A 71185-nucleotide genomic window follows, 5' to 3' on the forward strand; every position below is an offset into this window, starting at 1 on the left:
CCTACTAGTCACATTGGGAGAGAAAAAATCTGTGATTTATTGAGGTTAATTTTCTGACCAGCCATGTTACAAAAGTTATCCAACACCTCCACAATTGCATCACAGTTCTTTGAATTTGCCTTCGCAAACAACATCGGATCATCAGCATAAAAAATATGAGAGAAACTTGGACCATTTTTGGATGCCTTGATCTTATCCCATCTCTTTTCCTCGCAAAGAACAAAAATATGAGCTCCCAAGAACTCCATACACAACAAAAACAGGTAAGGGGAGATGGGGTCCCCTTGCCTAATTCCTCTAGAGGGATGGAAGGAGTCCAACTTATTCCCATTAAACAATCATTGATAATTTTTTATTCGTGATTTGATTTTTTTTCCCTTTTGAACGGTGAGATTGCGTGTTGCATATTAAGTACAAATGAAAAAGATTGTAGAGATGAAAGCCCGAGAGTTGAAATTATTTTGGTCCAATGAGTTGATTATCCTATCAATGCACTAACTACACTCTCTCACACACACACACACACACACACACACACACACACACAAAAGGAAAAAAAAAAAAAGAAAAAGGAAAAAAAAGAAAAAGAAAAAGAAAGCCAACAACAACAACTCCTATTTTTATTATTCTTGTAAGTGGGTTTGAAGCCCATTAGGATTTTCATGGAACACAAAATAGCCCTTAGATAGATAGATCCTATAATTATGTAGGAAAAAAAATGTTAGTTTTGAGGTTATCTTCCTCCACCTTGTTACCGTCACAATTGAAAAATCCATTCACGTGTAATTTTAATCACATGACTTTTTTAATGAACCATGTGAATTTTTTAAATAATACATATAGATAGTCTTATAATTTGCTACATAATAAATTAAAAAAATATAATTTCATGTGTATTCAATTTATAGATAGTCTTATAATTTACTGAAACTGGATGTATTCTATTTACACACCATTGATGTGTAATTTTAATCACATGAATTTTTACATGAATCATGACTTTTTTAAATAATACATATAGATGATCTTATAATTTGCTACATAATAAATTTAAAAAAAATATAATTTCATACATGTTTGAAATCAAGTTTTGTCCAAAATTATGAGTATATAACATATTAATCTATTTCCACTGTGATTTTTATATATACTTTGTGCCTTCTATAAACAATTAGGTTACATGACAGAAACAGTGGAACCAAAAACAATTTAACAATGGCACAATGAAATCAACTTAAGAAAAGTGAATCATATCACTCCAAAAATGGAGTCACTCCCTGCAAAGGAAATCCAATGATAAGGGTAAAAAAACAATTCCAAATATCTACAAACAAAAAAGAATTCAAACATAAGCCAAGAATATAGGGTATGTTTGTGGAACCATCCACTGAATGCCTTTCATGCATCACACATGGGCCTTTGCTTAGGCTAAGATTCATACATTACAATACCATTGTTCATGTAAAATTGTAAATTGACACAAGTCTTGAGCAGAAAACCTTTGTCCATAGAAGCCCGGCATAACCATTCAAAACAAAAACTATGTTCCAACAATCAAACTCAAAAAATACTAAGGATGAGTTAACAACGAAACAAGAAAATCTAGGCATTCTAAAGATAAATTTTCAAAATTGTTGATCAACTATAATTACTCCTCCTCTACGATGGTCCCCCTCTCACTGACATATATTCCGTCAAGGAATTTCCGGATATCCTTGTTCTTCACGTGGCACTTCTGCAAAACCAACAAGAAATTAGGTCAGCAAGTGCAGATAAAATATAACTGAAATGATATTACATTTTTTTTTTTGGTATTTGTATTTGTATTTGTGTTTGGCAAAGAAATGGACCTGGTTTATTAAGGCAGCAGAACGAGAGACCAGTTCGATGTCGTTCCCATCCAGTACAAGCTCATCCTTGACCTTTTCAGATCGGAGAATTGTGACCCCATCAAGCATATCCACCTTCCTTACCTAAAACACAACAAATACAAAAATCAACTAAGTCAATTAACTTGTCGAAGTTTAGCATCAACGAATCCAGACCTTAGCCTCTAGCAACATTGCAAAAAATTACAAACTATTACAAACTACAAAGCGCTAGTCACATTCGGAAAGCGAAGAAACAATGTCAAAGAACTACACGAGAGTGACTCCTATTGACACTACCAAACTATAAGCATTAACAAGTTGAACCATAAAACTCTTAAGGAGGGGCTGCACTATTACAAAGGCCAGCCACATTCGCAAACTAATCAAACAATAGACTGTATATATAGCCCAAAACAGAGTCCTTGTAGCATCCTAACATTTCAGTTTCGCATATCAGATATAAAAGTACTACATGAGAGTAACTACTATTGACTATGGTGATAAGTATTAAGTATTAACAAGAAGCTTACCAAACACTTTTTTGCAACAAATGAACAATTAAACCAGAATCGATTACTACGACAAATATACATAACCCACATTCCAATTTTATCCCATTCCCATAGCTAACAATCAAAATGCGGTAAACCAAAAACAACCCAGATGCAAAAACTGCAAAACAAGGAGAACCCAATTGAAAAAAGAGAGAAAAGAGAAATGGGTTACCTTCTTTTCTCCAAGAAAATTCCTGATCTCGATGGACTTGCTGGTGTTGGTGATACTGGCATTGATGGGGAAATGAGCATAAACGAACCTCATCTTGTAACGGTAACCCTTGGTGACACCGGTGATGAGATTCTCGACGTGGCTGAGAGCGGTGCGGATGGCGGCGGAGGTCTTCCTGGAGCCGAACCAAGCGTCGATCTTCAGCTTTCGCTTCCCAGTTTCCTCGTCAGTAATGAGATCGAAATCCAAGTTCAAGTGCTTGAAATTTCTGACGAGCTTGCCACGTGGGCCTTCCACCTCGATGACCTTAGCGTTCACCTTAATCTTGACCCCATCTGGGATGTCCATGGTCTCCGATGACAAGATGGTCTTCATTTTTTTTTGGCTCTTGTTTGTCTTTAGCTGCGGCACTGATAAAGAAGAATGGTGGAGGAGGCAGCCAAAAACCCTAAACGTTATGTTTATATATATTTATATAGAGACAGAAAGTAAACCTAAACGGCTAAACCCTTTGGGCCTGTGTTCATTATCTATGGGCTAATTTCTGTTGAGATCGTGGAAAATCAATTTTCAATCCAATCTAAAGCTACTTGGGTTGGTAGTTCTAAAAATTAGCCCAAAACAACTTCACTTGCAATCATTTTGTCATGCCTAATTATAATTATAAAATTTATAATAATAAATAATAATAGGTCATGTCTTAGGTATGCTTAAGAAAATTATTAATAAATCATATTAGAAAAGTTTTGATATCATTTTCATAGAAAATATAAAAAGTTGTTAAAAAAATTAATTAATTAATTATTTTCTCATAAAATAGTTTCTAAAAATAGCTCTTAAATCAAAGCTTTTAGAGCTTCCGTTAACATTTCTTGTAATAATAACTAGTCTCTTTCACGCATGCTCAAAGGTTCTTTGTCATTTGGGGTTATGTTAAAATTTTTCATTCATTTAAATTTGATTTTTTTGCATTTGTTTGGTGGTGTTAAACATTTTTCTTTACTTCTTTTAATGGTTTTCTTTTCTCATTGTAGCTACAGTGTTTAATTTGGTTTAACAATATTGTCCATGGCCATGTTGAAATATTTTTTTTTGGAGAGAGTTTCAACTTATGGCGTCCGCTCTTGATAATAGTTCTTTCTTATTAAATCAAGACACCAATCAGTTTTTGATGTAGGCGGGGATTGAATCCCAGATCTCTTATACAACCATCAAAGATTTTACCAGCTGAGCTAACTGGAACCCACGCCATGTTGAAATATTAGAACTCCATTTGTCAGTTATATTTTGTACATTAAATTATTTTGCGCTTAGAAATTACTACTATTTTATCTTCTTCCTTCTATCTCTTTTCATTTTACACTATATTATTTTTGGATTTTAAACTTTACCATAACTTTCTCATTCCTTTATCGTATGGACATGTTATGTGGGCTGTGATGCTGATGAGAAGGGCTTGGGTAAGGGCTAAGCTTTTAAAACGTGATGAGATAATCATGTGTGGGTTGCTGGAGCATGGGCAGAGGCCTCATGATGTGCTGAGTGATGGGCTAGCATGTATAGAGTGTGCAGCAGCAGTTACTAGCAATTATCAAGCAGTTCCTAGCTTATTGGACGTTCAGACTTGCTGTGTATGGGCTGGAAACGTGGAGAGTAGGCTAAGACAGCATCAATTGCAAGTGTCCTAAGTTAAACCCCATGTGGCAGCAAGTCTTGGACAGGGGACAGTTACTTGGCAGTAACTGCCATGGCAGTTATTTTTGTGCATATAGCCTAGGTTGTTGGGGCTGTCAACAGCAGAGAGTGTATTTGCCTTAGAGAATTTCGTGTGTATTCTCCAGGCTTCCTTTGTACGTGAATATTGAGTAATAAAAGTTGGGGTTGGTGCCTTGTAAATATTGTGTGAGCTATGTGTGTGTGTGTGTGTGTGTGTGAATTCCCTTAATAATTCTAATTTGAGTGTTCTTACAGTGTGTGTGAGTGGTGTATTGGCTGAGACTAAGGGAGGAACTTAGTGCTATCACAAGCAGAAAATTTAAAAAAGTTAACCCTGTGACAATTGGTATTAGAGCCAAGCTGCCATGTCTTCGGACACCAAGGTAAGTGTGACTGTCTTGGAGAACATACTTGTAGTGACAAATTGGATGTTGTTACTGCAAAAACGATTGTGGTGAGGAATGATCTTGCAGAACAGAGATATATTCTTTTCACTCATGTTGAAGAGTTGGCTGTTGCATTGGACATCCAGAACCAAGTAGCAAGGGAGACCCGCCTAGGGAAGGGGAATTGGCCACCAAAGTGAAGGTGCCTGAACCTAAGCCCTTTAATGGTGCCAAGAATGCCAAGGATTTAGAGAATTTCCTGTGGGATATGAAGCAGTATTTCAAGGCTGCAAATGTGCCTAGTCAAGAGATGGTGACAATTACTAGCATGTATCTTTCAGGGGATGCCAAGTTATGGTGGAGAACCCGTGTGAAAGATGATGCAGACGCTGGTAGAGGCAAAATTGACTCATGCGAAGCCTTAAAGAAGGAATTGAAGGACCAATTTTTGCCTACCAACACTGCCTGGGTTGCAAGAGATGCTTTGAAGAAATTAAAGCAGACCGGTACAGTAAGGGAATATGTTAAGACACTTAGTTCTTTGATACTGGATATCAAGAACATGTCAGATTGGAGTGACAGATTGGATGTTGTTACTGCAGAAATGACTGTGGTGAGGAATGATCTTGCAGAATAGAGATATATTCTTTTCACTCATGTAGAAGAGTTGGCTGTTGCATTGGACACTCAACCAAGCAGCAAGGGAGACCCAACGCCAATTTGAAGCAAAAATCGTTCTATTGAAGAGAGCAATGAGTGGCCTGCCTAGGGAAGGGGAAGTGGCCACCAAAGTGAAGGTGCTTGAACCTAAGCCCTTTAATGGTGCCAGAAATGTCAAGGTTTGGAGAATTTCTTGTAGGATATGAAGCAGTACTTCAAGGCTACAACAGTGCCTAGTCAAGAGATAGTGACAATCACTAGCATGTATCTTTTAGGGGATGCCAAGTTATGGTGGAGAACCCATGTGGAAGATGATGTAGACGCTGGTAGAGGCAAAATTGACTCATGCGAAGCCTTAAAGAAGGAATTGAAGGACTAATTTTTGCCTACCAACACTGCCTGGGTTGCAAGAGATGCTTTGAAGAAATTAAAGCAGATTGGTATAGTGAGGGAATATGTCAAGACGCTTAGTTCTTTGATGCTGGATATCAAGAACATGTCAGATGAGGACAAACTGTTCAATTTCATGTCTGGCTTGCAGCCTTGGGCACAGATGGAGTTAAAGAGGCAGGCTGTGCGTGATTTGCCTATTGTTATGTCTGCTGCAGATGCCTTAGTGGACTACAAGTTCAGTAAGCCTAGTGGGGAAGAAAAAAAAACGTAAGTTCAAGGATAAAAGCAAGGACAAGCAGAAGAAGGATGACAAGAAGAAAGATAAGCAGAAGAAAAGTTGGAGTACCAAGAGCAAGGGAGAGAGTTCTACCTCTCAAACAAGCAAAGAACAACCCAAGCTTAATGCTGGTTGCTTCGTTTGCAATGACCCTTATCATGCTAGAGACTGTCCAAAGCGTGAGAAGCTTAATGCCATAATTGCTAAAGATGGTGGTGGGCAGTCTGATGAAGAAGTCCTAAGCAGAGTGAATCCTCTACAGTTGCTGAATGCACTACGTGCAAGAGGCACTTCTATGATACTAGAATGATGATGTAAAATTTCAACCGAAATAATGAATTGGTCCAATTTTGCTCATTCGATCCATTTAGTCCAGTTGCAAGGTTTTTATTTTTATTTTTATTTTTTTTTATGGAGAATTTGGAGGGGATGGGAGAGAGTTTCTATATATGTTATTAATAATGATAATAATAATAAATTGTCAAATTTGTCCTTATGATGTCCATTTATGTATTCCTTTAAATTGAGCAAAATTTTTATTTCAAATAGCATTGAAATGAGTCGTTTGAGTGGGTGTGTGATACTAGGTATCATCACACTCCTAGATATATAGGTGATTGAGAAATGCATAAATATTGTTAGACAAACACAAAAGACCTTGAATTGGGATGAAGAGTAAGTTTTGACATTAAATCAAAAAAAAAAAGAAAAAAAAAAGAAAAAGAAAAAAAGCCTTAGGGCGTGTGGATAGCGCTTGCATAAAATAAGAAATTGCTCGCGTTGTATCATAACCATACCCATGTCCATACTTCCTAGTTTGCAAGATAAATTGGAATGACCGAAACTCTATATCTAATTAGACTCAATGAACACGGGTGAAATCTATGATTGACAAAATGGCACTCTTCATTTTTTTTTTTTAATAAATGAATTATTTGTTTATCTATCAGGTCAGTTTAAGTTTTCTCCCCATGTCCATACTTCCTAGTTTGAAAGATAAATTGGAATGACTGAAACTCTATATCTAATTAGACTCAATGAACACGGGTGAAATCTATGATTGACAAAATGGCACTCTTCATTTTTTTTTAATAAATGAATTATTTGTTTATTTATCAAGTCAGTTTAAGTTTTTCCTTTTTTTCCGAGGTAGAGATGTAGACATTAAGCGACCATTGTTAGGATGTACCAAAGACAAGATGGACCACACAATACCATTTCACAGATGGCAACTCAGGAAAATTATTTTACAAAAGGTGAAAAACTCACCAATGATAGGCTTTTTTTTTTTTTTTTTTTTGCTTGTAAGAACAAAATTAATGTACAAAACTATTCCAAGTTATTAACGGTTTAAGAGAGTGTTTGGTATTGTTGTTTAAACAATAATTTTCAATATTTAAATAATATTATACGTATTTCTATATATTTTTTTATCTACACGTATATTCATAAATCAACAACAACGTTACTAGAAATTTCTAACCAACACAATTAAAAACACCAAATTTGAGCACATCAGCCTTTTGACCCATTGCTGATAATCATTCCCAGACAGCGCAAAACCAAAGTCCCCCAAACACTGAACTAACATCAAGAAAGACACTACGCCAAGCAATGGGCATTTTACTCAATTTGGTGATTTATCATTTTTTATTGTTACAACAAACATACCTGTGTGTGTGTGCATCACTAATGCCACCATTATGAAAACTTTGTAAATGACTTGTCTAGCAAGCAATCAAATTGTTTCAGAACGAGTTACAGTTTTTGGGCTGATGAGTTAATGGGGTTGGCCTCACCACAGAAAAATTTCAGTCACATTTCAGAAACAGGGGAACAGAAAACCAAATTATCAATGGTACAATGAGATCAACTTAAGAAAAGTGAGTCATATATATCACACCAAAAAAAGAGTCACTCCATGCAAGGGAGAACCCAAGAAGAGGACTATAAAAATAAAACATTGCCAAAAAAATATCTACAAACAAAAAGAACTTAGATTGGTCAAGTATCTATAACCTATAGGGTATTTCACTGAGTCTGAATGGACCTTGCTTAAGCTAAGAATTCAAACATTACTGCACCCCGAAACTCTTGCCTATTTGGATGCCCCATATTGTTCATCAGGTAAAAGGACACAAGTCTTGAGCGGAAAAACATTAATAATAACATTCTATCTTTTATAAAAAAAAAAAAAATGTAATGGTTCAATCCAGGGCTGGCATAATTACAATATCTTTTGAATAGTATCGTATTTTATGTTTAAATTTATAACAACTGTTCAATTTTTTTTAAATTTTTTATTCAGAATGCTATTTTGCAAAAGCACTACAATTAGTAAATTATTGACATCATCTTATGTTATTCTAATCGTATTATATATTTAAGCTGATGAATTTCTTGTATATTGCACGAGTTAGTAACTAGTTGTTAAAATAAAAGAGACATTAAGTTTTTCTATCATAATATTTAGCTAGAAGGCTGTTGAAATAATTTATCCCAATTTTAGTTTTTACCAATTATTTTCAAGGAAAGTACCGAATTATAAAATGGATTAAAGTGAAAACAAACGGACGCCATTTTCAACTACAAAAAGTTATCATCCTCTGAAAGGGATAAAAATAGGAGACGGATATTTCTGTTGAACTTGAATGGACGGAGAGGAAGAAGACGGATTGACATCGTAGTTGACGCGAACAAGACGGTTGAATTTTATTGAGTATCCGTCATATATGAATTAGTTATAAACTCTTCGGTGTATGGCGCTTGATATGTTTGAATCGACTTTTGCTTTATCTCCACGCAAGCGTGTACACTTGAACTTCTTGCATCACACGTTTGAGAAGACCCCTACATGGAAAAGAACTCTAGAAGGAAGTTGTATCCTAAAAGGAAAGGCAATTCTACGCCAATATAAATACCTCAGAAACCCTAGATATCAAGGTACGCACAATTGACTCAACTCTAACACTCTAGGGTTGTAAAGAAATTCTAACTTGACCTTCGGAGGGTTTTTGGCCGGCACCACACCGGTGCTCTCTTTTAGGTCTCTTTGTTTTCTCTTTGCAGGTGTTGACTCGAGTTGGAGAGTGCTTGCAACTTATTGGTGATTTTTTCGGCATCATCAGTTGGCGCCGTCTGTGGGGAAAATCGAGAGCGTAAGGAAGACTATTCAGCCTTTGCTCAATTCCTAAGACAAAAAGTTGCATGGTACTCACCAGATCGATGGTGACAATCAACAATCAAGGCGAAGAACAGCATGCTACAGCGCTAGAAAGGCAAGTCCAAACGCTTGCAGCGGCTGTTGAGCGCTTCACTAAGCAGAATCATGATTTAGAAGAGCAACTACGACAAAGGAATGCACATCAAAGTGCACCAGAGGAAGACCAGGAAGTCGCGAGCTCGGAGGGGAGGAATGCTGTCGGGCTTGAAGGTAGCACTGCACCGACTAGGCCGGAGCGGCCGGAGACAAACCCACCGTCTGTCTCGGACTCCCTACCACCTCACATCGTAGCTGAAATGCAATAGATGAGGGAACGTATGGACGTGATGATGAATGCCCTGAGGGGACGGATATCTAGCGACTTGGACGACCTAGTCCACAGAACAGATTCGCCGTTCACAATGCCCGTGACTTCGTGCCCCCTTCCTCCAAAATTTCGCATGCCAAACATCGAGAACTATGACGAATCCAAGGACCCTTTGGATCACTTGGAATCTTTCAAGACCCTGATGCATCTTTAGGGCGTGCCAGACGAAGTCATGTGCACGGCTTTCCTCACCACGTTGAAAGGACCTGCAAGGGACTGGTACAGTAGGCTAGCGCCTAACTCCATCAGCACTTTTAAGGAACTAGGCGCGCAGTTTGTATCCCACTTCATTGGGAGTCACCGGCATAAGAAATCCACTGCGTGTTTGTTGAATATCAGTCAGCGAGAAGGCGAGACCTTGAGATCATACCTCGACTGATTCAACAGAGAATTCCTCCAGATAGACGAGGCCGATGACAAGATACTCGTGGCAGCATTCACGAACGGGCTACGGAAGGGTAAGTTCCTGTTCTCTTTATACAAGAATGACCCAAAGACTATGTCCGACGTGTATTACAGGGCGACAAAGTATATGAACGCAGAGGACGCCTTGCTCTCTAGAGAGGACAAGCCCAAGAAGAGGGAAAGGCCGGAAGATACGCAACCAGACAAGGGGCACAAAAGGGCAAGAACCTTAGAACGACGGGAGGATCGGCGACCCAAGCCGCCTACAGGAAGGTTTACAAACTTCACCCCCCTCACCGCCCCAATTGACCAGGTGTTGATGCAGATTAAGGACGAAGGAACTTTGACGTTCCCTGGCAAGCTAAAGGGAGATCCTAATAAGAGGCCAAGAGACAGGTACTGCCGCTTTCATGGCGATCATGGTCACGATACGGCGGACTATTATGACTTGAAACAGCAAATTGAAGCCCTCATTAGGCAGGGTAGGTTGCAGAGGTTCGTCAGGAAGGAGAGAACGGATCAAAACCATGAACAAAATCCCTGACGGGAAAACGAACGTCCCAAACCACCGGTAGCAGACATACAGATGATAATAGGGGCAGTACTTCAGCAGGGTCGTCTAAAAAGGCCAGAAAGACCTATTTACGGACGGTACAAAGCGTCCAGTCGACGGGCTCCTCACCAGAAGGAACACGACGGAACAGCTCCAGCATGGAGTTTTCGGAAGAAGAGGCCCGGCGCCTTCACCACCCTCATGATGACGCGCTCGTGGTTAGCATACAGGCAGGGGACTTCAACATCCATCGAGTTTTGGTGGACAACGGGAGCTCAGTAGATATCCTTTACTACCCCGCGTTCCAGCAGATGGGGATTGCTAAAGAGCGCCTGATCCCGGCATGCACGCCCCTTGTTGGCTTTGGAGGAACCCGGGTCTATCCTTTAGGATCCGTCACGTTGGCGGTGACGGTAGGAGACTACCCGCAGCAAATAATCAAGGATGTTTCCTTTCTCGTGGTTGATTGCTCCTCAACATATAACGCTATACTCGGACGACCCACTCTCAATGCATGGAAGGCCGTCACCTCTACCTACCATCTGATGATCAAGTTTCCCACCGAATACGGAGTTGGAGAACTGCGCGGAAATCAAGTGGCTGTGCGGGAATGTTACATTGCCATGATGGAGATGGATGACCATGTACAAGCAATGAACATCGAGGAACAGAGAACAGTAGCAGAACCCGTGGAGGAATTGGAGGAGGTATGACTGGATGATTCTAGGCCCGATTGGACCACCAGGATCGGAACCTCAGTCGACCAAACGATTCGACATGCGCTCCTGTTATTCCTCAAAGAGAACCAAGACGTGTTTGCATGGAGCCATAAGACATGCCGGGAATAGATCCAACAATCATAGTTCACAAATTGAATGTGTCACCTTCTTCCTCTCCAGTTCGACAAAAGAAGCGTGTGTTTGCCCCCGAACGGGATCGAGCCGTAGCAGAGGAAGTGCAGAAGCTACGAGAAGCAAACTTCATAAGGGAGGTGTACTACCCTGATTGGCTGGCAAATGTGGTAATGGTCAAGAAATCAAACGGGAAGTGGAGAATGTGTGTTGACTTCACGGATCTGAATAGAGCATGCCCTAAAGACAGTTACCCACTCCCGCGCATTGACACCTTAGTAGACTCCATCGCAAGACATGAACTGTTGAGCTTCATGGATGCCTTCTTAGGGTATAATCAAATTAAATTGGATAAAACTGATCAAGAGAAAACATCATTTGTGACAAGTCAGGGGCTTTTTTGCTACAAGGTGATGCTGTTCGGGCTCAAGAACGTAGGAGCCACGTATCAACGATTAATGAACAAAATGTTCGCGCACCAAATTGGCAGAAACGTCCAGGTTTATGTAGATGATATGTTGGTGAAAAGCGCAAAGGTGTCTGATCATCTGAGGGACCTCTAGGAGACTTTCAACACTCTTCAGACGTATAAAATGAAGCTGAATCCAAGCAAATGCGCATTCGGAGTTACCACTGGAAAATTCTTAGGATTTATGGTGTCCTAGTGGGGCATTGAAGTCAACCCAGAGAAAGTAAAAGCGATTATGGAGCTATCTCCTCCGAGGACGGTAAAGGAAGTGCAAAGCCTGACAGGGAAGATAACAGCCTTAAATAGGTTCGTATCGAGAGCGACGGACAAGTGTCTCCCTTTCTTCAGAACACTGAGGAGATCTTTCGAGTGGGCGGACGAATGCCAAATGGCATTTGAGGAGTTGAAGGCATATCTCTCTGCCCCGCCATTGCTTAGTTCATCCATGCCGGGGGAGGAATTGTTCCTGTACCTTGCCGTCTCATCAGCAGCGGTAAGTGCAGCTCTCATCAGAGAGGAAGGGAAGATACAAAAGCCTGTGTACTTTATCAGCCGGGCGCTAAGAGGCGCAGAGGAAAGATACCCATGGATGGAGAAACTCGCTTTCGCTCTTGTGACTGCAGCTCGAAAACTCAAGCCCTATTTTCAAGCACATACCATAAAAGTCCTGACGGATCAGCATTTGCGGAGAGCAATGAACAATCCTGAAACTGCAAGACGGATGGCTTTGTGGGCTATTGAGCTGAGTGAGTACGATATCCAATACCAGCCACGAACGGCTGTGAAAGGACAGATACTGGCAGACTTCATTGTGGAATTCACTACACCTGAGGAGTAGGGGGCAGAAGAGACGCCCACATGGAGAATTCACACAGACAGATCTTCCAACAAGCATGCGGGAGGAATCGGGGTTGTACTCCACACCCCGGAAGGAGATAAGATCGAATGCATGATCCGTCTGGAATTCACCACTACAAATAACGAAGCAGAGTATGAGGCCCTGGTGGCAGGATTGGAGCTTGCGATAGCGGCTGGGGCTAGGAAGGCGGTGGTCTACTCCGATTCTCAAATCGTAGCCAGTCAAGTTAATGGGAGCTATGATTGTAGGAATGAACGAATGAGAAGGTACCTCGGGGAAGTGAAGGGTCGAACGAGTGACCTTCAATTCACGATAGTTCAGATCCCAAGAGAAGAGAACCAAGAGGCGGATCGACTCGCAAAGGCTGCTTCGACTGAACCTATGATCGTCCCAGAACAGGTATTGTCCTTCATCCAACATTCATCGCTATTAGACAACGTTAGAATGCAGGAAGTAAGCGCTAAAGACGATTGGACGGTTCCAATTATGACGTACCTCAAAAGCGGCAAGCTGCCAGATAGCAAAGAAGACGCAAGGAAATTGAAGGTTAAGGCTGCCCGGTTCATCCTGATTAAAGACGTCCTCTACAAAAGAGGATTCTCCCGACCATACCTAAGATGCCTTGGTCGTGAGGAAGCAGACTACGTGATGAGGGAGGTTCATGAAGGAATTTGTGGGAACCATTCTGGATCAAGGTCTCTGGTGCACAAGCTACTCCGAACGGGATATTACTGGCCAACAATGTAAAAGGACGCCCATATGTACGTCAGAGCCTGTGACAAGTGTCAACGGTTTGGCAATCTCATTAAACGGCCAATGGAGGAACTCACACCTATGACGGCTCCATGGCCGTTCGCACAGTGGGGATTGGACATCATGGGTCCATTCCCAATAGCAGCAAGACAACTGAAGTTCTTGGTGGTTGGTATTGACTACTTCACCAAATGGGTGGAGGCAGAAGCTCTCGCTACTATCAAGGAGAAAAACATTTGCAGCTTTGTATGGAGAAGTATAATTTGCAGATATGGGATTCCAAGAGTGCTCGTTTCAAATAACGGGAAGCAATTCGACAACGATGCATTCCGGGACTTCTGTTCTCAGCTGGGAATCAAAAATCACTACTCGTCACCCGCCCACCCACAGGCCAACGGACAGGTTGAAGTCACGAACCGGTCCTTGTTAAAGATTATCAAGACCCGGCTCAAGGGGGCAAAGGGCATATGGCCGGACGAACTACCAAGTGTTCTATGGGCGTACAGGACAACGGCAAGAACGCCAACAGGAGAGACACCGTTTCGATTGGCGTACGGTACGGAGGCCCTCATACCGGCAAAAGTGGGATTAACAAGCTACCGCGTGGAAAGCTATGACGGAAGCAAGAATAATGAAGCATTGCGTCTAGAGCTTGACCTTATAGATGAGGTCAGGGCAGCAGCAGCACAGAGACTGGCGCGGTACCAAGACATGATGGCAAAACACTACAACTCCAAGGTCCGACACCGGGACTTCCAGGTGGGAGATCTGGTATTACGAAAAGTGCTTGGCGCTACGAAGGATGCATCCTTGGGAAAGCTGGGTCCTAATTGGGAAGGCCCGTACAGAATTATCTCATGGCATAGGAAAGGAACGTACTACTTGGAGACGTTAGACGGAAGGAGATTGGGCCATCCCTGGAACACGGAGCACCTGAAAAAGTACTACTAGTAGTGCAGCAGGCATAAGACAATGTCTACCGCCTTATTTTCAGTTTAATTTTAAATAGTCATAGTTTTTACTTATTAGAACCCAAGTTTTCTTTTCCATTAGCAATATGGTCTGTTGAACTGATATAATGAGAGGAATTTTTATTTGGAAAATATGAAATGCATGGTGTTGAAATTCTACAAGTCCACAAAGTGGACGGATCATCCAAAGGATGGAAATGCTACAAGTACACAAAATGGGAAATGCTACAAGTCCACAAAGTGGACGGATCATCCAAAGGATGAAAAACCTACATGTCCACAAAGTGGACGGATCATCCCAAAGGGATAAAAACCTACAAGTCCACAAAGTGGACGGATCATCCCAAAGGGATAAAAACCCACAAGTCCACAAAGTGGACGGATCATCCCAAAGGGATAAAGACCCACAAGTCCACAAAGTGGATGGATCATCCCAAAGGGATAAAAACCCACAAGTTCGCAAAATGGACGGATCATCCCAAAGGGATAAAAACCTACAAGTCCGCAAAGTGGACGGATCATCCCAAAGGGATAAAAACCTGGTCCACAAAATGGACGGATCATTCCAAAAGGATAAAAACCTGGTTCACAAAGTAGACGGGTCTCGAAAATACATATGAAAGTCTAGCCCAAATAAAGGACGGACATCTAAATTTCCTCACAGTAGACGGGATTAACGTACATATAATGTGTGATTGAGAATAAGCAAGCAAATAGGCAATAAAAGATTCGAAAAGTTAAATTGTATGATTACAAACGACGGTTCAACAAGTTCGCTTACAACGGTAAGAATTTTTACAAAAAAAAAAAAAACATAGTACTACTCATTCTTCGGCAAAGAGTTCTCAATCATCTGACCGTCGTCTGGTTGACTAGGAGGAAGAGCTTGACCTTCTTCAGCTGGAGCAGTGATGGCAAACACTTCGTCGGTGCTTTTTGACCGGACGGATTGTGCAAGTGTTTGCCCTTGAGCTTCAATTGAAATGTGGGATACGTCCAGATCAGGATACGACGACTTCACCTGACGGATGGTGTCGTCGAATCCGTCAGCAAAGGAGCTCCCAAGCTCTGTTAGAAGGAGGTCAGAGTCACGATATTCCTGGACGGCTATCTCTTTCGCATTATGGAGTTTAGTCTTTGTCCCCGTCAACTCCTTCTCCTTGTCCTTCAAAATTTCGCGCAAGTGCTCATTCTCCTTTTCCACCTCACCTCTGACCTGCTTCGAGCATTTGAGCTTTCTGTCCATGTTGATCTTGTAGGTCTTCAGCTCGTGAAGCTCATCCTCCATCGTCTTGTTCTTCTTTCTCAGACGGTTCATGGTTGTCTCGTGATTGAGACAACGGCCAAATAACCCTTTCATCATCAGCATGGCCTGGAAGCAAAATACAACGTTATGTTAATGACGGGTGAGAAAGAACTTAACAGAACTAGAGGACGGATTCAAAGTTACCTGTGCAATGGTGAAGAGGCCCGTCTCTCCCATCGCTTCGTCGCATGGTTGCCGAGGTCCTCGTAATCGTCAGCTGTCAGGATAGACGAAAGCTTTTCAAGGGCATAACTTGAGTCTTCCCGAAAGAGAACGGGTGGTTTCTCCCCGGTAGGAACGGGACCCTTCATCAAGCCTTTGCCCTTTCCATGCTTGACGGGTGTTTTCTCAGCTTCCAATGCCACGACGGGCTCTGGTGTGGACTTTTGTTTCTTTGGAGGACGGCCCGCTTTTTCTGGTTGAGTCCGTTTTGACGGAACAGGTGGAGCCGTCCCCTTTGTTTGACCCACCTCCTGCTTTTTCTTCGCTGCCTGTTGTTTGATGAAGGCCCTCCTCTTGGCAGCGTCCATCTCTGTAGATCAAAGACGGATGTGAAAGGCAAAGTTAAAAATACACTTAAAGAAGACGGAGATGGTTGCGACGGACTTACGTTTTTGAACTCTGTTGTCGTAGCGACGGGCGGAAGATGAAGGTTCGGGTCCGTCACAATACCAATGTAGCGTATCGAGGGTGACGAGTTATGCCCACGTCCTCTCTTGCAGTTTCGTCTTGTTGAAAATTTTCTCCAGAAAACTCCACTGCTCTAAGTCAACTTGTGGACGGTCCCGAGCTGCAAAAAAGACGGTTAGACCTTAAAAAAATAAAATAGCTTCCAAAGATCAATTTGACGGAAACAAAAGCAATGGCATACCCGACGGAGGCATTATGCCCCATGTAGTGTCGACGGGCATGTATGTTCTATCCCCTGGACGACACATCCATTCGTCCCCCTCCAAAAAGAAGTACCGCCTCTTTCAGTCTCTATTTGAGTCCGGTGTATCACTGACGAGCCTCAACAATGGGCTTCTAGCAACAAAACTGTACATCCCTTTTGACTTGACGATCTCTGTCGGACGATAACAGTGGAAGAATTCTTCCACCGTCAGCCTTCGAGCACCGTCAGACATTGCCCCATACAAAACTTCTACCCCAATGAATACTCTCCAGGCGTTTGGGGAGATCTGGGTGACGGATAGTCCGAGATATTGAAGAAGATGACGGTGGAGAGAACTCAATGGAAATCTGAGCCCCGCCTTTAAGGCTTGCTCATAGATCCCCACACCGTCGACTCCCCTGTAGTAACATTTTTCGGACTTTTGGGGAAGACATAGACGGATGTTATCTGGTATCGGATACTTGGTTCTAAGTGTTCTGAGGTGGGATTCGGTGATTGTGGACCTAAAATCATTTACCGTCCAAAGGGGTAGCAAGACGAACTCTCTCAGACCGTCCGGTCCAATCGTAGATTGAACGGGGGGATCCACACCATCTAAATCACTACTCGATAACTCTGAACTATCCGTCTCCAGACCTTCGTCTAGGGAAGAAGAGGTACTGGACGGATTCCTTTCTTCACTTGAAGTGTCAGGATCTCTTGGACCTGACGGGAATCTTTCATCGTAGCCCGCCCCATCGCGGACAAACGACTGATTACTTGACGCACTAGACATGACCTACATTTATGACGGTATAACTTAAGACGCTGACGGGTCTAAAATGCATATATATATATACATAAACAATAAAATAAAGAAAAAAGAAGGGAGAAGGGCTTGGAGTACATACCGGATCAAGATGGTTTCCAATGCGAGACGACGGATATAATAGCTGGACGACAAGAATGCACGGTAGCAATGACGGTGGCGCTTTGCTCACAAATTTTTGATAGGAAGAGAAAATGAAGGGAGAAATGGAAGGCTTTTATAGAATGAGGGGCACGGAATATGAAGCGACGCCTTGTTTTAGGGAAACTGCCAATCCATAAGGACCACGTGTCCTTCGCCAAAAATACAGGCCACGTGTCCACCGTCATGGTACACTAGGACCGTCCTATCTCAATATACTGCTTTATGGATCATTCCATGGATCCGTCATGTTTCAAAGACGGATCCAAGGATTGAAGGGGGCAACTGAAAGGGATAAAAATAGGAGACGTGTTGAACTTGAATGGACGGAGAGGAAGAAGACGGATTGACATCGTAGTTGACGCGAACAAGACGGTTGAATTTTATTGAGTATCCGTCATATATCAATTAGTTACAAACTCTTCGTTGTATGGCGCTTGATATGTTTGAATCGACTTTTGCTTTATCTCCACGCAAGCGTGTACACTTGAACTTCTTGCATCACACGTTTGAGAAGACCCCCACATGGAAAAGAACTCTAGAAGGAAGTTGTATCCTAAAAGGAAAGGCAATTCTACGCCAATATAAATACCTCAGAAACCCTAGATATCAAGGTACGCACAATTGACTCAACTCTGGCACTTTAGGGTTGTAAAAAAATTCTAACTTGACCTTCGGAGGGTTTTTGGCTGGCACCACACCGGTGCTCTCTTTTAGGTCTCTTTGTTTTCTCTTTGCAGGTGTTGACTCGAGTTGGAGAGTGCTTGCAAGTTATTGGTGATTTTTTCGGCATCATCATCCTCCTATTCACAACCATTGGGAAAACATCATTATAAAGAATCCTTTATTTATTTATTTATTTATTTATTTTGATAATAAAAGAATTTGGCTTATCAAAAAGAAAAAGAATGCACTTTGTTGTAGTGATATAACATGTTAGAAATTCAATTTTGGTTTTCTTTTTCTAAAGGAAAAAATAAAGGTGGAGTTTAAGCTTGGTACGAATGTGATTGTTGTGACTGCATTTCAAGAATATGACCAGATTTCAATTTTCAAATGTCTATCTTAACTTCAGAGTGTAATCCATTTAGTTTTGGATAACATCAATCAACATGAAGTTGACGACATACTACATACCAACGTAAAGGACTCGCAAGCTCTCACCATGCGGATAATAGATTTCAGTTCAGCTTGAGTTTGTGGTCAGCTTTGTTTATATTGCAAATCTGATTTAATGAAATTAAATCTGATTGTTAATGCTTTGATTACTCTCAACTTACACTATTTTTAATTCATTTTATGCCAAAAAGGATAGAAGAAAATAAAGAGATAAAGAAAGTGATAGATTTGGTTGGTCTCCAAACTCATAAAGGTTCAAAATGCAAGTTCTCCTGCCAAACTTGTTTCACTAGTGCCACGTACCATACACATATGCACTAAAATAATACCTCAATACTTTATTGAACACGATTAATGTAATGGTTTAATGCCGAAGTTAAATATGATGAATGAACTTGTAGCTTACCCTTTATTTTTTTGTTAGCATTATGGACAAATTTCTTATAAGGAAATCACTTTTATGGTAAAAATTTTCTTCTAAGCAAATTCGTATTCACTTGAATAATCTTCTTTTAGATCCTAGGCTATGAGAAAAAATATCATATTTTCATCCTAATGATTGAGAGAAAATAAAATGAGCATATTTACAAAGATGTTCTTGTCAAACTCTTAGCCATGATTTCCCTAAAAAAGAAACTAGTGGAGCATTGCATTGATTTAATCCTAATTAGTTTAAAGAATACAAAATATTGGTTGGAACATATCATAAAAAAAGATGATGCATTTTGTTTATATTGTTACTTATTTAGGCAATATGTTGGTAATTGAAAGGGAAATCAGTAGTTTAATGATTACTTGGTTGTTTATATTGAAAAAGATGTGGCTGATAGCATTAATAATGAAGCTATCAGGCAACAATTTCAAAATATGAAAAACTTGTAGAAAGAAATTTTAAAACTTTATGTATATGCTACTGTTTATTTATGTCAATATATTCAAGTTTTATTTTATTTAAATTTTGTTTAATTAAAATTTCTTAATGACCACCCTAAACAAAATTTCTGGAGTCGTCACTGCAAAGCTAGCTTGGGATACAACATATGAGCTGAAAATGGATGCATTCAATTTATGTAACTGTACCTGTTTTTTTGGTAGCCTTTTTTCATTTAACTGTAGTTGAGCTTCAGTCTAACTTAAATAAACTATAGCTTAATACATTATGCAATTTTTTTTTCCTTTTTTTAAATTTAGTAAGTAATGGTTTTACTGCATAAATTAATAGAAAAATAGACAAATGAGGAAGAGTTACTTAACCCAACATTCTTTTATTATATCCGAAACCCTCTAAATTTAAAATGAGTTACATAAGCAATTGTTTTATTTTATTCTAGTTATGATTGCAAGGAGATAGACATAGCAAAATGACTAGTGCTTCAAGGCACTGGCAAACAATTTTTTTCTAATTATCACCTCCAAATTCTTTTTGAAGCTCTTCAACCACATTTTTGTCGAGTTGGAAGGCCTTGGTGAGAACATCAGGATTAATTGGAGGATCGGATCCAAAGACAGCATCTGCTATTGTGATTACGCCTGCATTTTGGCTGCTTAAACCAGAAATGGCAATTGCATTAGTTTTTCCCACGTTTAATTGGAAGTGAATGAGACCAATTGGAAAGACAAACACATCCCCCTTATTTAGAGTTTTGGTGAAGAGGCGATTCTCTGGGTTGGATGTTACAAAACCAACGAAGAGAGTACCCTCCACAACTACTAGAATTTCGGTGCCACGAGGGTGAGTATGGGGCGGATTTTCTCCATATGGTGCAAAGTCGATTCGAGCCAGGGATATGCCAAGAGTATTGAGGCCTGGTAATGTGTCTACATTCACGGTAGTGACATTTGACCCAACTTTATTATCTGTGTTCCCAGCAATGTTCAATCCCTCGAAGAAGAAATCTTCAGCTTTGACAAGCTTTGGATCCTTGCAGAACTTTCCATTAACGAATACTGCATAAATGAATTTTTGTTATGGACACTAACGAGGTTTTTAGAATCTACTTGCTAAAAGTAAAAAACAATATCCACTCCTTAAAAACTTTTAAAATGATGATGAATATTATCATCTTTTAACAATAATCAATTGAGTTTTGCTCATACATTATCATAATATTAAAATTTTCACAATTAATGATTCCATATGCTACAATTGAAGGTTTCATCAAATACCTGCAATTATCTATAATAAAGAATTTGTTTATTATTTTACGAGAATGCCTAAGACTTCGATTCAGAAAAAAAAAAAAAAGGCCAGGTAGCTAATAATATTTCTTCCATTAATATTCTGGTTAGTGTAGATTCATCACATGACAAAAATAATGCCAAAACTTGAAAATGAAAAAGAAATGTACCGGCTGATTTGGAGTCGGAGTAGTCCTTAAGTGCAACACAAAAGTCCTGCAGGGGATCGGGATCAGAGGCAGAGGCAAGAGAGAATGCCAAAGCGAAGAGGGCAACAGTTACAATGTAAGCTTTCCTCATATTTCAGGCTTACTCTATCTTCTGTTCTATATATTTTTGCTTCGGGTGAGGGATGAGAAATGTTGCATGGAAAGCATGTCTATTTATAGATAAGACACATTGAATAGGTCTATGGTTTTCCATAAGTGAATGATATATAGACTTGTTCAGTCTTCCATTATTACCAATTTTCTTTTTGATTGCCAAATTATTCTTTACCTACTTCCCCATGCCTTAAATTTTCAACAAATAAGACCAGTTCAATGGGATAATATTACAATTCTATGTTACTACGGCACAACCAATCTTAACAACTATGTGTACTAAACCTGTTTTTGATTCTTACAATGTACTTCATCGCTCATCTTTTTCCACAATTGATCTAGCTCTGAACTAATTGAACACACCATGTCTCGTATTCGATGTGTCTGTATTTCATGGGGTTGTTAATAATTAAATACTTTGGTGGAGGTTTCTGTGTGACCTTTGTTTGCCTAAATTAAATAGAATAGTTGATAATTACTATTGTAGGACCAATAATTAGATGGATTCAAAGCTTCTAGTGTGTTAGCCTATTAGGTAACTTGCTATCAACGTCCATATGCAAATAGACTTTGTCAATGGGAAGCACCTTAATAACCTTTCAAATGTGTTAGGTCCATATTTTTATGTTGGAAAAACATGAACAAGAGTAACAACTTAGAACCCAGTCTTTCTAGTTTGGAAATATGAACCCTAAAAATGCAATAAAAATGATAAATATTCAAAAGTCTTATTCGGTCCACATTTTTCCTATTTGGTCCAATCAGTACCCTTTGGTCCTATTTAGTCCATTCTGCCCACTGTAGTTCTACTTGGTCCAATTCGATCCATTCAGTCTTACTCAGTTCATGTCGGTTAGTTCAGTCCACATTGGCTCTATTCGGTCCACATTGGTCCTATTCTGTCCACTTCGGTCTTATACGCTCCATTCTGTTCACTTTAGTCTTGTTTGGTCCATTCTGCCTACTTTGGATCTATTTAATCCTATTTGGTCCACATTGGTCCTATTCGGTCTATTCTATCCACTTTGATCTACTTCAGTCCTATTTAGGCTATTCGGTCTACGTTGGTCCTATTCAGTTCATTTTGTCCACTTTAGTTCTATTCGGTCCATTTTGTGCACTTCAGTCCTATTCAGACTACATTAGTCCTATATGGTCCACTTCGGTCCGATTTGGTCCAGGTTCAGTCTATTATGTCCACTTTGGTTCATCTTGTTCCTATTCGGTCCATTTGATTCTATTAAGTCCATATGGTCCACTTTGCTCCATTTGCTCAAATTTGGTCCATTTGGTTCATTTTGGTCCACTTCGATATATTTTTGTGCACTTACATAATGGGAAAAGACATATTTGGGTTGAAAGCACCTAATCTAAATCCAAATTTATTAAAAATATATATAATCTCAAACTCGTAATATCTAAAATTTTAAACATAACATTTAATATTGTTGCTACACTTTTGTTGATCCACTTTATTGTATCATTTCCGTCCACTTTGGTACGGCTAAATTTAAGTGAAAGTCTTTCCAAACATAAAGGCTATGAATATATAAACGTAATCTTTAGAGCAATTATTTATTTGTTTTAAAGTCGTTACTTTTAAATGAATTGCATGAGGTTGAATCGACTTTTGCTTTATCTCCACGCAAGCGTGTACACTTGAACTTCTTGCATCACACGTTTGAGAAGACCCCTACATGGAAAAGAACTCTAGAAGGAAGTTGTATCCTAAAAGGAAAGGCAATTCTACGCCAATATAAATACCTCAGAAACCCTAGATATCAAGGTACGCACAATTGACTCAACTCTAACACTCTAGGGTTGTAAAGAAATTCTAACTTGACCTTCGGAGGGTTTTTGGCCGGCACCACACCGGTGCTCTCTTTTAGGTCTCTTTGTTTTCTCTTTGCAGGTGTTGACTCGAGTTGGAGAGTGCTTGCAACTTATTGGTGATTTTTTCGGCATCATCATCCTCCTATTCACAACCATTGGGAAAACATCATTATAAAGAATCCTTTATTTATTTATTTATTTATTTTGATAATAAAAGAATTTGGCTTATCAAAAAGAAAAAGAATGCACTTTGTTGTAGTGATATAACATGTTAGAAATTCAATTTTGGTTTTCTTTTTCTAAAGGAAAAAAAAAAAGGTGGAGTTTAAGCTTGGTACGAATGTGATTGTTGTGACTGCATTTCAAGAATATGACCAGATTTCAATTTTCAAATGTCTATCTTAGCTTCAGAGTGTAATCCATTTAGTTTTGGATAACATCAATCAACATGAAGTTGACGACATACTACATACCAACGTAAAGGACCCGCAAGCTCTCACCATGCGGATAATAGATTTCAGTTCGGCTTGAGTTTGTGGTCAGCTTTGTTTATATTGCAAATCTGATTTAATGAAATTAAATCTGATTGTTAATGCTTTGATTACTCTCAACTTACACTATTTTTAATTCATTTTATGCCAAAAAGGATAGAAGAAAAAAAGAGATAAAGAAAGTGATAGATTTGGTTGGTCTCCAAACTCATAAAGGTTCAAAATGCAAGTTCTCCTGCCAAACTTGTTTCACTAGTGCCACGTACCATACACATATGCACTAAAATAATCCCTCAATACTCTATTGAACACGATTAATGTAATGGTTTAATGCCGAAGTTAAATATGATGAATGAACTTGTAGCTTACCCTTTATTTTTTTGTTAGCATTATGGACAAATTTCTTATAAGGAAATCACGTTTATGGTAAAAATTTTCTTCTAAGCAAATTCGTATTCACTTGAATAATCTTCTTTTAGATCCTAGGCTATGAGAAAAAAATCTCATATTTTCATCCTAATGATTGAGAGAAAATAAAATGAGCATATTTACAAAGATGTTCTTGTCAAACTCTTAGCCATGATTTCCCTAAAAAAGAAACTAGTGGAGCATTGCATTGATTTAATCCTAATTAGTTTAAAGAATACAAAATATTGGTTGGAACATATCATAAAAAAAGATGATGCATTTTGTTTATATTGTTACTTATTTAGGCAATATGTTGGTAATTGAAAGGGAAATCAGTAGTTTAATGATTACTTGGTTGTTTATATTGAAAAAGATGTGGCTGATAGCATTAATAATGAAGCTATCAGGCAACAATTTCAAAATATGAAAAACTTGTAGAAAGAAATTTTAAAACTTTATGTATATGCTACTGTTTATTTATGTCAATATATTCAAGTTTTATTTTATTTAAATTTTGTTTAATTAAAATTTCTTAATGACCACCCTAAACAAAATTTCTGGAGTCGTCACTGCAAAGCTAGCTTGGGATACAACATATGAGCTGAAAATGGATGCATTCAATTTATGTAACTGTACCTGTTTTTTTGGTAGCCTTTTTTCATTTAACTGTAGTTGAGCTTCAGTCTAACTTAAATAAACTATAGCTTAATACATTATGCAATTTTTTTCCTTTTTTTAAATTTAGTAAGTAATGGTTTTACTGCATAAATTAATAGAAAAATAGACAAATGAGGAAGAGTTACTTAACCCAACATTCTTTTATTATATCCGAAACCCTCTAAATTTAAAATGAGTTACATAAGCAATTGCTTTATTTTATTCTAGTTATGATTGCAAGGAGATAGACATAGCAAAATGACTAGTGCTTCAAGGCAATGGCAAACAATTTTTTTCTAATTATCACCTCCAAATTCTTTTTGAAGCTCTTCAACCACATTTTTGTCGAGTTGGAAGGCCTTGGTGAGAACATTAGGATTAATAGGAGGATTGGATCCAAAGACAGCATCTGCTATTGTGATTACGCCTGCATTTTGGCTGCTTAAACCAGAAATGGCAATTGCATTAGTTTTTCCCACATTGAATTGGAAGTGAATGAGACCAATTGGAAAGACAAACACATCCCCCTTATTTAGAGTTTTGGTGAAGAGACGATTATCTGGGTTGGATGTTACAAAACCAACGAAGAGAGTACCCTCCAAGACTACTAGAATTTCAGTGCCGCGAGGGTGAGTATGGGGAGGATTTTCTCCATATGGTGCAAAGTCAATTCGAGCCAGGGATATGCCAAGAGTATTGAGGCCTGGTAATGTGTCTACATTCACGGTAGTGACGTTTGACCCAACTTTATTATCTGTGTTCCCAGCAATGTCCAATCCCTCGAAGAAGAAATCTTCAGCTTTGACAAGCTTTGGATCCTTGCAGAACTTTCCATTAACAAATACTGCATAAATGAATTTTTGTTATGGACACTTTCAAAAGAATGCCTAAGACTTTGATTCAGAAAATAAAAAGGCTAGGTAGCTAATAATATTTCTTCCATTAATATTCTGGTTAGTGTAGATCCTTCACATGAGAAAAATAATGCAGAATCTTGAAAAAAGAAAAAGAAAAGTTTGTACCCGCTGATTTGGAGTAGTCCGAGTAGTCCTTAAGTGCAACACAGAAGTCCTGCAGGGGATCAGGGTCAGAGGCAGAGGCAAGAGAGAATGCCAATGCGAAGAGGGCAACAGTTACAATGTAAGCTTTCCTCATATTTCAGGCTTACTCTATCTTCTGTTCTATATATTTTTGCTTCGGATGAGGGATGAGAAATGTTGCATGGAAAGCATGTCTATTTATAGATAAGACACATTGAATAGGTCTATGGTTTTCCATACGTGAATGATATATAGACTTGTTCAGTCTTCGATTATTACCAATTCTTTTTGATTGCCAAATTATTCTTTAACTACTACCCTGTGCCTTAAAGTTTCAACGAATAAGACCAGTTCAATGAGAAAATATTACAATTCTACGTTACTACGGCACAACCAATAGTTTGAATTAGTATGCGTACTAAACCTGTACTTTGTTCTTACAATGTACTTCATCGCTCATCTCTGTTCACAATTGATCAAGCTCTGAACTAATTGAACACACCATGTCTTGTATGCAACTGATTGGACGTGTTGGTATTTCAAGGTGTTGTTAATAACTTAATACTTTGGTGGAAAGTTTGTGTGGCTTTTGTTTGCCAAAATTAAATAGAATGGTTGATAATTAATATTGTAGAACCAATAATTAGATGGATTCAAAGCTTCTAGTGTATTAGGTAACTGCTACAATCAACGTCCATATGAAGATAGTCTTTGACCATGGGAAAAAACTTAACCTTTCAAATGTGTTAGGTGAGGTCCATATTTTTAGGTTGGAAAAAGATGAACTACAGTAACAAATGAGAACCCAGTTTTTCTAGTTTAGTGTATAAAGATTGGTATTGTAACAATAAGACAACTAAATTTTTTATGTTGTTGCAACTAGACCTCTTCTTTGCAAATTTTTAATGATATGGAGCAAAAAGAGGTTAAATTGTAGATGTAGTTATGGGGGTTGTTAGGACATATTTATGTAATTAGCTAATCTTTTGACAAAATGCACTTTATTTGTAATTGAGTAGAATTAGGATAATTTTAGTACTTTAAGAAACAAGTGTTCAAGTTAAGCATTGAAGCCATGCAAGTCGACCAAGAAACAAGTGAAGAAAGTGATGTTCATTAAAACTCGACGAAGTCTCGACAGAATCCTTTTTATCGAGATTTAATGTTAAAGCTCGACACAAGCTGTATCTGTCAAGAATTACAAAATCAGGACTTTTCGGATACGATTACACGCATATGCTTATGTATTTGTGTAGGGTTTCTTTTCTCACAACCTTAGACATATATAAGGCTTATTTTAAAGGTCGTCGTAGAATGCACAACATATGCAAAGTGTATGAAAACGAGAATACAAGCATATTATGACTAGTTCATCATTCTCTCTGTAGAAGCTACTGTGTTTTTATGCCTAGGGTTTTGTAACGAAAGAGCTTCCTGATCTTTATTGTTGATGAACTAAAGAACTTTGCAGCCAACAATCTTCCTCAAGTTGGTGAGTGAGTCACGTACTAGGATTTGTGCAAAGGAGTTAGTCATGTACGGTGATCCTTGCATCATTGGTTAGTCATGTACTGAGTTTCGTGCATTGAACGGAGAGATTGCCGCTACAATACAAGTCCAATTGGGTATTGGAGTAAGGGTTCAACTGTAGGTTGGTATTTCAGGATAGGCCATAGGGTTTGGTAAGATTCTCTATACTTGTAATCATTTGTGATTGATAATAGTGGATTCTTGAGAGTGGTGATCTTAAATTCACCCGGTGATGTTTTGCCTCGGTAGTTTTGCCGATTCGTAAATAAATCATCTAAATAAATCATCTGTGCCAAAGTCTATTTACCACATTGTCAAAGAAAAAATAAGGGGTGCTATTTGGTACATTAGCAGAGTTTATGTTCTAAAATAAAAGCACAAGGGCATAAAGGCATTTAACACAAAATGTTTAGTGATTTATCATTGCTGACGGTTAAGACAAACAAACCTATATATATATATATATATATATATATATATATATATATATATATATATATATAAATGTTTTTCTTTTATAAATCTAAATATGCATATATAAAAACTTATAAAGGTTCAAAATGCAAGTTCTCTGCGAAACTTGTTTCACTAGTGCCGCCATTATGAAAATTTTGTAAATGACTAACAGCACTAACTTGCGACCAGATTGTTTAGGAACGAGTTACAGTGGTTGAACTGAGAAGTCAAAGCTTTAATGGGCTAGGCCTCACCACAGAAAAATTACAGTCACATAACGGAAACAGGGGGAACAAAAAACAATTTACCAATGGCACAATCAAATTCTCCCTAAGGCACATTGAAATCAACTTAAGAAAGGTGAGTCATATCACACCAAAAATGGAGCCACTCCCTCCAAGGGAGAATCCGATGGAGAAGGCAAAAAAAGAAAAAAAATGCCAAATATCTACAAACATGAAAGAATTGTGGAATCATCAACTGAATGCCCTTCATGCATCACACATGGGCCTTGCTTAGGCTAAGATTCATACGTTACTGTTCCATCGCTCATGTAAATCGACACAAGTCTTGAGCAGAAAACCTTTGTCACAGAAGCAAAGCATAACCATTCAAAACCAAAATTATTGTCCAACTATCAAACTCAAAAAATACTAAGGACAAGTTAACAACAAAACCTACATAATTCAAACCTAGGCATTTTAAAGATAACTTTGACAACAGCCGTTCTTTTTTGAAGATGATGGAAGAAGCAGAACGGTGGGGGGAAGGCCAATGGGAGAGATGTTTGATGTAGTTATTGAACTTGGATAGAAATAGGAAATAGTGGAGAGACATGCAAGTTGTAGTTATTGACAATAGTTACATACCCACATTATGTGTGGGAATAAATAAAGTTTTCGTATTGTATAGAGTTTTCTCCAAAAAATTTTGAAGATAATTTGTTCCATCTAAAAGTTAAAACAATTTTTATTCGATACGTTAGGCCTACTTTGGTCCAATTTAGTCCACTTGATCAATTCCGGTCTCCCTTCAGTCCATTTTAGACTAATTGGGCCTTAAACTAGTTCTTTTTGTATGTTTTCTTTTTAAGTTTAGCTCAAAATTTCATTTTTTTCTTAATTTTGCGTTGAAGAGTATAAAATTTTATTATATTTGGGCTAAAATGTTTAGTTTTGAGTTAAAAATTCAATAAAATACTAAAATAGACATTGGAAATTAGAAATATGAGCCCTAAAAGTGCAATAAAAATGGTAAATATTAAAAAGTCTTATTCGGTCCACATTGTTTCTATTTGGCCCAATCAGTCCTCTTCGGTCCATTTTGGTCCTATTTAGTCCATTCTGTCCACAATAGTTCTATTTGGTCCAATTCAATTCATTAATTCTTATTCAGTCCACATCCGTCCATTCAGTCCACATTGGCTCTATTCAGTTCACATTGGTCCTATTCTGTCCACATCGGTCTCCATCCACTTTGGTTCTATTCGGTCTATTCTACCTACTTTAGTTCTGTTTGGTCCTATTCAGTCCATTCTTTACACTTTGACCCACTTCTGTCCTATTTGGGAAATTCAGTCCATTCTTTACACTTTGACCCACTTCAGTCCTATTTGGGAAATTCAGTCGACTTCGGTCCTATTCAGTCCATTTTGTCCACTTTGGTTCTTTTCAGTCCATTCTCTCCACTTCGCTCTTGTTCAGTCTACAGTAGTCCTAATTGGTCCACTTCTGTCCAATTTGATCTCGTTCTGTCCATTACTTCCACTTCGGTTTTATTTGGTCCATCTTGTTCCTATTTGGTCTATTCGGTTCTATTAAGTCCATTTAGTCTACTTTGTTCAATTCGATCCAATTCGGTTCATTTTGGTCTACTTTGATTTATTTTTATGCACTTCCATAATGGGAAAAGACATATTTGGGTTGAAAGCACCTAATTTTAATCCAAATTTAATTAAAAAAATATATAATCTCAAATTCGCAATATCTAAAATCTTAAGCATAACATTTATTATTGCTATGCTTTTCTTTATCCATATTAATGTAGCATTTCTGTCCACTTTGGTAAGACTAAATTTAAATGAAAGTCTTTCTAAACATAAAGGCTATGAATATACAAATGTAATCTTTAAGGCAATTATTCATTTATTTTTTTTTAAAATACTTGTGATTGGAAACTAAAAAAATACAATACCAGAACGTATGAACCAAAAATAGAGTTTTAAAAATCACAATGATTCATCAATATAAAATAGAGTTACAAGAAAGAAAGAAAAATCAAGAGAAAGAAAATAACCACTTTTCAAGAGAGAATGTGAGTGAGAATAATAAGAAATTTATAGAAAATAATATGGGAATAAATATAGTAATATATATATATATATATATATATATATATATATAGTACTAGACTCCAAATTATCTAAGTCATGTTATGTAATAAAATAACGTAATATTCTTATATACTATCTTTATAATGCAATATGATAACATCTATGAAATTAGAGGAAAAAAAAAAAGGATAACAACTTAAAAACACAAAACTTAATCACGTCAACCCAACGTAGAGTTTCAAATAATACAAAAATTCATCCAACCTAAAGTAGAGATGCAATAAAAATACTTTAAAAAATCCACCAAAAATGGGGAAAAAGAGAGAAAGAGAGAGATAGAGAAATAACATTTTGTGTGTGGGAAAACTATGTATAAGATGTAAAGAGAATTGTAAATTTATAATAAGTGGAGAGGAATAAAAAAAGCAAAAAATAAAGGAAGATAAAGGGATATAGGAAAAGTAATATTAAGGTAGATAGTAATGAGGAGATGAAAAAGGTAAAAGGGAGAGGAGAAGTTAGAGAAACTATAACAATAAGTTAGGAAATTAATAAGAAAGAAAGAGAATTAAAAATAAGAGAGAGAATGTTGAGAATTGGTGAATGATGTGGCCGTTGAAATGGCTTGATAGGAGCGTAGCAAAAATAAATACTACGCTCCAACTTTTAAATATAAATATATATATATATATATGTATATAGATATTGATTAACACCGTCTTATGTTATTTTAATCATATTATGTATTTGTGGGTTCTAGTTAGTTAAATTTATAAAGTCTCTGCTGGTTGAATAAGAGATTTGGAGGTTCAATTCTCGCCTATACCAAAAACTGATTGGTATTTTGGTTTGGTAATAAAGAACTTTCATCAGGAGCGAGCTCCATAGGTTGAAACTTAAAAAAAAAAAAAAAAAAAAAAATCTGTATTTAAGCTGATGAATTTTTCTGTGCATTACATGGGTTAATGACTAGTTGTAAAAATTTTCCTGTGCATTAAACGTGTTAACGACTAGTTGTAAAAATATAGTTGGCATTTAGTTTTTCTATCATAATATTTAGCTAGAAGGCTGTCCAAATAATTTATTCCAATTTTAGTTTTTATCAATTATTTTCAATGAAAGTACCGAAATAAAATGGATTTTAAAGTGAAAACAAACGGACGCCATTTTGAACCACAAAAAGTTATCGTCCTATTCACAGCCTTTTTTGCAACCATTGGGAAAACATCATTATAAAGAATCCTTTATTTATTTATTTTGATAGTAAAAGAATTTGGAGTATCAAAAAAAAAAGAATGCACTTTGTTGTAGTGATATAACATGTTAGACATTCAATTTTGGTTTTCTTTTTTCAAAGAAAAAAAAAAGGTGGTGTTTAAGCTTGGTACGTATGTGATTGTTGTGACTGCATTTCAACTTTCTAGAATATGCTGGCTCGTATATGCTTGGGTTTCAAAATTCAAATGTTTATCTTAACTCCAGAGTGTAATCCATTGAGTTTTGGATAACATCAATCAACATGAAGTTGACAACGTCAAGCTCTCCCTTCTACACCTACACCATGGAAAATAGGTTTCAATAGATTTCAGTTCAGCTTGAACTTATGGTCAGCTTTGTTTGTTTATATCGCAAATCTGATATAATGAAATTAAATCTGATTGTTAATGCTTTGATTACTATTTTTAATTCATTTAATGCCCAATAGGATGGAAGAAAAAAAAAAAATCAAAGAAAGTGATAGATTTGGTTGGTCTTCCTAGCTTATTATTCATGAACGAAACTTAAATACAGTTTTTCAATATGCTTAAATTGAAACACATGTCAGCAATCTATATTGACCATTACAGTAAAATGTATTATCTTTTTAGAGGAAAAGTAAATTAAATTCACTTATATATTTGAATTTAATTAAGAAAATGTATTGCATCTAACTAAGATGTCTAAGTTTTATCAATTATTTATTTTTTAACAATTCTTTTTCTTCTTCCTAATATTCTTTAACCACTTCTATCTTAACTACTTTTCAACTCACATGATGACCAAGACAAATTTGGAGTAGGCGATCTCATCACCGAATCTTAATGCTAAGGTCACTCTAAATTTTATTACAACAAGTTAACAAATTGATATAACAATCAATGCAATTGATGGATTTCAATAACATAATAAACAATAACATTTTTTTTTTGGTAGTTTTGTGAGACATGAATTTATAAAAGTTATATAGTAAAATTTGTATTATCCCTACTCTCTAGCATTACTTGCTTCGAAAAAATCCATTGATTTTTTTTTTAAGATTAAAGAAATAGTTAAAACTTTCAAGTTCAAAACACCTATATTCTCAAAGGGGCTACACTCTCCAATTTATGCCATTAATTAAATCACTTGAACTTGATTTAATTAATAATTAAAAAAAATGTGCAGTATGAACCATGTCATTTTCGGGATCAAATATTTAGTTTACAATTTGGTAGTCAAAGATGGAAATTAGGTTATATACAAAGATATTTAATGCGGCTCTATGTGTTGTACGACAGCATGGAAAATTGAAGCACAAGACAAAGATTAGGCTTGTTATGGTGTACATGAGAGTTCCAACACCTTGGACATACAGACAATTTTAATCTTCTTCTCATGATGAAAGTACATAATATCTCATAATAAATTTCTTGAGCACAATTTCCACGTATTTCTTCTAATCCAGGAACAACAAATTCTAATCTCATTATCTATAGAGACTTTTATCAACAAGCAAAAAGTTGTTAAACTCATGTCTTTATCTTCAAACTTGAATTCCAAGAAATTATGACTTAGTCTTCCCGATAGGTTTTTATCCATGTATAATCTTTCTATTCACGTAAACAAGACCCAGAAAAAATTGTTGATTAACGAGGCATTACAAGCCAAGGGCCAACACAAGTGAGTCCAGTGGTGGAGTCAGAAAATTTTCTTAGGGGAGGTCGGTGAGTACATTTTGTGTAATTTTTAGATTTATTACCAATTGTAAAAGAAAATTAATGAAAAATTTCAAAAGCTATGAATGGAAAAGCAAACATGCAAACGAATGGAAAAGGTTGCTCACAAATTACGTTAGTCAGCTAGGGATGGCCACAGCTAGCTTGGGATACAACATGTGAGCTGAAAATGAATGTATTCAATTTAAGTAGCTGTGCCTATTTTTTGGTAGGCTTTTTTCATTTAACTGTAGTTGAGCTTCAGTCTACCTCAAATAAACTGTATCTTAATATATTATGCAATTTTTTTTTCCTTTTTTTTTTAAAATTTAGTAAATAATGGTTTTACTGCATAAATTAGTAGACAAATTGACAAACGAGGAAGAGGTACTAAACCCAACATTACTTTTATATCCCAAATCCTCCAAATTAAAAAAAAATTACATATATAGGCAATCGTTTTATTTTATTCTAGTTATGATTGCAAGGGGATAAACATAGCAAAATGACTAGTGCTTCAAGGCACTTACAAACATTTTTTTTTTTTCTAATAATTGTCACCTCCAAATTCTTTCTGAAGCTCTTCAACCACATTTTTGTCGAGTTGGAAGGCCTTGGTGAGAACATCAGGATTAATTGGAGGATCGGATCCAAAGACAGCATCTGCTATTGTGATTACGCCTGCATTTTGGCTGCTTAAACCAGAAATGGCAATTGCATTAGTTTTTCCCACGTTTAATTGGAAGTGAATGAGACCAATTGGAAAGACAAACACATCCCCCTTATTTAGAGTTTTGGTGAAGAGGCGATTCTCTAGGTTGGATGTTACAAAACCAACGAAGAGAGTACCCTCCACAACTACTAGAATTTCGGTGCCACGAGGGTGAGTATGGGGCGGATTTTCTCCATATGGTGCAAAGTCGATTCGAGCCAGGGATATGCCAAGAGTATTGAGGCCTGGTAATGTGTCTACATTCACGGTAGTGACATTTGACCCAACTTTATTATCTGTGTTCCCAGCAATGTTCAATCCCTCGAAGAAGAAATCTTCAGCTTTGACAAGCTTTGGATCCTTGCAGAACTTTCCATTAACGAATACTGCATAAATGAATTTTTGTTATGGACACTAACAGGTTTTTAGAATCTACTTGCTAAAAGTAAAAAACAATATCCACTCCTTAAAAACTTTTAAAATGATGATGAATATTATCATCTTTTAACAATAATCAATTGAGTTTTGCTCATACATTATCATAATATTAAAATTTTCACAATTAATGATTCCATATGCTACAATTGAAGGTTTCATCAAATACCTGCAATTATCTATAATAAAGAATTTGTTTATTATTTTACGAGAATGCCTAAGACTTCGATTCAGAAAAAAAAAAAAAAAAGGCCAGGTAGCTAATAATATTTCTTCCATTAATATTCTGGTTAGTGTAGATTCATCACATGACAAAAATAATGCCAAAACTTGAAAATGAAAAAGAAATGTACCGGCTGATTTGGAGTCGGAGTAGTCCTTAAGTGCAACACAAAAGTCCTGCAGGGGATCGGGATCAGAGGCAGAGGCAAGAGAGAATGCCAAAGCGAAGAGGGCAACAGTTACAATGTAAGCTTTCCTCATATTTCAGGCTTACTCTATCTTCTGTTCTATATATTTTTGCTTCGGGTGAGGGATGAGAAATGTTGCATGGAAAGCATGTCTATTTATAGATAAGACACATTGAATAGGTCTATGGTTTTCCATAAGTGAATGATATATAGACTTGTTCAGTCTTCCATTATTACCAATTTTCTTTTTGATTGCCAAATTATTCTTTACCTACTTCCCCATGCCTTAAATTTTCAACAAATAAGACCAGTTCAATGGGATAATATTACAATTCTATGTTACTACGGCACAACCAATCTTAACAACTATGTGTACTAAACCTGTTTTTGATTCTTACAATGTACTTCATCGCTCATCTTTTTCCACAATTGATCTAGCTCTGAACTAATTGAACACACCATGTCTCGTATTCGATGTGTCTGTATTTCATGGGGTTGTTAATAATTAAATACTTTGGTGGAGGTTTCTGTGTGACCTTTGTTTGCCTAAATTAAATAGAATAGTTGATAATTACTATTGTAGGACCAATAATTAGATGGATTCAAAGCTTCTAGTGTGTTAGCCTATTAGGTAACTTGCTATCAACGTCCATATGCAAATAGACTTTGTCAATGGGAAGCACCTTAATAACCTTTCAAATGTGTTAGGTCCATATTTTTATGTTGGAAAAACATGAACAAGAGTAACAACTTAGAACCCAGTCTTTCTAGTTTGGAAATATGAACCCTAAAAATGCAATAAAAATGATAAATATTCAAAAGTCTTATTCGGTCCACATTTTTCCTATTTGGTCCAATCAGTACCCTTTGGTCCTATTTAGTCCATTCTGCCCACTGTAGTTCTACTTGGTCCAATTCGATCCATTCAGTCTTACTCAGTTCATGTCGGTTAGTTCAGTCCACATTGGCTCTATTCGGTCCACATTGGTCCTATTCTGTCCACTTCGGTCTTATACGCTCCATTCTGTTCACTTTAGTCTTGTTTGGTCCATTCTGCCTACTTTGGATCTATTTAATCCTATTTGGTCCACATTGGTCCTATTCGGTCTATTCTATCCACTTTGATCTACTTCAGTCCTATTTAGGCTATTCGGTCTACGTTGGTCCTATTCAGTTCATTTTGTCCACTTTAGTTCTATTCGGTCCATTTTGTGCACTTCAGTCCTATTCAGACTACATTAGTCCTATATGGTCCACTTCGGTCCGATTTGGTCCAGGTTCAGTCTATTATGTCCACTTTGGTTCATCTTGTTCCTATTCGGTCCATTTGATTCTATTAAGTCCATATGGTCCACTTTGCTCCATTTGCTCAAATTTGGTCCATTTGGTTCATTTTGGTCCACTTCGATATATTTTTGTGCACTTACATAATGGGAAAAGACATATTTGGGTTGAAAGCACCTAATCTAAATCCAAATTTATTAAAAATATATATAATCTCAAACTCGTAATATCTAAAATTTTAAACATAACATTTAATATTGTTGCTACACTTTTGTTGATCCACTTTATTGTATCATTTCCGTCCACTTTGGTACGGCTAAATTTAAGTGAAAGTCTTTCCAAACATAAAGGCTATGAATATATAAACGTAATCTTTAGAGCAATTATTTATTTGTTTTAAAGTCGTTACTTTTAAATGAATTGCATGAGGTTGAATCGACTTTTGCTTTATCTCCACGCAAGCGTGTACACTTGAACTTCTTGCATCACACGTTTGAGAAGACCCCTACATGGAAAAGAACTCTAGAAGGAAGTTGTATCCTAAAAGGAAAGGCAATTCTACGCCAATATAAATACCTCGAAACCCTAGATATCAAGGTACGCACAATTGACTCAACTCTAACACTCTAGGGTTGTAAAGAAATTCTAACTTGACCTTCGGAGGGTTTTTGGCCGGCACCACACCGGTGCTCTCTTTTAGGTCTCTTTGTTTTCTCTTTGCAGGTGTTGACTCGAGTTGGAGAGTGCTTGCAACTTATTGGTGATTTTTTCGGCATCATCATCCTCCTATTCACAACCATTGGGAAAACATCATTATAAAGAATCCTTTATTTATTTATTTATTTATTTTGATAATAAAAGAATTTGGCTTATCAAAAAGAAAAAGAATGCACTTTGTTGTAGTGATATAACATGTTAGAAATTCAATTTTGGTTTTCTTTTTCTAAAGGAAAAAAAAAAAGGTGGAGTTTAAGCTTGGTACGAATGTGATTGTTGTGACTGCATTTCAAGAATATGACCAGATTTCAATTTTCAAATGTCTATCTTAGCTTCAGAGTGTAATCCATTTAGTTTTGGATAACATCAATCAACATGAAGTTGACGACATACTACATACCAACGTAAAGGACCCGCAAGCTCTCACCATGCGGATAATAGATTTCAGTTCAGCTTGAGTTTGTGGTCAGCTTTGTTTATATTGCAAATCTGATTTAATGAAATTAAATCTGATTGTTAATGCTTTGATTACTCTCAACTTACACTATTTTTAATTCATTTTATGCCAAAAAGGATAGAAGAAAAAAAAGAGATAAAGAAAGTGATAGATTTGGTTGGTCTCCAAACTCATAAAGGTTCAAAATGCAAGTTCTCCTGCCAAACTTGTTTCACTAGTGCCACGTACCATACACATATGCACTAAAATAATCCCTCAATACTTTATTGAACACGATTAATGTAATGGTTTAATGCCGAAGTTAAATATGATGAATGAACTTGTAGCTTACCCTTTATTTTTTTGTTAGCATTATGGACAAATTTCTTATAAGGAAATCACGTTTATGGTAAAAATTTTCTTCTAAGCAAATTCGTATTCACTTGAATAATCTTCTTTTAGATCCTAGGCTATGAGAAAAAAATCTCATATTTTCATCCTAATGATTGAGAGAAAATAAAATGAGCATATTTACAAAGATGTTCTTGTCAAACTCTTAGCCATGATTTCCCTAAAAAAGAAACTAGTGGAGCATTGCATTGATTTAATCCTAATTAGTTTAAAGAATACAAAATATTGGTTGGAACATATCATAAAAAAAGATGATGCATTTTGTTTATATTGTTACTTATTTAGGCAATATGTTGGTAATTGAAAGGGAAATCAGTAGTTTAATGATTACTTGGTTGTTTATATTGAAAAAGATGTGGCTGATAGCATTAATAATGAAGCTATCAGGCAACAATTTCAAAATATGAAAAACTTGTAGAAAGAAATTTTAAAACTTTATGTATATGCTACTGTTTATTTATGTCAATATATTCAAGTTTTATTTTATTTAAATTTTGTTTAATTAAAATTTCTTAATGACCACCCTAAACAAAATTTCTGGAGTCGTCACTGCAAAGCTAGCTTGGGATACAACATATGAGCTGAAAATGGATGCATTCAATTTATGTAACTGTACCTGTTTTTTTGGTAGCCTTTTTTCATTTAACTGTAGTTGAGCTTCAGTCTAACTTAAATAAACTATAGCTTAATACATTATGCAATTTTTTTCCTTTTTTTAAATTTAGTAAGTAATGGTTTTACTGCATAAATTAATAGAAAAATAGACAAATGAGGAAGAGTTACTTAACCCAACATTCTTTTATTATATCCGAAACCCTCTAAATTTAAAATGAGTTACATAAGCAATTGCTTTATTTTATTCTAGTTATGATTGCAAGGAGATAGACATAGCAAAATGACTAGTGCTTCAAGGCAATGGCAAACAATTTTTTTCTAATTATCACCTCCAAATTCTTTTTGAAGCTCTTCAACCACATTTTTGTCGAGTTGGAAGGCCTTGGTGAGAACATTAGGATTAATAGGAGGATTGGATCCAAAGACAGCATCTGCTATTGTGATTACGCCTGCATTTTGGCTGCTTAAACCAGAAATGGCAATTGCATTAGTTTTTCCCACATTGAATTGGAAGTGAATGAGACCAATTGGAAAGACAAACACATCCCCCTTATTTAGAGTTTTGGTGAAGAGACGATTATCCGGGTTGGATGTTACAAAACCAACGAAGAGAGTACCCTCCAAGACTACTAGAATTTCAGTGCCGCGAGGGTGAGTATGGGGAGGATTTTCTCCATATGGTGCAAAGTCAATTCGAGCCAGGGATATGCCAAGAGTATTGAGGCCTGGTAATGTGTCTACATTCACGGTAGTGACGTTTGACCCAACTTTATTATCTGTGTTCCCAGCAATGTCCAATCCCTCGAAGAAGAAATCTTCAGCTTTGACAAGCTTTGGATCCTTGCAGAACTTTCCATTAACAAATACTGCATAAATGAATTTTTGTTATGGACACTTTCAAAAGAATGCCTAAGACTTTGATTCAGAAAATAAAAAGGCTAGGTAGCTAATAATATTTCTTCCATTAATATTCTGGTTAGTGTAGATCCTTCACATGAGAAAAATAATGCAGAATCTTGAAAAAAGAAAAAGAAAAGTTTGTACCCGCTGATTTGGAGTAGTCCGAGTAGTCCTTAAGTGCAACACAGAAGTCCTGCAGGGGATCAGGGTCAGAGGCAGAGGCAAGAGAGAATGCCAATGCGAAGAGGGCAACAGTTACAATGTAAGCTTTCCTCATATTTCAGGCTTACTCTATCTTCTGTTCTATATATTTTTGCTTCGGATGAGGGATGAGAAATGTTGCATGGAAAGCATGTCTATTTATAGATAAGACACATTGAATAGGTCTATGGTTTTCCATACGTGAATGATATATAGACTTGTTCAGTCTTCGATTATTACCAATTCTTTTTGATTGCCAAATTATTCTTTAACTACTACCCTGTGCCTTAAAGTTTCAACGAATAAGACCAGTTCAATGAGAAAATATTACAATTCTACGTTACTACGGCACAACCAATAGTTTGAATTAGTATGCGTACTAAACCTGTACTTTGTTCTTACAATGTACTTCATCGCTCATCTCTGTTCACAATTGATCAAGCTCTGAACTAATTGAACACACCATGTCTTGTATGCAACTGATTGGACGTGTTGGTATTTCAAGGTGTTGTTAATAACTTAATACTTTGGTGGAAAGTTTGTGTGGCTTTTGTTTGCCAAAATTAAATAGAATGGTTGATAATTAATATTGTAGAACCAATAATTAGATGGATTCAAAGCTTCTAGTGTATTAGGTAACTGCTACAATCAACGTCCATATGAAGATAGTCTTTGACCATGGGAAAAAACTTAACCTTTCAAATGTGTTAGGTGAGGTCCATATTTTTAGGTTGGAAAAAGATGAACTACAGTAACAAATGAGAACCCAGTTTTTCTAGTTTAGTGTATAAAGATTGGTATTGTAACAATAAGACAACTAAATTTTTTATGTTGTTGCAACTAGACCTCTTCTTTGCAAATTTTTAATGATATGGAGCAAAAAGAGGTTAAATTGTAGATGTAGTTATGGGGGTTGTTAGGACATATTTATGTAATTAGCTAATCTTTTGACAAAATGCACTTTATTTGTAATTGAGTAGAATTAGGATAATTTTAGTACTTTAAGAAACAAGTGTTCAAGTTAAGCATTGAAGCCATGCAAGTCTGACCAAGAAACAAGTGAAGAAAGTGATGTTCATTAAAACTCGACAGAAGTCTCGACAGAATCCTTTTTATCGAGATTTAATGTTAAAGCTCGACACAAGCTGTATCTGTCAAGAATTACAAAATCAGACTTTTCAGATCTGATTACACGCATATGCTTATGTATTTGTGTAGGGTTTCTTTTCTCACAACCTTAGACATATATAAGGCTTATTTTAAAGGTCGTCGTAGAATGCACAACATATGCAAAGTGTATGAAAACAGAATACAAGCATATTATGACTAGTTCATCATTCTCTCTGTAGAAGCTACTGTGTTTTTATGCCTAGGGTTTTGTAACGAAAGAGCTTCCTGATCTTTATTGTTGATGAACTAAAGAACTTTGCAGCCAACAATCTTCCTCAAGTTGGTGAGTGAGTCACGTACTAGGATTTGTGCAAAGGAGTTAGTCATGTACGGTGATCCTTGCATCATTGGTTAGTCATGTACTGAGTTTCGTGCATTGAACGGAGAGATTGCCGCTACAATACAAGTCCAATTGGGTATTGGAGTAAGGGTTCAACTGTAGGTTGGTATTTCAGGATAGGCCATAGGGTTTGGTAAGATTCTCTATACTTGTAATCATTTGTGATTGATAATAGTGGATTCTTGAGAGTGGTGATCTTAAATTCACCCGGTGATGTTTTGCCTCGGTAGTTTTGCCGATTCGTAAATAAATCATCTAAATAAATCATCTGTGCCAAAGTCTATTTACCACATTGTCAAAGAAAAAATAAGGGGTGCTATTTGGTACATTAGCAGAGTTTATGTTCTAAAATAAAAGCACAAGGGCATAAAGGCATTTAACACAAAATGTTTAGTGATTTATCATTGCTGACGGTTAAGACAAACAAACCTATATATATATATATATATATATATAAATGTTTTTCTTTTATAAATCTAAATATGCATATATAAAAACTTATAAAGGTTCAAAATGCAAGTTCTCTGCGAAACTTGTTTCACTAGTGCCGCCATTATGAAAATTTTGTAAATGACTAACAGCACTAACTTGCGACCAGATTGTTTAGGAACGAGTTACAGTGGTTGAACTGAGAAGTCAAAGCTTTAATGGGCTAGGCCTCACCACAGAAAAATTACAGTCACATAACGGAAACAGGGGGAACAAAAAACAATTTACCAATGGCACAATCAAATTCTCCCTAAGGCACATTGAAATCAACTTAAGAAAGGTGAGTCATATCACACCAAAAATGGAGCCACTCCCTCCAAGGGAGAATCCGATGGAGAAGGCAAAAAAAGAAAAAAAATGCCAAATATCTACAAACATGAAAGAATTGTGGAATCATCAACTGAATGCCCTTCATGCATCACACATGGGCCTTGCTTAGGCTAAGATTCATACGTTACTGTTCCATCGCTCATGTAAATCGACACAAGTCTTGAGCAGAAAACCTTTGTCACAGAAGCAAAGCATAACCATTCAAAACCAAAATTATTGTCCAACTATCAAACTCAAAAAATACTAAGGACAAGTTAACAACAAAACCTACATAATTCAAACCTAGGCATTTTAAAGATAACTTTGACAACAGCCGTTCTTTTTTGAAGATGATGGAAGAAGCAGAACGGTGGGGGGAAGGCCAATGGGAGAGATGTTTGATGTAGTTATTGAACTTGGATAGAAATAGGAAATAGTGGAGAGACATGCAAGTTGTAGTTATTGACAATAGTTACATACCCACATTATGTGTGGGAATAAATAAAGTTTTCGTATTGTATAGAGTTTTCTCCAAAAAATTTTGAAGATAATTTGTTCCATCTAAAAGTTAAAACAATTTTTATTCGATACGTTAGGCCTACTTTGGTCCAATTTAGTCCACTTGATCAATTCCGGTCTCCCTTCAGTCCATTTTAGACTAATTGGGCCTTAAACTAGTTCTTTTTGTATGTTTTCTTTTTAAGTTTAGCTCAAAATTTCATTTTTTTTCTTAATTTTGCGTTGAAGAGTATAAAATTTTATTATATTTGGGCTAAAATGTTTAGTTTTGAGTTAAAAATTCAATAAAATACTAAAATAGACATTGGAAATTAGAAATATGAGCCCTAAAAGTGCAATAAAAATGGTAAATATTAAAAAGTCTTATTCGGTCCACATTGTTTCTATTTGGCCCAATCAGTCCTCTTCGGTCCATTTTGGTCCTATTTAGTCCATTCTGTCCACAATAGTTCTATTTGGTCCAATTCAATTCATTAATTCTTATTCAGTCCACATCCGTCCATTCAGTCCACATTGGCTCTATTCAGTTCACATTGGTCCTATTCTGTCCACATCGGTCTCCATCCACTTTGGTTCTATTCGGTCTATTCTACCTACTTTAGTTCTGTTTGGTCCTATTCAGTCCATTCTTTACACTTTGACCCACTTCTGTCCTATTTGGGAAATTCAGTCCATTCTTTACACTTTGACCCACTTCAGTCCTATTTGGGAAATTCAGTCGACTTCGGTCCTATTCAGTCCATTTTGTCCACTTTGGTTCTTTTCAGTCCATTCTCTCCACTTCGCTCTTGTTCGGTCTACAGTAGTCCTAATTGGTCCACTTCGTCCAATTTGATCTCGTTCTGTCCATTACTTCCACTTCGGTTTTATTTGGTCCATCTTGTTCCTATTTGGTCTATTCGGTTCTATTAAGTCCATTTAGTCTACTTTGTTCAATTCGATCCAATTCGGTTCATTTTGGTCTACTTTGATTTATTTTTATGCACTTCCATAATGGGAAAAGACATATTTGGGTTGAAAGCACCTAATTTTAATCCAAATTTAATTAAAAAAATATATAATCTCAAATTCGCAATATCTAAAATCTTAAGCATAACATTTATTATTGCTATGCTTTTCTTTATCCATATTAATGTAGCATTTCTGTCCACTTTGGTAAGACTAAATTTAAATGAAAGTCTTTCTAAACATAAAGGCTATGAATATACAAATGTAATCTTTAAGGCAATTATTCATTTATTTTTTTTTTAAATACTTGTGATTGGAAACTAAAAAAATACAATACCAGAACGTATGAACCAAAAATAGAGTTTTAAAAATCACAATGATTCATCAATATAAAATAGAGTTACAAGAAAGAAAAAAAAAATCAAGAGAAAGAAAATAACCACTTTTCAAGAGAGAATGTGAGTGAGAATAATAAGAAATTTATAGAAAATAATATGGGAATAAATATAGTAATATATATATATATATATATATATATATATATATATATATATATATAGTACTAGACTCCAAATTATCTAAGTCATGTTATGTAATAAAATAACGTAATATTCTTATATACTATCTTTATAATGCAATATGATAACATCTATGAAATTAGAGGAAAAAAAAAAGGATAACAACTTAAAAACACAAAACTTAATCACGTCAACCCAACGTAGAGTTTCAAATAATACAAAAATTCATCCAACCTAAAGTAGAGATGCAATAAAAATACTTTAAAAAATCCACCAAAAATGGGGAAAAAGAGAGAAAGAGAGAGATAGAGAAATAACATTTTGTGTGTGGGAAAACTATGTATAAGATGTAAAGAGAATTGTAAATTTATAATAAGTGGAGAGGAATAAAAAAAGCAAAAAATAAAGGAAGATAAAGGGATATAGGAAAAGTAATATTAAGGTAGATAGTAATGAGGAGATGAAAAAGGTAAAAGGGAGAGGAGAAGTTAGAGAAACTATAACAATAAGTTAGGAAATTAATAAGAAAGAAAGAGAATTAAAAATAAGAGAGAGAATGTTGAGAATTGGTGAATGATGTGGCCGTTGAAATGGCTTGATAGGAGCGTAGCAAAAATAAATACTACGCTCCAACTTTTAAATATAAATATATATATATATATATGTATATAGATATTGATTAACACCGTCTTATGTTATTTTAATCATATTATGTATTTGTGGGTTCTAGTTAGTTAAATTTATAAAGTTTCTGCTGGTTGAATAAGAGATTTGGAGGTTCAATTCTCGCCTATACCAAAAACTGATTGGTATTTTGGTTTGGTAATAAAGAACTTTCATCAGGAGCGAGCTCCATAGGTTGAAACTTTAAAAAAAAAAAAAAAATCTGTATTTAAGCTGATGAATTTTTCTGTGCATTACATGGGTTAATGACTAGTTGTAAAAATTTTCCTGTGCATTAAACGTGTTAACGACTAGTTGTAAAAATATAGTTGGCATTTAGTTTTTCTATCATAATATTTAGCTAGAAGGCTGTCCAAATAATTTATTCCAATTTTAGTTTTTATCAATTATTTTCAATGAAAGTACCGAAATAAAATGGATTTTAAAGTGAAAACAAACGGACGCCATTTTGAACCACAAAAAGTTATCGTCCTATTCACAGCCTTTTTTGCAACCATTGGGAAAACATCATTATAAAGAATCCTTTATTTATTTATTTTGATAGTAAAAGAATTTGGAGTATCAAAAAAAAAAGAATGCACTTTGTTGTAGTGATATAACATGTTAGACATTCAATTTTGGTTTTCTTTTTTCAAAGAAAAAAAAAAGGTGGTGTTTAAGCTTGGTACGTATGTGATTGTTGTGACTGCATTTCAACTTTCTAGAATATGCTGGGTCGTATATGCTTGGGTTTCAAAATTCAAATGTTTATCTTAACTCCAGAGTGTAATCCATTGAGTTTTGGATAACATCAATCAACATGAAGTTGACAACGTCAAGCTCTCCCTTCTACACCTACACCATGGAAAATAGGTTTCAATAGATTTCAGTTCAGCTTGAACTTATGGTCAGCTTTGTTTGTTTATATCGCAAATCTGATATAATGAAATTAAATCTGATTGTTAATGCTTTGATTACTATTTTTAATTCATTTAATGCCCAAAAGGATGGAAGAAAAAAAAAAAAATCAAAGAAAGTGATAGATTTGGTTGGTCTTCCTAGCTTATTATTCATGAACGAAACTTAAATACAGTTTTTCAATATGCTTAAATTGAAACACATGTCAGCAATCTATATTGACCACTACAGTAAAATGTATTATCTTTTTAGAGGAAAAGTAAATTAAATTCACTTATATATTTGAATTTAATTAAGAAAATGTATTGCATCTAACTAAGATGTCTAAGTTTTATCAATTATTTATTTTTTAACAATTCTTTTTCTTCTTCCTAATATTCTTTAACCACTTCTATCTTAACTACTTTTCAACTCACATGATGACCAAGACAAATTTGGAGTAGGCGATCTCATCACCGAATCTTAATGCTAAGGTCACTCTAAATTTTATTACAACAAGTTAACAAATTGATATAACAATCAATGCAATTGATGGATTTCAATAACATAATAAACAATAACATTTTTTTTTTTGGTAGTTTTGTGAGACATGAATTTATAAAAGTTATATAGTAAAATTTGTATTATCCCTACTCTCTAGCATTACTTGCTTCGAAAAAATCCATTGATTTTTTTTTTAAGATTAAAGAAATAGTTAAAACTTTCAAGTTCAAAACACCTATATTCTCAAAGGGGCTACACTCTCCAATTTATGCCATTAATTAAATCACTTGAACTTGATTTAATTAATAATCAAAAAAAATGTGCAGTATGAACCATGTCATTTTCGGGATCAAATATTTAGTTTACAATTTGGTAGTCAAAGATGGAAATTAGGTTATATACAAAGATATTTAATGCGGCTCTATGTGTTGTACGACAGCATGGAAAATTGAAGCACAAGACAAAGATTAGGCTTGTTATGGTGTACATGAGAGTTCCAACACCTTGGACATACAGACAATTTTAATCTTCTTCTCATGATGAAAGTACATAATATCTCATAATAAATTTCTTGAGCACAATTTCCACGTATTTCTTCTAATCCAGGAACAACAAATTCTAATCTCATTATCTATAGAGACTTTTATCAACAAGCAAAAAGTTGTTAAACTCATGTCTTTATCTTCAAACTTGAATTCCAAGAAATTATGACTTAGTCTTCCCGATAGGTTTTTATCCATGTATAATCTTTCTATTCACGTAAACAAGACCCAGAAAAAATTGTTGATTAACGAGGCATTACAAGCCAAGGGCCAACACAAGTGAGTCCAGTGGTGGAGTCAGAAGATTTTCTTAGGGGAGGTCGGTGAGTACATTTTGTGTAATTTTTAGATTTATTACCAATTGTAAAAGAAAATTAATGAAAAATTTCAAAAGCTATGAATGGAAAAGCAAACATGCAAACGAATGGAAAAGGTTGCTCACAAATTACGTTAGTCAGCTAGGGATGGCCACAGCTAGCTTGGGATACAACATGTGAGCTGAAAATGAATGTATTCAATTTAAGTAGCTGTGCCTATTTTTTGGTAGGCTTTTTTCATTTAACTGTAGTTGAGCTTCAGTCTACCTCAAATAAACTGTATCTTAATATATTATGCAATTTTTTTTCCTTTTTTTTTTTTTTAAATTTAGTAAATAATGGTTTTACTGCATAAATTAATAGACAAATTGACAAACGAGGAAGAGGTACTAAACCCAACATTACTTTTATATCCCAAATCCTCCAAATTAAAAAAAAATTACATATATAGGCAATCGTTTTATTTTATTCTAGTTATGATTGCAAGGGGATAAACATAGCAAAATGACTAGTGCTTCAAGGCACTTACAAACATTTTTTTTTTTCTAATAATTGTCACCTCCAAATTCTTTCTGAAGCTCTTCAACCACATTTTTGTCGAGTTGGAAGGCCTTGGTGAGAACATCAGGATTAATTGGAGGATCGGATCCAAAGACAAAGATCTGCTATTGTGATTACGCCCGCATTTTGGCTGCTTAAACCGTAAATGGCAATTGCATTAGTTTTTCCCACGTTTAATTGGAAGTGAATGAGACCAATTGGAAAGACAAACACATCCCCCTTATTTAGAGTTTTGGTGAAGAGGCGATTCTCTCGGGTTGGATGTTACAAAACCAACGAAGAGAGTACCCTCCACAACTACTAGAATTTCGGTGCCACGAGGGTGAGTATGGGGCGGATTTTCTCCATATGGTGCAAAGTCGATTCGAGCCAGGGATATGCCAAGAGTATTGAGGCTCGGTAATGTGTCTACATTCACGGAAGAGACATTTGACCCAACTTTATTATCCGTGTTCCCGCAATGTTCAATCCCTCGAAGAAGAAATCTTCAGCTTTGACAAGCTTTGGATCCTTGCGTAACTTTCCATTAACGAATACCGCATAAATGAATTTTTGTTATGGACACTAACAGGTTTTTAGAATCTACTTGCTAAAAGTAAAAAACAATATCCACTCCTTAAAAACTTTTAAAATGATGATGAATATTATCATCTTTTAACAATAATCAATTGAGTTTTGCTCATACATTATCATAATATTAAAATTTTCACAATTAATGATTCCATATGCTACAATTGAAGGTTTCATCAAATACCTGCAATTATCTATAATAAAGAATTTGTTTATTATTTTACGAGAATGCCTAAGACTTCGATTCAGAAAAAAAAAAAAAAAAAAAGGCCAGGTAGCTAATAATATTTCTTCCATTAATATTCTGGTTAGTGTAGATTCATCACATGACAAAAATAATGCCAAAACTTGAAAATGAAAAAGAAATGTACCGGCTGATTTGGAGTCGGAGTAGTCCTTAAGTGCAACACAAAAGTCCTGCAGGGGATCGGGATCAGAGGCAGAGGCAAGAGAGAATGCCAAAGCGAAGAGGGCAACAGTTACAATGTAAGCTTTCCTCATATTTCAGGCTTACTCTATCTTCTGTTCTATATATTTTTGCTTCGGGTGAGGGATGAGAAATGTTGCATGGAAAGCATGTCTATTTATAGATAAGACACATTGAATAGGTCTATGGTTTTCCATAAGTGAATGATATATAGACTTGTTCAGTCTTCCATTATTACCAATTTTCTTTTTGATTGCCAAATTATTCTTTACCTACTTCCCCATGCCTTAAATTTTCAACAAATAAGACCAGTTCAATGGGATAATATTACAATTCTATGTTACTACGGCACAACCAATCTTAACAACTATGTGTACTAAACCTGTTTTTGATTCTTACAATGTACTTCATCGCTCATCTTTTTCCACAATTGATCTAGCTCTGAACTAATTGAACACACCATGTCTCGTATTCGATGTGTCTGTATTTCATGGGGTTGTTAATAATTAAATACTTTGGTGGAGGTTTCTGTGTGACCTTTGTTTGCCTAAATTAAATAGAATAGTTGATAATTACTATTGTAGGACCAATAATTAGATGGATTCAAAGCTTCTAGTGTGTTAGCCTATTAGGTAACTTGCTATCAACGTCCATATGCAAATAGACTTTGTCAATGGGAAGCACCTTAATAACCTTTCAAATGTGTTAGGTCCATATTTTTATGTTGGAAAAACATGAACAAGAGTAACAACTTAGAACCCAGTCTTTCTAGTTTGGAAATATGAACCCTAAAAATGCAATAAAAATGATAAATATTCAAAAGTCTTATTCGGTCCACATTTTTCCTATTTGGTCCAATCAGTACCCTTTGGTCCTATTTAGTCCATTCTGCCCACTGTAGTTCTACTTGGTCCAATTCGATCCATTCAGTCTTACTCAGTTCATGTCGGTTAGTTCAGTCCACATTGGCTCTATTCGGTCCACATTGGTCCTATTCTGTCCACTTCGGTCTTATACGCTCCATTCTGTTCACTTTAGTCTTGTTTGGTCCATTCTGCCTACTTTGGATCTATTTAATCCTATTTGGTCCACATTGGTCCTATTCGGTCTATTCTATCCACTTTGATCTACTTCAGTCCTATTTAGGCTATTCGGTCTACGTTGGTCCTATTCAGTTCATTTTGTCCACTTTAGTTCTATTCGGTCCATTTTGTGCACTTCAGTCCTATTCAGACTACATTAGTCCTATATGGTCCACTTCGGTCCGATTTGGTCCAGGTTCAGTCTATTATGTCCACTTTGGTTCATCTTGTTCCTATTCGGTCCATTTGATTCTATTAAGTCCATATGGTCCACTTTGCTCCATTTGCTCAAATTTGGTCCATTTGGTTCATTTTGGTCCACTTCGATATATTTTTGTGCACTTACATAATGGGAAAAGACATATTTGGGTTGAAAGCACCTAATCTAAATCCAAATTTATTAAAAATATATATAATCTCAAACTCGTAATATCTAAAATTTTAAACATAACATTTAATATTGTTGCTACACTTTTGTTGATCCACTTTATTGTATCATTTCCGTCCACTTTGGTACGGCTAAATTTAAGTGAAAGTCTTTCCAAACATAAAGGCTATGAATATATAAACGTAATCTTTAGAGCAATTATTTATTTGTTTTAAAGTCGTTACTTTTAAATGAATTGCATGAGGTTGAATCGACTTTTGCTTTATCTCCACGCAAGCGTGTACACTTGAACTTCTTGCATCACACGTTTGAGAAGACCCCTACATGGAAAAGAACTCTAGAAGGAAGTTGTATCCTAAAAGGAAAGGCAATTCTACGCCAATATAAATACCTCAGAAACCCTAGATATCAAGGTACGCACAATTGACTCAACTCTAACACTCTAGGGTTGTAAAGAAATTCTAACTTGACCTTCGGAGGGTTTTTGGCCGGCACCACACCGGTGCTCTCTTTTAGGTCTCTTTGTTTTCTCTTTGCAGGTGTTGACTCGAGTTGGAGAGTGCTTGCAACTTATTGGTGATTTTTTCGGCATCATCATCCTCCTATTCACAACCATTGGGAAAACATCATTATAAAGAATCCTTTATTTATTTATTTATTTATTTTGATAATAAAAGAATTTGGCTTATCAAAAAGAAAAAGAATGCACTTTGTTGTAGTGATATAACATGTTAGAAATTCAATTTTGGTTTTCTTTTTCTAAAGGAAAAAAAAAAAGGTGGAGTTTAAGCTTGGTACGAATGTGATTGTTGTGACTGCATTTCAAGAATATGACCAGATTTCAATTTTCAAATGTCTATCTTAGCTTCAGAGTGTAATCCATTTAGTTTTGGATAACATCAATCAACATGAAGTTGACGACATACTACATACCAACGTAAAGGACCCGCAAGCTCTCACCATGCGGATAATAGATTTCAGTTCAGCTTGAGTTTGTGGTCAGCTTTGTTTATATTGCAAATCTGATTTAATGAAATTAAATCTGATTGTTAATGCTTTGATTACTCTCAACTTACACTATTTTTAATTCATTTTATGCCAAAAAGGATAGAAGAAAAAAAAGAGATAAAGAAAGTGATAGATTTGGTTGGTCTCCAAACTCATAAAGGTTCAAAATGCAAGTTCTCCTGCCAAACTTGTTTCACTAGTGCCACGTACCATACACATATGCACTAAAATAATCCCTCAATACTCTATTGAACACGATTAATGTAATGGTTTAATGCCGAAGTTAAATATGATGAATGAACTTGTAGCTTACCCTTTATTTTTTTGTTAGCATTATGGACAAATTTCTTATAAGGAAATCACGTTTATGGTAAAAATTTTCTTCTAAGCAAATTCGTATTCACTTGAATAATCTTCTTTTAGATCCTAGGCTATGAGAAAAAAATCTCATATTTTCATCCTAATGATTGAGAGAAAATAAAATGAGCATATTTACAAAGATGTTCTTGTCAAACTCTTAGCCATGATTTCCCTAAAAAAGAAACTAGTGGAGCATTGCATTGATTTAATCCTAATTAGTTTAAAGAATACAAAATATTGGTTGGAACATATCATAAAAAAAGATGATGCATTTTGTTTATATTGTTACTTATTTAGGCAATATGTTGGTAATTGAAAGGGAAATCAGTAGTTTAATGATTACTTGGTTGTTTATATTGAAAAAGATGTGGCTGATAGCATTAATAATGAATCTATCATTCAAAAATTTAAAAATATGAAAAACTTGTAGAAAGAAATTTTAAAACTTTATGTATATGCTACTGTTTATTTATGTCAATATATTCAAGTTTTATTTTATTTAAATTTTGTTTAATTAAAATTTCTTAATGACCACCCTAAACAAAATTTCTGGAGTCGTCACTGCAAAGCTAGCTTGGGATACAACATATGAGCTGAAAATGGATGCATTCAATTTATGTAACTGTACCTGTTTTTTTGGTAGCCTTTTTTCATTTAACTGTAGTTGAGCTTCAGTCTAACTTAAATAAACTATAGCTTAATACATTATGCAATTTTTTTCCTTTTTTTAAATTTAGTAAGTAATGGTTTTACTGCATAAATTAATAGAAAAATAGACAAATGAGGAAGAGTTACTTAACCCAACATTCTTTTATTATATCCGAAACCCTCTAAATTTAAAATGAGTTACATAAGCAATTGCTTTATTTTATTCTAGTTATGATTGCAAGGAGATAGACATAGCAAAATGACTAGTGCTTCAAGGCAATGGCAAACAATTTTTTTCTAATTATCACCTCCAAATTCTTTTTGAAGCTCTTCAACCACATTTTTGTCGAGTTGGAAGGCCTTGGTGAGAACATTAGGATTAATAGGAGGATTGGATCCAAAGACAGCATCTGCTATTGTGATTACGCCTGCATTTTGGCTGCTTAAACCAGAAATGGCAATTGCATTAGTTTTTCCCACATTGAATTGGAAGTGAATGAGACCAATTGGAAAGACAAACACATCCCCCTTATTTAGAGTTTTGGTGAAGAGACGATTATCTGGGTTGGATGTTACAAAACCAACGAAGAGAGTACCCTCCAAGACTACTAGAATTTCAGTGCCGCGAGGGTGAGTATGGGGAGGATTTTCTCCATATGGTGCAAAGTCAATTCGAGCCAGGGATATGCCAAGAGTATTGAGGCCTGGTAATGTGTCTACATTCACGGTAGTGACGTTTGACCCAACTTTATTATCTGTGTTCCCAGCAATGTCCAATCCCTCGAAGAAGAAATCTTCAGCTTTGACAAGCTTTGGATCCTTGCAGAACTTTCCATTAACAAATACTGCATAAATGAATTTTTGTTATGGACACTTTCAAAAGAATGCCTAAGACTTTGATTCAGAAAATAAAAAGGCTAGGTAGCTAATAATATTTCTTCCATTAATATTCTGGTTAGTGTAGATCCTTCACATGAGAAAAATAATGCAGAATCTTGAAAAAGAAAAAGAAAAGTTTGTACCCGCTGATTTGGAGTAGTCCGAGTAGTCCTTAAGTGCAACACAGAAGTCCTGCAGGGGATCAGGGTCAGAGGCAGAGGCAAGAGAGAATGCCAATGCGAAGAGGGCAACAGTTACAATGTAAGCTTTCCTCATATTTCAGGCTTACTCTATCTTCTGTTCTATATATTTTTGCTTCGGATGAGGGATGAGAAATGTTGCATGGAAAGCATGTCTATTTATAGATAAGACACATTGAATAGGTCTATGGTTTTCCATACGTGAATGATATATAGACTTGTTCAGTCTTCGATTATTACCAATTCTTTTTGATTGCCAAATTATTCTTTAACTACTACCCTGTGCCTTAAAGTTTCAACGAATAAGACCAGTTCAATGAGAAAATATTACAATTCTACGTTACTACGGCACAACCAATAGTTTGAATTAGTATGCGTACTAAACCTGTACTTTGTTCTTACAATGTACTTCATCGCTCATCTCTGTTCACAATTGATCAAGCTCTGAACTAATTGAACACACCATGTCTTGTATGCAACTGATTGGACGTGTTGGTATTTCAAGGTGTTGTTAATAACTTAATACTTTGGTGGAAAGTTTGTGTGGCTTTTGTTTGCCAAAATTAAATAGAATGGTTGATAATTAATATTGTAGAACCAATAATTAGATGGATTCAAAGCTTCTAGTGTATTAGGTAACTGCTACAATCAACGTCCATATGAAGATAGTCTTTGACCATGGGAAAAAACTTAACCTTTCAAATGTGTTAGGTGAGGTCCATATTTTTAGGTTGGAAAAAGATGAACTACAGTAACAAATGAGAACCCAGTTTTTCTAGTTTAGTGTATAAAGATTGGTATTGTAACAATAAGACAACTAAATTTTTTATGTTGTTGCAACTAGACCTCTTCTTTGCAAATTTTTAATGATATGGAGCAAAAAGAGGTTAAATTGTAGATGTAGTTATGGGGGTTGTTAGGACATATTTATGTAATTAGCTAATCTTTTGACAAAATGCACTTTATTTGTAATTGAGTAGAATTAGGATAATTTTAGTACTTTAAGAAACAAGTGTTCAAGTTAAGCATTGAAGCCATGCAAGTCTGACCAAGAAACAAGTGAAGAAAGTGATGTTCATTAAAACTCGACAGAAGTCTCGACAGAATCCTTTTTATCGAGATTTAATGTTAAAGCTCGACACAAGCTGTATCTGTCAAGAATTACAAAATCAGACTTTTCAGATCTGATTACACGCATATGCTTATGTATTTGTGTAGGGTTTCTTTTCTCACAACCTTAGACATATATAAGGCTTATTTTAAAGGTCGTCGTAGAATGCACAACATATGCAAAGTGTATGAAAACAGAATACAAGCATATTATGACTAGTTCATCATTCTCTCTGTAGAAGCTACTGTGTTTTTATGCCTAGGGTTTTGTAACGAAAGAGCTTCCTGATCTTTATTGTTGATGAACTAAAGAACTTTGCAGCCAACAATCTTCCTCAAGTTGGTGAGTGAGTCACGTACTAGGATTTGTGCAAAGGAGTTAGTCATGTACGGTGATCCTTGCATCATTGGTTAGTCATGTACTGAGTTTCGTGCATTGAACGGAGAGATTGCCGCTACAATACAAGTCCAATTGGGTATTGGAGTAAGGGTTCAACTGTAGGTTGGTATTTCAGGATAGGCCATAGGGTTTGGTAAGATTCTCTATACTTGTAATCATTTGTGATTGATAATAGTGGATTCTTGAGAGTGGTGATCTTAAATTCACCCGGTGATGTTTTGCCTCGGTAGTTTTGCCGATTCGTAAATAAATCATCTAAATAAATCATCTGTGCCAAAGTCTATTTACCACATTGTCAAAGAAAAAATAAGGGGTGCTATTTGGTACATTAGCAGAGTTTATGTTCTAAAATAAAAGCACAAGGGCATAAAGGCATTTAACACAAAATGTTTAGTGATTTATCATTGCTGACGGTTAAGACAAACAAACCTATATATATATATATATATATATATATATATATATATATATATATATATATATAAATGTTTTTCTTTTATAAATCTAAATATGCATATATAAAAACTTATAAAGGTTCAAAATGCAAGTTCTCTGCGAAACTTGTTTCACTAGTGCCGCCATTATGAAAATTTTGTAAATGACTAACAGCACTAACTTGCGACCAGATTGTTTAGGAACGAGTTACAGTGGTTGAACTGAGAAGTCAAAGCTTTAATGGGCTAGGCCTCACCACAGAAAAATTACAGTCACATAACGGAAACAGGGGGAACAAAAAACAATTTACCAATGGCACAATCAAATTCTCCCTAAGGCACATTGAAATCAACTTAAGAAAGGTGAGTCATATCACACCAAAAATGGAGCCACTCCCTCCAAGGGAGAATCCGATGGAGAAGGCAAAAAAAGAAAAAAAATGCCAAATATCTACAAACATGAAAGAATTGTGGAATCATCAACTGAATGCCCTTCATGCATCACACATGGGCCTTGCTTAGGCTAAGATTCATACGTTACTGTTCCATCGCTCATGTAAATCGACACAAGTCTTGAGCAGAAAACCTTTGTCACAGAAGCAAAGCATAACCATTCAAAACCAAAATTATTGTCCAACTATCAAACTCAAAAAATACTAAGGACAAGTTAACAACAAAACCTACATAATTCAAACCTAGGCATTTTAAAGATAACTTTGACAACAGCCGTTCTTTTTTGAAGATGATGGAAGAAGCAGAACGGTGGGGGGAAGGCCAATGGGAGAGATGTTTGATGTAGTTATTGAACTTGGATAGAAATAGGAAATAGTGGAGAGACATGCAAGTTGTAGTTATTGACAATAGTTACATACCCACATTATGTGTGGGAATAAATAAAGTTTTCGTATTGTATAGAGTTTTCTCCAAAAAATTTTGAAGATAATTTGTTCCATCTAAAAGTTAAAACAATTTTTATTCGATACGTTAGGCCTACTTTGGTCCAATTTAGTCCACTTGATCAATTCCGGTCTCCCTTCAGTCCATTTTAGACTAATTGGGCCTTAAACTAGTTCTTTTTGTATGTTTTCTTTTTAAGTTTAGCTCAAAATTTCATTTTTTTTCTTAATTTTGCGTTGAAGAGTATAAAATTTTATTATATTTGGGCTAAAATGTTTAGTTTTGAGTTAAAAATTCAATAAAATACTAAAATAGACATTGGAAATTAGAAATATGAGCCCTAAAAGTGCAATAAAAATGGTAAATATTAAAAAGTCTTATTCGGTCCACATTGTTTCTATTTGGCCCAATCAGTCCTCTTCGGTCCATTTTGGTCCTATTTAGTCCATTCTGTCCACAATAGTTCTATTTGGTCCAATTCAATTCATTAATTCTTATTCAGTCCACATCCGTCCATTCAGTCCACATTGGCTCTATTCAGTTCACATTGGTCCTATTCTGTCCACATCGGTCTCCATCCACTTTGGTTCTATTCGGTCTATTCTACCTACTTTAGTTCTGTTTGGTCCTATTCAGTCCATTCTTTACACTTTGACCCACTTCAGTCCTATTTGGGAAATTCAGTCCATTCTTTACACTTTGACCCACTTCAGTCCTATTTGGGAAATTCAGTCGACTTCGGTCCTATTCAGTCCATTTTGTCCACTTTGGTTTTTTTCAGTCCATTCTCTCCACTTCGCTCTTGTTCAGTCTACAGTAGTCCTAATTGGTCCACTTCTGTCCAATTTGATCTCGTTCTGTCCATTACTTCCACTTCGGTTTTATTTGGTCCATCTTGTTCCTATTTGGTCTATTCGGTTCTATTAAGTCCATTTAGTCTACTTTGTTCAATTCGATCCAATTCGGTTCATTTTGGTCTACTTTGATTTATTTTTATGCACTTCCATAATGGGAAAAGACATATTTGGGTTGAAAGCACCTAATTTTAATCCAAATTTAATTAAAAAAATATATAATCTCAAATTCGCAATATCTAAAATCTTAAGCATAACATTTATTATTGCTATGCTTTTCTTTATCCATATTAATGTAGCATTTCTGTCCACTTTGGTAAGACTAAATTTAAATGAAAGTCTTTCTAAACATAAAGGCTATGAATATACAAATGTAATCTTTAAGGCAATTATTCATTTATTTTTTTTTAAAATACTTGTGATTGGAAACTAAAAAAATACAATACCAGAACGTATGAACCAAAAATAGAGTTTTAAAAATCACAATGATTCATCAATATAAAATAGAGTTACAAGAAAGAAAAAAAAATCAAGAGAAAGAAAATAACCACTTTTCAAGAGAGAATGTGAGTGAGAATAATAAGAAATTTATAAAAAATAATATGGGAATAAATATAGTAATATATATATATATATATATATATATAGTACTAGACTCCAAATTATCTAAGTCATGTTATGTAATAAAATAACGTAATATTCTTATATACTATCTTTATAATGCAATATGATAACATCTATGAAATTAGAGGAAAAAAAAAAGGATAACAACTTAAAAACACAAAACTTAATCACGTCAACCCAACGTAGAGTTTCAAATAATACAAAAATTCATCCAACCTAAAGTAGAGATGCAATAAAAATACTTTAAAAAATCCACCAAAAATGGGGTAAAAGAGAGAAAGAGAGAGATAGAGAAATAACATTTTGTGTGTGGGAAAACTATGTATAAGACGTAAAGAGAATTGTAAATTTATAATAAGTGGAGAGGAATAAAAAAAGCAAAAAATAAAGGAAGATAAAGGGATACAGGAAAAGTAATATTAAGGTAGATAGTAATGAGGAGATGAAAAAGGTAAAAGGGAGAGGAGAAGTTAGAGAAACTATAACAATAAGTTAGGAAATTAATAAGAAAGAAAGAGAATTAAAAATAAGAGAGAGAATGTTGAGAATTGGTGAATGATGTGGCCGTTGAAATGGCTTGATAGGAGCGTAGCAAAAATAAATACTACGCTCCAACTTTTAAATATAAATATATATATATATATATATATGTATATAGATATTGATTAACACCGTCTTATGTTATTTTAATCATATTATGTATTTGTGGGTTCTAGTTAGTTAAATTTATAAAGTCTCTGCTGGTTGAATAAGAGATTTGGAGGTTCAATTCTCGCCTATACCAAAAACTGATTGGTATTTTGGTTTGGTAATAAAGAACTTTCATCAGGAGCGAGCTCCATAGGTTGAAACTTTAAAAAAAAAAAAAAAAATCTGTATTTAAGCTGATGAATTTTTCTGTGCATTACATGGGTTAATGACTAGTTGTAAAAATTTTCCTGTGCATTAAACGTGTTAACGACTAGTTGTAAAAATATAGTTGGCATTTAGTTTTTCTATCATAATATTTAGCTAGAAGGCTGTCCAAATAATTTATTCCAATTTTAGTTTTTACCAATTATTTTCAATGAAAGTACCGAAATAAAATGGATTTTAAAGTGAAAACAAACGGACGCCATTTTGAACCACAAAAAGTTATCGTCCTATTCACAGCCTTTTTTGCAACCATTGGGAAAACATCATTATAAAGAATCCTTTATTTATTTATTTTGATAGTAAAAGAATTTGGAGTATCAAAAAAAAAAGAATGCACTTTGTTGTAGTGATATAACATGTTAGACATTCAATTTTGGTTTTCTTTTTTCAAAGAAAAAAAAAAAGGTGGTGTTTAAGCTTGGTACGTATGTGATTGTTGTGACTGCATTTCAACTTTCTAGAATATGCTGGGTCGTATATGCCTGGGTTTCAAAATTCAAATGTTTATCTTAACTCCAGAGTGTAATCCATTGAGTTTTGGATAACATCAATCAACATGAAGTTGACAACGTCAAGCTCTCCCTTCTACACCTACAACATGGAAAATAGGTTTCAATAGATTTCAGTTCAGCTTGAACTTATGGTCAGCTTTGTTTGTTTATATCGCAAATCTGATATAATGAAATTAAATCTGATTGTTAATGCTTTGATTACTATTTTTAATTCATTTAATGCCCAAAAGGATGGAAGAAAAAAAAAAACAAAGAAAGTGATAGATTTGGTTGGTCTTCCTAGCTTATTATTCATGAACGAAACTTAAATACAGTTTTTCAATATGCTTAAATTGAAACACATGTCAGCAATCTATATTGACCATTACAGTATAAAATGTATTATCTTTTTAGAGAAAAAGTAAATTAAATTCACTTATATATTTGAATTTAATTAAGAAAATGTATTGCATCTAACTAAGATGTCTAAGTTTTATCAATTATTTATTTTTTAACAATTCTTTTTCTTCTTCCTAATATTCTTTAACCACTTCTATCTTAACTACTTTTCAACTCACATGATGACCAAGACAAATTTGGAGTAGGCGATCTCATCACCGAATCTTAATGCTAAGGTCACTCTAAATTTTATTACAACAAGTTAACAAATTGATATAACAATCAATGCAATTGATGGATTTCAACATAATAAACAATAACATTTTTTTTTTGGTAGTTTTGTGAGACATGAATTTATAAAAGTTATATAGTAAAATTTGTATTATCCCTACTCTCTAGCATTACTTGCTTAGAAAAAATCCATTGATTTTTTTTTTTTAAGATTAAAGAAATAGTTAAAACTTTCAAGTTCAAAACACCTATATTCTCAAAGGGGCTACACTCTCCAATTTATGCCATTAATTAAATCACTTGAACTTGATTTAATTAATAATTAAAAAAAATGTGCAGTATGAACCATGTCATTTTCGGGATCAAATATTTAGTTTACAATTTGGTAGTCAAAGATGGAAATTAGGTTATATACAAAGATATTTAATGCGGCTCTATGTGTTGTACGACAGCATGGGAAATTGAAGCACAAGACAAAGATTAGGCTTGTTATGGTGTACATGAGAGTTCCAACACCTTGGACATACAGACAATTTTAATCTTCTTCTCATGATGAAAGTACATAATATCTCATAGTAAATTTCTTGAGCACAATTTCCACGTATTTCTTCTAATCCAGGAACAACAAATTCTAATCTCATTATCTATAGAGACTTTTATCAACAAGCAAAAAGTTGTTAAACTCATGTCTTTATCTTCAAACTTGAATTCCAAGAAATTATGACTTAGTCTTCCCGATAGGTTTTTATCCATGTATAATCTTTCTATTCACGTAAACAAGACCCAGAAAAAATTGTTGATTAACGAGGCATTACAAGCCAAGGGCCAACACAAGTGAGTCCAGTGGTGGAGTCAGAAAATTTTCTTAGGGGAGGTCGGTGAGTACATTTTGTGTAATTTTTAGATTTATTACCAAATGTAAAAGAAAATTAATGAAAAATTTCAAAAGCTATGAATGGAAAAGCAAACATGCAAACGAATGGAAAAGGTTGCTCACAAATTACGTTAGTCAGCTAGGGATGGCCACAACTAGCTTGGGATATAGCATGTGAGCTGAAAATGAATGTATTCAATTTAAGTAGCTGTGCCTATTTTTTGGTAGGCTTTTTTCATTTAACTGTAGTTAAGCTTCAGTCTACCTCAAATAAACTGTATCTTAATATATTATGCAATTTTTTTTCCTTTTTTTTTTTAAATTTAGTAAATAATGGTTTTACTGCATAAATTAATAGACAAATTGACAAACGAGGAAGAGGTACTAAACCCAACATTACTTTTATATCCCAAATCCTCCAAATTAAAAAAAATTACATATATAGGCAATAGTTTTATTTTATTCTAGTTATGATTGCAAGGGGATAAACATAGCAAAATGACTAGTGCTTCAAGGCACTTACAAACATTTTTTTTTTCTAATAATTGTCACCTCCAAATTCTTTCTGAAGCTCTTCAACCACATTTTTGTCGAGTTGGAAGGCCTTGGTGAGAACATTAGGATTAATTGGAGGATCGGATCCAAAGACAGCATCTGCTATTGTGATTACGCCTGCATTTTGGCTGCTTAAACCAGAAATGGCAATTGCATTAGTTTTTCCCACGTTTAATTGGAAGTGAATGAGACCAATTGGAAAGACAAACACATCCCCCTTATTTAGAGTTTTGGTGAAGAGGCGATTCTCTGGGTTGGATGTTACAAAACCAACGAAGAGAGTACCCTCCACAACTACTAGAATTTCGGTGCCACGAGGGTGAGTATGGGGTGGATTTTCTCCATATGGTGCAAAGTCGATTCGAGCCAGGGATATGCCAAGAGTATTGAGGCCTGGTAATGTGTCTACATTCACGGTAGTGACATTTGACCCAACTTTATTATCTGTGTTCCCAGCAATGTTCAATCCCTCGAAGAAGAAATCTTCAGCTTTGACAAGCTTTGGATCCTTGCAGAACTTTCCATTAACGAATACTGCATAAATGAATTTTTGTTATGGACACTAACAGGTTTTTAGAATCTACTTGCTAAAAGTAAAAAACAATATCCACTCCTTAAAAACTTTTAAAATGATGATGAATATTATCATCTTTTAACAATAATCAATTGAGTTTTGCTCATACATTATCATAATATTAAAATTTTCACAATTAATGATTCCATATGCTACAATTGAAGGTTTCATCAAATACCTGCAATTATCTATAATAAAGAATTTGTTTATTATTTTACGAGAATGCCTAAGACTTCGATTCAGAAAAAAAAAAAAAAAAGGCCAGGTAGCTAATAATATTTCTTCCATTAATATTCTGGTTAGTGTAGATTCATCACATGACAAAAATAATGCCAAAACTTGAAAATGAAAAAGAAATGTACCGGCTGATTTGGAGTCGGAGTAGTCCTTAAGTGCAACACAAAAGTCCTGCAGGGGATCGGGATCAGAGGCAGAGGCAAGAGAGAATGCCAAAGCGAAGAGGGCAACAGTTACAATGTAAGCTTTCCTCATATTTCAGGCTTACTCTATGTTCTGTTCTATATATTTTTGCTTCGGGTGAGGGATGAGAAATGTTGCATGGAAAGCATGTCTATTTATAGATAAGACACATTGAATAGGTCTATGGTTTTCCATAGGTGAATGATATATGGACTTGTTCAGTCTTCCATTATTACCAATTTTCTTTTTGATTGCCAAATTATTCTTTACCTACTTCCCCATGCCTTAAATTTTCAACAAATAAGACCAGTTCAATGAGATAATATTACAATTCTATGTTACTACGGCACAACCAATCTTAACAACTATGTGTACTAAACCTGTTTTTTATTCTTACAATGTACTTCATCGCTCATCTTTTTCCACAATTGATCTAGCTCTGAACTAATTGAACACACCATGTCTCGTATTCGATGTGTCTGTATTTCATGGGGTTGTTAATAATTAAATACTTTGGTGGAGGTTTCTGTGTGACCTTTGTTTGCCTAAATTAAATAGAATAGTTGATAATTACTATTGTAGGACCAATAATTAGATGGATTCAAAGCTTCTAGTGTGTTAGCCTATTAGGTAACTTGCTATCAACGTCCATATGCAAATAGACTTTGTCAATGGGAAGCACCTTAATAACCTTTCAAATGTGTTAGGTCCATATTTTTATGTTGGAAAAACATGAACAAGAGTAACAACTTAGAACCCAGTCTTTCTAGTTTGGAAATATGAACCCTAAAAATGCAATAAAAATGATAAATATTCAAAAGTCTTATTCGGTCCACATTTTTCCTATTTGGTCCAATCAGTACCCTTTGGTCCTATTTAGTCCATTCTGCCCACTGTAGTTCTACTTGGTCCAATTCGATCCATTCAGTCTTACTCAGTTCATGTCGGTTAGTTCAGTCCACATTGGCTCTATTCGGTCCACATTGGTCCTATTCTGTCGACTTCGGTCTTATACGCTCCATTCTGTTCACTTTAGTCTTGTTTGGTCCATTCTGCCTACTTTGGATCTATTTAATCCTATTTGGTCTACATTGGTCCTATTCGGTCTATTCTATCCACTTTGATCTACTTCAGTCCTATTTAGGCTATTCGGTCTACTTTGGTCCTATTCAGTTCATTTTGTCCACTTTAGTTCTATTCGGTCCATTTTGTGCACTTCAGTCCTATTCAGACTACATTAGTCCTATATGGTCCACTTCGGTCCGGTTTGGTCCAGGTTCAGTCTATTATGTCCACTTTGGTTCATCTTGTTCCTATTCGGTCCATTTGATTCTATTAAGTCCATATGGTCCACTTTGTTCCATTTGCTCAAATTTGGTCCATTTGGTTCATTTTGGTCCACTTCGATATATTTTTGTGCACTTACATAATGGGAAAAGACATATTTGGGTTGAAAGCACCTAATCTAAATCCAAATTTATTAAAAATATATATAATCTCAAACTCGTAATATCTAAAATTTTAAACATAACATTTAATATTGTTGCTACACTTTTGTTGATCCACTTTATTGTATAATTTCCGTCCACTTTGGTACGGCTAAATTTAAGTGAAAGTCTTTCCAAACATAAAGGCTATGAATATATAAACGTAATCTTTAGAGCAATTATTTATTTGTTTTAAAGTCGTTACTTTTAAATGAATTGCATGAGGTTGATTATACATTTAAGCAATATATATATATATATATAATTTTTATTTAAATAAATTATTTAAATTATATATTCGTTCTCTTAAAAGAGATTATCATAATAATCAAAACTCATATCAAGCTTATATTGAATATATATAATTTATATCTCTAAATATAATTGTAGAGAGAGAAGATTACTTGTGATTGGGAACTAAAAAAATAAAATACCAAAACATATGAACCCAAAATAGAGTTTTAAAAATCACAATGATTCATCATTACAAAATAGAGTTGCAAGAAAGAATAAAAAATCAAGAGAAATAAAAATAACCACTTTTCAAGAGAGAATGTGAGAGAGAATAATAAGAAATTTACATAAAATAATATGAGAATAAAAATAGTAAGAAAAATAAAAAATAGTAATAGACATCAAATTATCCAAGTCATAGTATGTAATAAAATAACATTATATTCTTCTATACTATCTTTATAATGCAATATGATAACATCTATAAAATCAAAGAAACTAAAAAAAGATAACAACTTAAAAGCACAAAACTTAATCACATCAACCCAAAGTAGTGTTTCAAATAATACAAAAATTCATCCAACCTAAAGTAGTGATGCAGTAAAAATATTTAAAAAAATCCGCCAAAAATGGAAAAAAGAGAGAAAGAAAGATATAGAAATAACATTTTGTGTGTTCGAAAACTATGTATAAGATGTGAAAGAAAATTATAAATTTAAAATAAGAGGAGGGGAATAAGAAAAGTAAAAAATAAAGGAAGATAAAAGGATAGAAGAAAAGTGATATTAAGATAGATAGTAATGAGGAGAAGAAAAAGGTAAAAGGGAGAGGAAAAGTTAGAGAAAGTATAACAATAAGTTGAGAAATTAATAAGAAAGAAAGAGAGTTAAAAATAAGAGAGAGAATGTTGAAAATGAGTGAATGACATAGCCATTGAAATTGCTTGATAGGAACGTAGTAACAATAAATACTACGCTTCAGCTTATATATATATACATATATATATATATATATAGATTGACATCATCTTATGTTATTCTAATCATATTATGTATTTATGGGTTCCAGTTAGTTCAACTAATAAAACCTAGTTAAATAAAAGATTTGGGGGTTCAATCTCTGCCTACACCAAAAATCGATTGGTGTCTTGGTCTAATAATAAAGAGCTTTCATCAAGAGTCGATGCCATTTTGTTTGTTTGTTTTCAGTTTTGCTTAGATTAAACTCTTTCTCAAAAAAAAAAAAAAAAAAATCTGTATTTAAGCTAATGAAATTTCCTGTGCATTACACGGGTTAACAACTGGTTGTAAAAAGTTTCCTATGCATCAAACGGGTCAAGGACTAGTTGTAAAAATATAACTGACATTAAGATTTTCTATCACAATATTTAGCTAGAAGGCTGTCCAAATAATTTATCCCAATTCTAGTTTTTACCAATTATTTTCATGGAAAGTACCAAAGTAAAATGGATTTTTTTTTTGTTTCTTTGATAGGAAAGTAAAATGGATTTTAAAGTGAAAACAAACGGACGCCATTTTGAACCACAAAAAGTTATCGTCCTCCTATTCACAACTTTTTTTGCAACCATTGGGAAATTTAAGTGAAAGGAATCCTTTATTTATTTATTTTGATAATACAATAATATGGCTCATCAAAAAAAAGAATGCACTTTGTTGTAGTGATATAACATGTTAGACATTCAATTTTTGGTTTTCTATTTTTAAAGAAAAAAAAAGGTGGTGTTTAAGCTTGGTACGAATGTGATTGTTGTGACTGCATTTCAATTTTCTAGAATATGCTGGCTCGTATATGCCTGGGTTTCAAAATTCAATTGTTTATCTTAACTTCAGAGTGTAATCCATTGAGTTTTGGATAACAAGCTAGACCAGGTTCATGTTCATCTACAATTTAATTATAATAGTGTTGCTCAAAAATTACGTGAGTCAGCTAGGGATGGCCAAAGCTAGCTTGGGATACAGCATGTGAGCTGAAAATGGATGTATTCAATTTAAGTAGCTATGCCTATTTTTTTGGTAGGCTTTTTTCATTAACTGTAGTTGAGCTTCAGTCTACCTTAAATAAACTGTAACTTAATATATTATGCAATTTTTTTTCTTTTTTTAAATTTAGTAAATAATGGTCTGACTGCATAAATTAATAGACAAATTGACAAACAAGGAAGAGGTACTAAACCCCCAACATTATTTTTATATCCCAAATCCTCCAAATTAAAAAAGAATTACATATATAAGCAATCGTTTTATTTTATTCTAGTTATGATTGCAAGGGGATAAACATAGCAAAATGACTAGTGCTTCAAGGCACTTACAAACATTTTTTTTCTAATAATTGTCAACTTCAAATTTTTTCTGAAGCTCTTCAACCACATTTTTGTCGAGTTGGAAGGCCTTGGTGAGAACATTAGGATTAACGGGAGGATTGGATCCAAAGACAGCATCTGCTATTGTGATTACACCTGCATTTTGGCTGCTTAAACGAGAAATGGCAATTGCATTAGTTTTTCCCACATTGAATTGGAAGTGAATGAGACCGACTGGAAAGACAAACACATCCCCCTTATTTAGAGTTTTGGTGAAGAGGCGATTCTCTGGGTTGGATGTTACAAAACCAACGAAGAGAGTACCCTCCAAGACTACTAGAATTTCAGTGCCGCGAGGGTGAGTATGGGGAGGATTTTCACCATATGGTGCAAAGTCGATTCGAGCCAGGGATATACCAAGAGTATTGAGGCCTGATGTCTCTACGTTCACGGTAGTGACGTTTGACCCAACTTTATTATTTGTGTTCCCAGCAATGTTCAATCCCTCGAAGAAGAAATATTCAACTTTGACAAGCTTTACATCCTTTCAGAACTTTCCATTAACGAATACTGCATAAATAAATTTTTGTTATGGACACTTTAAAAAGAATGCCTAAGACTTCAATGCAGAAAATAGTAAGGCCAGGTAGCTAATAATATTTCTTCCATTAATATTCTGGTTAGTGTAGATTCTTCACATGACACAAATATTGCAGAAACTTGAAAAAAGAAAAAGAGAAGTATGTACCGGCTGATTTGGAGTAGTCCGAGTAGTCCTTAAGTGCAACACAAAAGTCTTGCAGGGGATCGGGGTCAAGGGCAGAGGCAAGAGAGAATGCCAAAGCGAAGAGGGCAACAGTTACAATGTAAGCTTTCCTCATATTTCAGGCTAGCTCTATCTTCTGTTCTATATATTTTTGCTTCGGATGAGGGATGAGAAATGTTGCATGGAAAGCATGTCTATTTATAGATAAGACACATTGAATTGGTCTATGATTTTCCATACGTAGACTTGTTCAGTCTTCCATTATTACCAATTTTCTTTTTGATTGCCAAATTATTCTTTAACTACTACCCCATGCCTTAAATTTTCAACAAATAAGACCAGTTCAATGAAAAAATATTACAATTCTATGTTACTACGGCACAACCAATCTTAACAACCGATAGATTGAATTAGTAGGTGTACTAAACCAGTATTTTGTTCTAACAATGTACTTCATCTCTCATCTCTGTCCAGAATTGATCAAGCTCTGAACTAATTGAACACATCATGTGTATTCAACTAATTGGATGTGTCTGTATTTCTTCAAGGGGTTGTTAATAGCTTAATATTTTGATGGAAAGTTTGTGTGACTTTTTTTCTGCCTAAATTAAATTGAATGGTTGATAATTATTGTGTGCCCAAAAGGAGCTGTCTGGCCCAACTTCTATCTGGGTTCACAATCTATTTATTTTGTGGGCTTTTGGATTTCTTACAATGAGTGGTCCTGTGCCTGGCAACCCAAATACACTTGTTCTTTGTACTCTCAGAATTATTCTCCCTCTCTTCTCTAGAATGATTACCCTCTTTTCTCTGTGTTTATTCTCAAATTTCCAACCTCTATCTCAAATTCCCATCTCTTATTTATAGCCCAAGGCGAGTGGAAGGGTTATGATTGTTTTCATGGTGAGTGGGAGGAGAGGTCCAATGTTATTATTCTTAAGTGGGTGTTTAGTTGGGAGTGGGAGGTGGTGAGAGTGGCATTGGAACTAGTTCCACCGCTGGATTGACTGCCCGACAGCGATGCTCCCAAGGCTTCACCGAGATCACTAGGACTCATCTCCTTGGGCAATTGCATTTCTCAACCAAGTAGGACTTCACCTTCGTGGTTCATGTCGTAACTGACTTCGTAGTGCTTCCTGGCTTTTTGGAGGGGTGACGAGGATCACCCAAACCATGTTCATGGCCCAATAGGATATGTATTCGTGCTTGATACTTTAGGATTTGAGGTCCAACTAGTTTTAGGCTATGAACTCGTGGCATTATTGTGATGGGCTTTGTGGGTATTGGGCTTACAGAGAAGTAACGTTCCATACAATTACTATTGTAGAACCAATAATTAGATTGATTCAAAGCTAGGTACGAATGTGATAGTTGTGATTGCATTTCAAGAATATGCTGGATCGTATATGCCTGGGTTTTAAAATGTATTGCATTTAACTAAGAAATTATATCTAAGTTTTATCGATTATTTATTTTTTAACGACTTTTTTTTTTCTTCTTCTTAATATTCTTTTACCCCTTCTATCTTTACTACTTTTCAACTCACATGAAGAAGACAAATTTGGAGTAGGCAATCTCATCATCGAAACTCATACAAGGTGCCTGCATTATACATAAGCTATCCTTAATGCTAAAGCCACTCTATATATTATTACAATGAGTTAACAAATTGACAGAACAATTAATGTAATTGATGGATTTCAATAACATAATAAACGATAACTTTTTTTTGTTTTGTTTTGTTTGACATGAATTTATAAAGGTTATATAGTAAAATTTGAATTATCCCTACTCTCTATCACTACTCACTTCGGAAAAAAAAATCCTGTGCACTTGTGCTTACCATTTATTTCTAATTACTTTTTCTTTTTTTAACAATAAAAAAATAGTTAAAACTCTTAAGTTCAAAGCTCGTATATTCTCAAAGGGGCTACACTCTCTAATTTATGCCAGTAATTAAATCACTTGAACTTGATTTAATTAATAATTTTTAAAAAAATTGTGCAGTATGAACCATGTCATTTTCAGGATCAAATATTTAGTTTACAATTTGGTATTCAAGCTGGAAATTTAGTTTACAGTATGAACCATGTAACAGATCTTAAAGTAAGTTTTTGTTAGGATTAGTGCCCTTAAATCCTATTGTATGGTGCTATGAATGACATTATGTATAACTTAATATTGTGATTAATAAAGTTGTTTTATTGTTATCTAAAATAATGATAACAAGAATATTGGACATTATCATATAGTTCATGAGATGCATAGTATGTGATTTATGTGAAAAGACACAGAAGATATAAATCACAAGTTCTTTGTAAACTCAGAATTGTGGTTCGTAGTCAGTGATGAATTGTAGTTTGTAGTCGAAGACTATAACATATCAACTAAAATGATTTGTCTTGATCATGGAAGTGAAGACTTCTAGTTGATATGTTTTAAGAGTTAAGACATATTGAACTAGACTACTTTGAGATTTATATTCTCCTAACGACTGTCAAAGGAATAAGAAATCTCACGACTTCTATTTGCATAAACTCTTAATCCTGAGAGAATAACGGACTTGATCATAAGGTGTATGTTGCTTTGATATATCAGGAGTAAGATCTAAAGGAACGATCAAAACGTCAGTATGTTGGGTAGCCACATTTAGTGTTGATGGAACATATATTCTCAAGATGGAATTCATAATCTCTTAACGAAGATACAAAATATTCCCTTGAGATAAGTTTAATGGATTTATTATTTTGAGTGTTAGGCCTAACCACTTTAGTAAGGAGTTACTAAAGTATATATTTATGAAATTGAATTTCATAAATATATGATGAATAACATAAAGGATTAACCCGGGTATTCAAGGATTAAGATGTAGTAACCTACAAAGTGGCAGTCTACATTCATGACTTTGTATTACTATGAATATTTTATGAAGGAGTTGCATGTACAATAAAGTCTTGGGATATAATTATAAATAAGGCATAGAGTGCAACTATATTTATATAGTGGTATTAAATATAGTTAATGGTAACTTTAGAATTGTCAAGAGTTGACAAAAAAGCTTAAAGCCCATTGGAGTTAGTGTCTTATTGGTCTCTTTTGGTCCCACTCCAAGCCACACACTAAAGCCCCAATTGGAAAGGCCCAAAAGGCTAGCCTAATTAGATAATCAGTTAGATACAAAGGGAGAAACATACAGAATTTGAGAGAGAGACATCATTGTAAAATGGTGTGTATATGTGAGTGTAAGCCACACTCTTATTGTCCCTTAGAAACCGATTGAAAGACCACACTTCTTAGGCGTAAAGTGGAATTGGAGTGAAGATTAAAAATTTTTCCAAGTACTTCTAATATTTTGTTTTGAATTTCACCATACCAAGGTACGTTATCTTATTCTTAAATTCTGAAATTTACATAGTGCATGTTATTAATCATGAATGAAGTAGATCCATTCATATTTTGCTACGTGTATTTGTATGAGATTCAAATATGTTATTCCATGTGTTTTTCCAATAGTTTTATGAACATGCAAACGTATTATATAAAGTGTCTTAAAATTTTCATCCTTTTTAATAAAATTAGCTACTGGTGTTGTAGTTTAAATGATGGTAACTTATGGTTTGAGTGTATGATAGCCTATAGATTTTATGTCATACTTTGAATGGATTAATTTTTTAGTTTTAAATTTGAAGATTTCTTTTGTTAAGTTCTGTAATTGTGGCCATCAAATTGAAGCTAGAACAAGTTCATGTCAAGAAAGTCAATACCGTACAGATACCAGGTAAGTATACTGTACCAGCCATTAAATCGAAATTGATACTCCTCCAAAATGTACTAGAAAAAAATTATGGGTTGTACCAACTTATTTCGGCTATACCAGCTTGTATCTAATATATATATTGAAAAAAATTATGCAAAAACATTTTTTTAAACTAATATATTGATTAATGTACTTAAGCTAATATGTAGGCTTATAAAATATGTTGATTTTAAAATTTATGTTGATAAACATAAAAATTCATAAATTCATAATTACATAAATAATACAATATATATTTATGTATAGAAATATATAAATAGCAGTAATCTTGAAATGGTACACCAGTATCAATTAGTATTGAAATATTTCATTCCCCTGGCCAAACTGAAACAGCTGTCGGTACGAAATTGACTCCCTTAGTTCATGTTCATCTACAATTTAATTATAATAGTGATGCTCACAAATTATGTGAATTAGCTAGGGATGGCCAAAGCTGCAGGGGCGATGCCATGTATAATTGAGGATGGTCACATGACCACCCTCAACTTGGAAAAAAAATATACTTCTAAAAAAATGAAATTCTAAATTAATATGGGTTGTGGAAAAAAAACTTGACCACCCTAAAAAAACTTGAGCATCCTAAATAAAAATTTTCCCATTATAAATAAAATTTCACTTCTCCAAAATTTTGGTCCATTGAAGATTGAACCAAAAAATTGCGAGAAATGTTATGCTCACAACATGTCCTCAACGCTTTCATAACAAATTCTAAGTGGCAGGTTGTTACTAGTGGACAAAAAGAAAATTTTAATGATATGTAAATTTAAACTAGTAACAATTGCCAACTAGGATTTGTTGTGAAAATATTGTGGACGTAACAATTCTCAAAAATTGTTTAAACAAACAAATTAGCCTAAAACCCCAAATCAAATGTTTAATTGTGATATTTTAAATTGTGTTTTCAAAAGATATATTTTATAATTGCTATTTTTTTATTATAAAAAATGCATATTTTTCAATAACTAGTCAGTTAGTGCTTGCTTTAGTCTTTAGCTGAATTTATTGGATTTATGTGATGCATCTTATACGTACACATATGCACTAAAATAATACCTCAATACTTTATTGAACATGATTAAAATGGTTTAATGCCTAAGTTGAATATGATGAATGAACTTGTAGCTTACCCTTTATTTTTTTGTTAGCACTATGGACAAATTTCTTATAAGAAAATCACTTTTATTGTAAAATTTATCTTCTAAGCAAATTCATATTCACTTGAATAATCTTCTTTTAGATCTTAGGCTATGAGAAAAAATCTCATCTTTTCATCCTAATGATCGAGAGAAAATAAAAAGAGCATATTTACAAAGATGTTCTTGTCAAACTCTCAGCCATGATTTCCCTAAAAAAGAAATAAGTGGAGCATTGC

At 34.8% G+C, this 71185-nt stretch overlaps 7 protein-coding genes and 2 pseudogenes across 7 annotated transcripts; all 9 read right to left on the reverse strand.

Moving 5' to 3' along the window:
• Positions 1-1362: 1362 nt before the first annotated feature.
• On the reverse strand, positions 1363-3044 carry LOC142621072 (large ribosomal subunit protein uL6). Its single transcript, XM_075794385.1, has 3 exons — positions 2598-3044; positions 1851-1973; positions 1363-1735 (listed from the first exon to the last, which is right to left on the reverse strand). The coding sequence occupies exons 1-3, from the start codon at positions 2970-2972 to the stop codon at positions 1649-1651; spliced, it is 585 nt and encodes a 194-aa protein (XP_075650500.1). The 5' UTR covers positions 2973-3044; the 3' UTR covers positions 1363-1648.
• A 16975-nt stretch (positions 3045-20019) lies between these two features.
• LOC142618959 (germin-like protein subfamily 1 member 14) lies at positions 20020-21304 on the reverse strand. Its single transcript, XM_075792029.1, has 2 exons — positions 21098-21304; positions 20020-20696 (listed from the first exon to the last, which is right to left on the reverse strand). Exons 1-2 carry the CDS (start codon positions 21225-21227, stop codon positions 20149-20151), a joined length of 678 nt encoding a protein of 225 aa, XP_075648144.1. The 5' UTR covers positions 21228-21304; the 3' UTR covers positions 20020-20148.
• Positions 21305-24769: 3465 nt separating this feature from the next.
• On the reverse strand, positions 24770-25869 carry LOC142619026 (germin-like protein subfamily 1 member 14). The gene is made up of 2 exons (XM_075792097.1): positions 25662-25869; positions 24770-25483 (listed from the first exon to the last, which is right to left on the reverse strand). Exons 1-2 carry the CDS (start codon positions 25792-25794, stop codon positions 24936-24938), a joined length of 681 nt encoding a protein of 226 aa, XP_075648212.1. The 5' UTR covers positions 25795-25869; the 3' UTR covers positions 24770-24935.
• A 7457-nt stretch (positions 25870-33326) lies between these two features.
• Positions 33327-34658, reverse strand: LOC142618915 (germin-like protein subfamily 1 member 14). Its single transcript, XM_075791975.1, has 2 exons — positions 34452-34658; positions 33327-34049 (listed from the first exon to the last, which is right to left on the reverse strand). Exons 1-2 carry the CDS (start codon positions 34579-34581, stop codon positions 33499-33501), a joined length of 681 nt encoding a protein of 226 aa, XP_075648090.1. The 5' UTR covers positions 34582-34658; the 3' UTR covers positions 33327-33498.
• A 3465-nt stretch (positions 34659-38123) lies between these two features.
• On the reverse strand, positions 38124-39224 carry LOC142619131 (germin-like protein subfamily 1 member 14). Its single transcript, XM_075792200.1, has 2 exons — positions 39016-39224; positions 38124-38837 (listed from the first exon to the last, which is right to left on the reverse strand). The coding sequence occupies exons 1-2, from the start codon at positions 39146-39148 to the stop codon at positions 38290-38292; spliced, it is 681 nt and encodes a 226-aa protein (XP_075648315.1). The 5' UTR covers positions 39149-39224; the 3' UTR covers positions 38124-38289.
• A 7447-nt stretch (positions 39225-46671) lies between these two features.
• LOC142621110 (germin-like protein subfamily 1 member 14) lies at positions 46672-48012 on the reverse strand (annotated as a pseudogene).
• Positions 48013-51463: 3451 nt separating this feature from the next.
• LOC142619032 (germin-like protein subfamily 1 member 14) lies at positions 51464-52562 on the reverse strand. Its single transcript, XM_075792104.1, has 2 exons — positions 52355-52562; positions 51464-52177 (listed from the first exon to the last, which is right to left on the reverse strand). The coding sequence occupies exons 1-2, from the start codon at positions 52485-52487 to the stop codon at positions 51630-51632; spliced, it is 681 nt and encodes a 226-aa protein (XP_075648219.1). The 5' UTR covers positions 52488-52562; the 3' UTR covers positions 51464-51629.
• Positions 52563-60020: 7458 nt separating this feature from the next.
• On the reverse strand, positions 60021-61336 carry LOC142619003 (germin-like protein subfamily 1 member 14). The gene is made up of 2 exons (XM_075792075.1): positions 61132-61336; positions 60021-60729 (listed from the first exon to the last, which is right to left on the reverse strand). The coding sequence occupies exons 1-2, from the start codon at positions 61259-61261 to the stop codon at positions 60179-60181; spliced, it is 681 nt and encodes a 226-aa protein (XP_075648190.1). The 5' UTR covers positions 61262-61336; the 3' UTR covers positions 60021-60178.
• A 3837-nt stretch (positions 61337-65173) lies between these two features.
• Positions 65174-66111, reverse strand: LOC142618311 (germin-like protein subfamily 1 member 13; annotated as a pseudogene).
• Between the last annotated feature and the right edge of the window lie 5074 nt (positions 66112-71185).

The sequence above is a fragment of the Castanea sativa genome, chromosome 12 (genome assembly GCF_040712315.1).
Source record: "Castanea sativa cultivar Marrone di Chiusa Pesio chromosome 12, ASM4071231v1".
Lineage (NCBI taxonomy): Eukaryota > Viridiplantae > Streptophyta > Magnoliopsida > Fagales > Fagaceae > Castanea > Castanea sativa.

What these genes read in the sequence shown, in the direction of transcription:
- LOC142619026 (XM_075792097.1), bottom strand. Translation starts at nt 25,794, where the DNA reads ATGAGGAAAGCTTACATTGTAACTGTTGCCCTCTTCGCATTGGCATTC. An exon ending in GGACTACTCCAAATCAGCGG is followed by an intron (nt 25,484 to 25,661) that starts GTACAAACTTTT and finishes TCATTTATGCAG; the next exon opens with TATTTGTTAATGGAAAGTTC.
- LOC142619032 (XM_075792104.1), bottom strand. Translation starts at nt 52,487, where the DNA reads ATGAGGAAAGCTTACATTGTAACTGTTGCCCTCTTCGCATTGGCATTC. An exon ending in GGACTACTCCAAATCAGCGG is followed by an intron (nt 52,178 to 52,354) that starts GTACAAACTTTT and finishes TCATTTATGCAG; the next exon opens with TATTTGTTAATGGAAAGTTC.
- LOC142619003 (XM_075792075.1), bottom strand. Translation starts at nt 61,261, where the DNA reads ATGAGGAAAGCTTACATTGTAACTGTTGCCCTCTTCGCTTTGGCATTC. An exon ending in CTCCGACTCCAAATCAGCCG is followed by an intron (nt 60,730 to 61,131) that starts GTACATTTCTTT and finishes TCATTTATGCAG; the next exon opens with TATTCGTTAATGGAAAGTTC.
- LOC142619131 (XM_075792200.1), bottom strand. Translation starts at nt 39,148, where the DNA reads ATGAGGAAAGCTTACATTGTAACTGTTGCCCTCTTCGCATTGGCATTC. An exon ending in GGACTACTCCAAATCAGCGG is followed by an intron (nt 38,838 to 39,015) that starts GTACAAACTTTT and finishes TCATTTATGCAG; the next exon opens with TATTTGTTAATGGAAAGTTC.
- LOC142618959 (XM_075792029.1), bottom strand. Translation starts at nt 21,227, where the DNA reads ATGAGGAAAGCTTACATTGTAACTGTTGCCCTCTTCGCTTTGGCATTC. An exon ending in CTCCGACTCCAAATCAGCCG is followed by an intron (nt 20,697 to 21,097) that starts GTACATTTCTTT and finishes TCATTTATGCAG; the next exon opens with TATTCGTTAATGGAAAGTTC.
- LOC142618915 (XM_075791975.1), bottom strand. Translation starts at nt 34,581, where the DNA reads ATGAGGAAAGCTTACATTGTAACTGTTGCCCTCTTCGCTTTGGCATTC. An exon ending in CTCCGACTCCAAATCAGCCG is followed by an intron (nt 34,050 to 34,451) that starts GTACATTTCTTT and finishes TCATTTATGCAG; the next exon opens with TATTCGTTAATGGAAAGTTC.
- LOC142621072 (XM_075794385.1), bottom strand. Translation starts at nt 2,972, where the DNA reads ATGAAGACCATCTTGTCATCGGAGACCATGGACATCCCAGATGGGGTC. An exon ending in ATTTTCTTGGAGAAAAGAAG is followed by an intron (nt 1,974 to 2,597) that starts GTAACCCATTTC and finishes GTTGTGTTTTAG; the next exon opens with GTAAGGAAGGTGGATATGCT. An exon ending in CTGCTGCCTTAATAAACCAG is followed by an intron (nt 1,736 to 1,850) that starts GTCCATTTCTTT and finishes TTGGTTTTGCAG; the next exon opens with AAGTGCCACGTGAAGAACAA.